This window comes from Acanthochromis polyacanthus, chromosome 24, assembly GCF_021347895.1.
Source record: "Acanthochromis polyacanthus isolate Apoly-LR-REF ecotype Palm Island chromosome 24, KAUST_Apoly_ChrSc, whole genome shotgun sequence".
Classification (NCBI taxonomy): domain Eukaryota; kingdom Metazoa; phylum Chordata; class Actinopteri; family Pomacentridae; genus Acanthochromis; species Acanthochromis polyacanthus.
The window spans coordinates 2,938,927-3,011,015 of record NC_067136.1 but is presented as its reverse complement, the minus strand read 5'-3'; the positions used below and the strand labels follow the sequence as shown (position 1 = coordinate 3,011,015).

The following is a 72,089-nucleotide window of genomic DNA, read 5'->3' as shown; positions in this document are numbered from 1 at the left end:
AGTCCACATGTGTTTTGTGGATTTGGAAAAGGACACAACTGTTTTCCCCGAGGGGCTCTTTGGACGGCATTGTGGGACAATGGAGTACCGGACACATTTCTGGTGTGTTGGACTCCACCAGGATGCCCTTCGTGTCTGATCCGGTATGTAATGTTCATGGACGTGATCTCAAAGGGCAGCCAGGCTAAGGAGGGTGTCTGGTTTGTGGACCTCAGGATTACATCTGTGTTTTTGCAGATGATGTGGTTCTGATGACCTTATCAGACCGTGGCCTTCAGCATGCATTGGGGCAGTTTGCAACCAAGTGTGAAGCGACGGGGTTGCAAGTGAGCACCTCCAAGTCCAAGGCCATGGCTCTCTACCGGAAACCTTTGGATTGCTCCCTCAGGGTTGGGGGGAGTTGTTTCTGAAAGTGAAGGAGTTAAAGCATCTTGCGATCTTGTTCACAAGTGATGGGAAAATGGAGCGGAACATGAACAAGTAGTTTCGTCTGCAGTAATGCAGGTGTTGAACTGGACCATGGTGAAGAGGGAGCTAAGTCAGTAAGGAAAGCTCCCAATTTGCTATTTCATCAACGTTTCAACTCTCACCTGTGGTCATGAGATCTGGGTAATGACAGGAAGAATGAGAATGTGGGTACCAGTGGCCGACATGAATTTCATCTATAGAGTGGATGTGCTCAGACTTAGAGATGGGGTGAGGAGTACAGATTAGAGTCACTGCTTGATTACATTAAAAGAAGCAACAAGAGGTGGATAGGACATGTCATTTGGATGCCAACTGAGACACTTCCTTTGGAGGCTTTCTAATCACGTCTGTCCAGGAGGAGACCATGGGGCAGACCCAGAACCTGCTGGAGGGATTATATATTTTCTCTGGCCTAGGAACACCTCGGGATCCACCAGGAAGAACTAAGAAGCGTTGGCAGGGGGGCAAATGTCTTTTCATCACACTGTAACATCCCGACCAAGAACCCCAAACACTTTTATCTGTGCACATTTATTCCATTGACTGCAGTTGTTCATAGTAGAGCCAGATGGGAAGATAACTCAGAAAGCCTGTTGTTTCTCCTGAAGCCAAATATATTATATTTCATCTTATCCTGAAAGAGAGATTAAAAATAAGAGTATTAATGAGTTTCAATGGGGACATTTTTATCTTGAAAGTGCTGAGTGTAACTTCTTGCACACAGTGTATTACTGATATATTTAGAGCAGGGGTCTCAAACTCGCGGCCCGCGGGACGATAGTTTGTGGCCCCCGTCTTAATATGAAACATTAATGTTAGCGCGGCCCGCAAGTTTGATGTGAATGACACTTTTCAGTGTTGTGCGCGGAGCTGAATGAATCTACCAATCACAGTGGGGTATATGGCTCTTGAGGGCGGGACATCGGCCAGGCTTGTTGCGACCTCGCGACATTAGCTTACGTTGCTGCTGAGCGGGACAGACAGTTTTATTCACAGAATGAATACCAAGTTACTATAATGCCAACACTGGCCAGAAACTCACAACCGGAGAGGGAGGGGGGAGACAGGCTCCCGGAGGGGCGGCAGTAGAGGGGGGAACGCGCCGGCGCTCACGGCGATCCGCGGAGCGCGGTCACGTTCTGCAACTCATCTCATTCATACAGATCACCTGCAGCGGCAGTGACGGATCAGACTGACCGCAGCCTTTAAAATGTAAAAATGCGCTCCCCTTTTAAAAGACGTAGCGCACTGACGTGTGCTGTTTTCTCGGCTCACAGAAAGCAACATATGGACAAAATCAATCGCTGTCATATTGGACTAATCTGAAATGAGGACACTTCATCTGACTCTTTTAAATAAGTAAATTTAAGTACATTTTGCTCTCACGGTGGTCTGATCACTCAGTCACTGAACAGCATGTACCATAGTCTGCGCTGTGAGGGGGAACAGGGAACGTCGGTAAATATCTCTTGTTAAGCAACCAGGTGGGACCAGATGGGTGCCATGAACTTACAATGCGCAGGGCCCTGTATTTACTTGGTATCGGATCAATACCAAATCTTGCAGTATCGCACACCACTAGTTTTTAGTGTTATTAGGCAACGGTCCCATTTTCTGTTCACATTTTTCTGGCATTTTATGCACTTTGGTGAAATTATCATAATTTATTTACTTTGGTTACACTTTTTGTTATGTATTACACTTGAAAACAAAATCTGTTCAGTTGTGACATGTACAACTGCAAAATTTATTTGAAAGCAGTGCATTGTTGGAATAACAACTGATGGAGCCCCATCAATGACAGGGAGGAAAAATGGACTGGTGGCACTTGTTCCAAAAAAAATGGAAGAGGAGGGTGTGGAGGAGGCCATAGCTCTGCACTGCATTATCCATCAGCAGGCCCTTTGCAGCAGATGCCTGAAGTTTGACAATGTGATGTCTGTCGTTGCATCAACCCCCCTGCATCAACCAAATCAGATCCAGGGGCTTAAAGCACAGAAGGTTCCGTGCTTTTTTAGAGGAAATGGAGTCAGAATATGGGGATGTGCTCTACTTCACCGATGTACGTTGGCTCAGCAGGGGAAATGCATTGAAGAGATTTTTTGAGTTGAGAGCAGAAGTGAAAGCCTTCATGGAGAAGGATGGGTGGCTGTTCCTGTGCTAAGTGATCCCAAATGGCTTATGGACTTAGCTTTCCTTGTTGATATCACACATGAGCTTAATGTACTGAACAAGAAGTTACAAGGTAAGGGGCAACTTGTCAGTGCTGCCTATGACAACGTGAGAGCATTCTCCACAAAACTTGTGTTATGGAAAGCCCAGCTCTCGCAGACAAACCTTTGGCATTTCCCAGCATGCAAGGCCCTCGTGGATGCAGGCACACCATTCAGTGGTGAGAAGTATGTTGAGGTCATTTTGAAGCTACAGGAGGAATTTGATCACAGATTTGCAGGCTTCGAGACGCACAGAGCCACATTTCAAATTTTTGCTGACCCATTCTCCTTTGATGTGCAAGACGCCCCTCCTGTGCTTCAGATGGAGCTCATTGACCTGCAGTGCAATTCTGAACTCAAAGCCAAGTTCAGGGAGGTGAGTGGAAAAACAGACAAGCTTGGACAATTTTTGAGAGAATTGACCCTCAGCTTCCCTGAGCTTTCCCGAATGTTCAAACGGACCATGTGCCTTTTTGGGAGCACATACTTGTGCGAAAAGCTCTTCTCCACCTTGAACTACTAAGTCCAAGTACAGGTCCAGACTTACTGATGAGCATCTTCAAGCCCTACTGAGGGTCTTAACTGCTTCCTCCCTCAAGCCAAATGTGGCTCGGCTATGCGAGAAGAAGCGCTGCCAGGTCTCTAGCAGCAAGAAGTAGGCAAGAGAAGCCATGTTCAGAACAGTTCATGGTCAATGTTCCATTCATGTTCAGAAAGTTAAAGGTTAAAGAACTGTTAATACAGACATTTGAATCTGAATAAAAATAATTAGATTTCTCTAGTCAGCAACTATATGTGGTTTCTTCAGTCGTCTATAGCTGCTGTATTATTATTATTATTATTATTATTATTATTTTATTTACTTATTACTGATTGATTTATTTTCTTATTAATTCTTAATTCGTTTATTTTTTCATCTTATTTGGTGTTAGAAAATAAAGATATTTGAGAACATTGGAATGTTTTTATCAGAGCTTTTCTTGTGGAAAACTTGATGCGGCCCAGCCTCACCCAGCCTCTGTCTCCAGCGGCCCCCAGGTAAATTGAGTTTGAGACCCCTGATTTAGAGGGTTGAGGAGAAAATTTCAAAATGACCTCCAGTATACACACATCATCAAATGTTATGCTCAATGGATTAACCTAGCCAAAATGATCTAAAACACAAAAAATGTCCTCATGAGCGCATGAGGGTTAAGAAAACCTAACTAAGTCAATCTCTCTCATTTCCTTTACCCATCTTTTATAAGTCTCTTCTCCTTTTTGCTATGAGGCGGCTTGGCTCAGTGGGTAGAGTGGTCGTCTTGTTGCCGGTTCAATCCTGGCCTGGAGAGCTCATGTCGAGGTGGTCCTGAGCACCAAACCCCTAACTGCTCCTGATGGGTCGTGGTTAGCACCTTGCATTTCACCATCAGTGTGGGAATGTCATGTCTAATGTAAAGCACATTGGGTATTATTTCAGGTTTTGTGAACCGTGATATAAATACAGACCATTTATCCTTTTCTCTAATTTCTTTTTCTCTTCAGACCACCAATATATGCAGCAGACATGTCAGTGAACTCCTCATCAACCTCCACCGATGGTCTGCCTTACCAGTGCATGAGAGTTGGCATGTACATGTATGATAGCATTGCTGCACTGAAAGTCCTCCTCCTCCTCCCTCTCTCCACCTTCATCCTCTACCTGGGTCACCAAAGATGGCAGCAGCAGCTTTCCTCTAAAACAGCAGCTCACTCTGATGTCTTCACCTACCACCTGGCTGCCATGGAACTGGTCGGATTCTTGGGAGTCTTCTGCTACTTTAGTGGTATATACATGGATCAGCCTGTATTGCTACAAGTAGCAACATATACTATTGTTGTCCCCTTTTGTGGAGAGATATTTTTTCATGTTCTGACCTGTGTGGAGCGCTACCTGGCTGTTGTTCATCCCATCACCTACATGGGGCTGAAAAACGCTCGTGGGGTCAAAATCAGAAACATCTGTATTGGATGCGCTTGGCTTTTGTGTTTTGGAACAATTATAGCACATGTAAACCTGCCTAAATACATTGCCATCCTATTTCTCTGTCTTTATGTTTTCTCCATAATAGTCATAACTTTCTGCAGCCTGTCTGTTCTCTGTGTTCTGATTCGTCCAGGTCCAGGGGAAGGAGGCAGGGAAAAGGAACGGGTTGACCAAACAAAGCAGAGAGCTTTCTACACCATCACAGCTATATCAGTCACAGTTTGGTTTTGGTTTGTTGGTTTTACTGTTGCCAGTGCTCTGAACATGTCATCTCAGGTGAGCGAATTTGTTAGCTGTGTGGTTTCATCAAGTGTCTACTGGTTGAACCTGCCCAGCAGTTTGGTGTCTCCTCTATTGTATCTACACAGAGCAGGAAAACTACCATTTTGCCTAAGAAACAATTAGTGAAGGCAAGGTTTGTATATGAGTTAATTAGACCCACTTCAGTTTAACCCTTTAAGCTTCAGTCAATTCCAGCCGTTTTCAGTACAAAAAATCGCTAATATTCTATTTTGAAATAAAAAAAATTACGAAAAATACAGGGAATATTGGACGCACATCGCGAGGTGCATTTCCTTGAAAACGACCGATTCGTGGATTTTATACCGACTTCAGGACATGTTTTGGACAAAATATGTTACTGGCTTGTGTTGTCTGGATGTAAAAGGTTGGATTATGGCCGTTTTTGTGGAATCTTTTTTTCTGTGTGTAATAATGAACCCGGAAATGTGAGTCGCGCTGTGTGCGTTGAAGCCGTGTATAGAGAACGGATGGATGAATATTTGTTTTTGTCGGACAAATGTGTTTTTCTCACCCGCTGTGGTAATCACATCTGAAAGTGGTTTATACCGGCGGATTCATGAGAATCTGAGCTTTCCATCGGCGTATAGTGTTTGTATAATCGGGTTTGCAGCCGTCGGACATTCTTGAAATTCCTATGCAAATTAGTAGGTGTACCGCCGGCGGTTCACCTACGACGCACTGAAGCGTAAAGGGTTAAACAGCTGACTAAAAGAAGAAACTGGCTGTGTCCGAAATGGCATACTAACGTACTACATACTACATACTCAATGAATATATACTGTATACTACGTACTATAAGTATGATTAGAATGCCAACTGTTCACACTGTAGTATACTACTACGTTTCCCATAATGCATTTCAAACTTCCGACGACAAAAACCGGAAGTACGGCTATCAAATATCTCGGCTGAATGCCGGCTTCAGGTCGATTTTACGCTAACAGTCGCATAATTAATGTGGCAATTTCAAGCCGGCACTCCCCATGCAGTTGTTAGCCAGATTATGCGAATCGTTTCAATTGTAGCTGCAGGCTACTGGAAGTAGCTGCTACTTGTTCTGTATGCAAAACGAGCTGCTGCAACTAGCTGCTAGCATTCAGTAGCACGTTGTGAGGCGTCTGACAAATTTAAAACGTTGGTCAGAAAACGCCTATTTCTCAAATCTGTGGGGTGATTAGGATGACTACTTAGCCACATAAAATAAAATAAAAATCGCCCCGGTCCGGCCACATATCCCGCGGAGGCTTCCATTTCGGTGGGTAGCTCGCAAAGCATTATGGGGCGGTTGAATATGACTTGTGTGGTCACCGCGCATACTTAAAAATTTTCCGGATATAGTATACATCCGGGTATTTCTTGCGTACTCAATCTTTTCATACTATCTAATGTGAACGCACTACATACTTATTTTGACGTCACACTTAGTATGAGTAGTACGTTAGTATGCCATGACACAGCCACTGTTCTCAAGAAGATGCTAGGTTGCTGCTTGGTGGCAACAAAGATGTTGCTGTGATGTGATTCTTTGTAGTCAGTTACTGTGGTATTTACTCAACTATTCAGATTGTTGGATTGGTGTTGGAGCTGCTTGGGTGATTCTTGATGATGACAAAGATTGCTGCTTCAGTGTAGGAAGGCATTTTTATGTTTTTAGAAGTACTGACTCAAGAAATTTATCAGTTAATAGATTAGTTGACTGCTAATTTAATAAACAACTATTTTGATAATGCATTGTTTGATTCAGGATGTGATCTAGTCTTTGAACACGAGGTGATTTTGGTTCCTTCTTCAGAATTTGGTCTTTTGAAATGCTCATCTACACACTCTTTGAATTTTACTACTGGCTATATATGTAGTGTATTTAATGCCAGAACTTTTCATCATAACAGTAAAGTATGAATCGGTTTCAATGTTAGCTTGTACTTTGTATATTTCATCTATCTTATCATGCATGTATCCAACTGTGTGTTTTACGTTCCTTGTTCCCCAACCTCCTCTTCTCCCATCCCTACCCCTTCCCTCTACCCCTCTGCCTCTCTACCCCTCTACCCCTCTACCTCTTCTGTGCCTCTCAACCCACCGGCCAGCAGCAGATGGGTCCCCCCACATAAACAGCCATGTTCTGCTCAAGGTTTCTTCCTGTTTAAAGGGTGTTTTTCATGGCACTCTCGTCTTAGGGCTTGCTCTGAGGGTTCAGGCATATGGGTTCTGTAAAGCGTCTTGAGACAATTTGACCGGTAATTAGTGCCATATTAATAACACTGAATTGAATTCTGGAGGTTAACATGAGATGACATTCTGAAGAGAAATGTTTAGCACAGTCTCACTCTCAACTCATCAAATACTGACACTCAGCCAGGGCCATTTGGTGGAACATTTGAATGCACCGAAATAGCATTTTGTTTTCACACTTCTCTTATTTTGGTTTTGCTGATGACACATTCTTGTATTTTAAAGCTCAAATCATCAGTCTCTCTGTTGAACAGATGTAAGTTGCTTTTATCAATCTCCAGGGATATCCCTTTAAAAAAAAAACACAAGTACAGAGAAACGACAATTCTGGATGGAGACAAACCAACCAGTGTGTGTATCATTGGATATTTCACTGTTAGTTTTTAAATAAAAAACGAAAAGAGAAAACATGCATTTTTTGTTCTCTTTTTGAAAATCAATAACAGCTCTATTTGACTAAGCATCTGTCTTTCTTCACTTATTATTTAAATCCTGTCAAGTCTAATTGATTCATGACATGAATCAATTACAGTTTTCATACTTTTTAATTCAGGTTTTTACAAGTTATTCAGATTTTTTTTGTCATGACATGAATCAAAGTCATTTGGATGAAAATGTGACAATAAACACTCTGGTCCTGAACAGCAGTTTGTCACAGAATCACTCTAAACTCAGGACAAAGAGTAGTACCTTGTTCTATTTTGCTACATGTTTTGATGAAAAAGTAAAGATTTTTGCTGCATAAAGTCTCCATAGTGGTTAGAAACTGCTGGGATGACTCTTCCTGCTGTCCAGTGTCAGCTGGGATAGACTTTAACCTCTCTGTGGTCCTCTGAAGGGTAAGGTAGGGACAGATAATGGAAGGATGGGTGGATTTGCATGGTTTAGTTTACTGAGTCACGTAGAATCATATATTAACTTTGCATCATGCAAAAAGCTCACACAGTCCTGCTGCTGTGACACATGAACATCTTCAACAGAGGCAGAAGCATCACTGCACATTTGGAGTGAACAGCAGTCAACGAGTTTGAGACGAGAGACTAAGGACAATCAGAAACACTGCAGACAAGGTTGGTGCTCTTTAACAACTTACTGATTAAATCCACTTCTGGAATGAGATTTCAAGCCACAAAAGAAAAGTTTACAAATCAGGAGCAACAGCAACTGGAGGTCACTGAATATGATTGTTTTTTTAACATTAAAACAATAATTAGTTTGCTCGTCCAGTCGTCCATCTTGAAATATTTCATATGTGTGTGTACCATTTATGTATGCTTTTAAAGTTACTACTTCTTCATCATTTTTGTGAATTAAAAATATTCTGTTCAATTCGGGTTTGACATTGGGGGAATATACTTAAACCTTAGGCAGTCTACAGATATTCATGTTCATTTCACCTGCCATTTTTTGATCATTTGGTCTGGCTTTGAAACAATAATATAGCATTCACAAAACAAAAGTTACACTCAGGACCTTAACCTGTTAGGATTGGTGGTTGTGGAGAACCCAGGTGCAGACATCACCGACAAAACGTTAGGCATAATTAAAGAATTTATTAACTTAATCAAAAACCATTAACAACTGAAAACGAGACTAGGTGGACAAAAACTAATAGGAGAACAGCAGACTCAGAGGGGGACTCAGAAGGGCTGGAGGCAAAGGAAGGACAAAACTAAACTAGACAAAGGTAACGGCTAGACTAAAAAGGGGAGACAAAACTAAACTAGACAGAGACCACAGCAAGACTAAAAGAGGAGACAAAAACTAAACTAGACAAAGACAACGGCTAAACTTAGAGGGACTTACAGGTGGAGAACGAACAGCTAAAACAAAAACAAACTAGAGTCTCAACAAGTAACAAGTCCAGTGAGGGTAATCCAGAGAAGGGAAAAAAATGGCAAAGTCCAACAACAGAGAATCCAGCAGAGGAGGGTTGTGGGGAGTGCAGAGGAAAATGCATGTTTGTCTAACTATGCGCCAGCGAAGACTGAGGGGAATGGCAGAGCTTAAATAACAGGAGACAGGTGATTAGAATTGACTAATTGCTGGCAGCTGATGCTTGTGCCGTAATCAGAGTAAGTGACAAAGCCAGGAGAAGTGACAGGAGAGAAGGGCCACAGACAGAGGGAGAAAAAGACACACCAGCAAAAATGCACACAGACAAGCAACCAACACAGAAGGAACAAACAGGCACACATCTTAAACAGAAAACAACAGAGTCCAAAAAGGGTCAAAACCCAAACGAGGGGAGGAAGGAAAAGGGAGGAAAAGTGGAACAAGAGGCAGCCAGAGGACCGAATCCTGACATAACCTTTGAAGCACCAAAGTCGCAATATTGCGACAAGCAACATTGCTGAACATAACAAGCCATAGCTTCAAATACAGTGCCTCATGTAGTTACTGCTTTATACCAGGAGATGGCGGACATCTGGAACTTCAATCTGAGCATCATTTGTGGGCGTGTTTTCATTCAAAGTTTTGGAGTTAATGGAGTTTGAAAACCGAGGAGAGGAGGGTTGTAGTCGGAACGCAACAGAGCGCAAGACGGCGCATTTTAGCGAGAGAAAACTTACCATGCTGAGAGGTCTGGTCAACGCTGACAAAGTATTCTGTCAAATAATGGCTAACTCAGATTCTGAAGAGGAATATTCACCCTGTAATGAAGATGTTCAGTCATCCACTGAGACAGAAAGTGCCGCTGCGTCTGTGTGTAACGGCAGCGGGTCGGTGCGCCATGACAGTCCACAAGCAGCACATAGTGGAGCCGATGCTTTGCTTCACCGGGTCCGGGGTGGCAGGAGGGGACGTGGTGGGTGTAGCTGGAGTGGTCAAAACACCGCTAATGATGAGTGGGATAGCGGGGGTGCAAAAGAACATGGAAATAGAAGCAGACGCGGGAGAAAATGCACTGATAATAACAGTGGAGGCCGCAGTGGCGTTCACGGCCCCATCGTAAATGACGATGATGATGGCTGGGTTTGCTTGACAGATGAGAAAGAGTTTCACAAGTGGATCAGACATTTTGATGAGTCTGTTGGGTATCGTGGAGACAGAGATCTGACAAATTCTGAGCCAAGCAATGCCATCTTGATCAATAATCATCAATAAAGTTATATAATCCATATGTCCGCCGCCTGGTGATGTCATAATATGCAAATTAGATGAGTGAATTTACTCCCATCACAAACTTTGGGTCATACTGATGATTTTTCTCGTTTACAGTTTGCCTTTATCTCTAATCATTTTCAAGTAAGAACCTATTGAAAAAATGACAACAAAACTGAAATTTTTTTTTGACAAAACTCTGGCGCACAAAGGGTTAAAGATAAAAACAAGTGTGAAACCTATACAAACTACGTTTCTTGTTCTCCCTGCATTTGCATCCTGAAATCAAGCATTTCATGTTATTTGGCTGTCATACTGGGGCTTTGGCTGGAAAGTTGTAATTTTTACTTTTTCACCAAATTGTTCATTCTTTTGTCATTGGTCAAAGGACAAAAATCAAACTTTATTCATTATTACTGAGCACTGAAGGCCAACGGAACAAATGTATGCAAATAAAATGGATTATGGTGTTGGTAGGGATGACTGAGTGTGCTGTGTTTGTGTTTGTTCAGACACCTGGTTGTGTGTGTGCATGTTGGTGTTTGTGTCCATTTCCAAGTATAGAAGTGATCCAGAATGCAAATTCCACCCTCTGCTTACACAGACATGCATGAACATGAACACCCACACATTCCTACACGTTCAATAGAATTTAACAAATGACATCAGATGAATGTAGTAGATGTCTGGACATGAGTTACAGCAGGTCTTTAAACTTTTCTACCCACATGCAGGTGTATGTGGCCACATGCCAGTATAAGCTGAGAGAGCCCCTTTGACAATTTCTCCTGACCACACAAACTAACAAACAAACACACACACACACACACACACACACACACACACACACACACACACACACATCTATATATTTATTTCATGCATTTATTCATGCAGATTTACACACAACACAGTAACATCCCTACCAAGTTCCACGTACCAAGCAGAGCCAAAACTCGGGGTTGGGTGCATTGTATAACAGGCATTAGGAAGAAGCAGGTGCCTTGGCGTGCTGTCAGCTGTTTTCACAGACTGGTTGTGGAAATGTGGAATGTTACCTCCTGGTGAAGAAAGAAACTTGAGCTGATATTGGAGGTGAAGTGTTACCAAATAGATACAGCTGGGTTCACTTCCACGCACAGCAAGGGATCTGGAACCAAATTCCTGGAGGAGTTGGACTCTCTTGTTTTTCTGAGTTGCTTGGGATGAGAGGCCCTTGGCGGGTGTAAGGATACTCACAAGCCCCTGAATGAGAGCTGCTTTGTTGGAGTTCTCCCCAGAGAACAAAAGGGTTGCCTCTCTGCAACTGCATGTTGTGGAGGTTAAAACCCTGACTGTTGTTTCTGCTTATACACCAAACAGCAGCTCACAGCATTTGGCCTTCTTGGAGTCTCTGGGTCATGTCCTGGAAGGGTTGCTTACTGAGGACTTCATAATTCTCCTGTGGGGCTTCAATACTCACATGGGCAATGATGGAGAAACCTGGAGAGGGGTGATTGGGAGGAACGACATGCCTTCTCCCATCCCAAGTGATGTTTTGTTATTGGCCTGCCGTGCTAGCCAGGGACCGTCCATAACAAACACCATGGTCCAGCATTGGGGGGCTCATAAGTATACTTGGTACCAGAGCACCATGGGTCAAAGATCAAAGACGTAGGGTTTTCAGGCGTGGTTGGTTTGGGGGTCTCTTGAAGCAGCTGACAGGTACCAGTTAACTAAAAGGGCTGTAGCTGTGGCAGTTGCAGAAGTTAAAACTTGGGTGTGGGACGAGTTCGGAGAGGCTAAGGAGAAGGATTTTTTGATTGACAAGGATGAAGGAAGTTCTGACAACCCATTCAATGCCTCAAGTAGGGGAGGCAGGGCTTGGCCCAGTCTGTGTACAGTCTGAGGGGGAGAACCGCTAACCCAGACTGGGGACATTGTCAGGTGATTGAAAGACCACTTTGAGGAATTCCTCAACCCAGTCAACACATCCCCTGCTGAGGAAACACAGCCTGAAGACCCTGGGCAATTTTTGGCCATATTTGTGTTAGAGGTTGCTGGGTGATGAAGAAACTGCTCGGTGGGAAAGCACCACTTTGTGGACAAGATCCACCTTGAGATGATGAAGGCTCTGGACATTGTTGGACTGTCTTGTCTGACATGTCTCTTCAGTATCAAAAATGTGAATTCCGTCCTGGTTGTGGAACAGTGGACCAGCTGTTTACCATTGCACAGCTGCTGAGGGGGTCATGGAAGCTCGAGTAGCCAGTCCACATGTGTTTTGTGAATTTGGAAAAGGACACAACTGTTTCTCCCGAGGGGCTCTGTGGACGGTATTGTGGGACAATGGGGTACTGGGCACATTTCTGGTTAGTGTTGGATTCCACCAGGATGCCCTTCGTGTCTGATCCGGTATGTGATGTTCATGGACGTGATCTCAAAGGGCAGCATGGCTGAGGAAGGTGTCTGGCTTGTGGACCTCAGGATTACATCTGTGTTTTTTGCAGATGATGTCATTCTGTTGGCTTTATCAGACCGTGGCCTTCAGCATGCACTGGAGCAGTTTGCAACCAAGTGTGAAGCGACGGAGTTGCAAGTGAGCGCCTCCAAGTCCAAGGCCATGGCTCTCTGCCGGAAAGCTTTGGACTGCTGCCTCAGGGTTGGGGGGAGTTGCTTCTGAAAGAGAAGGAGTTAAAGTATCTCAGGATCTTGTTCACAAGTGATGGGAAAATGGAGCGGAACATGAACAAGTGGCTTCGTCTGCAGTAATGCAGGTGTTGAACTGGACCATGGTGAAGAGGGAACTAAGTCAGTAAGGAAAGCTCCTAATTTGCTATTTCATCAACGTTTCAACTCTCACCTGTGGTCATGACATCTGTGTAGTGACTGAAAGAATGAGAATGTGGGTAACAGTGGCCGAAATGAATTTCATCCATAGAGTGGATGTGCTCAGACTTAGAGATGGAGTGAGGAGTCCAGATCAGAGTCACTACTAGATCACATTAAAAAGAGCCACATGAGGTGGATCGGACATGTCATTTGGATGCCAACTGAGACACTTCCTTTGGAGGTTTTCTAATCACATCTGTCCAGGAGGAGACCATGGGGCAGACTCAGAACCTGCTGGAGGGATTATATATCTCCTCTGGGCTGGGAATATCTCAGGATCCACCAGGAAGAACTTCGAAGTGTTTTAAGGACGGACATCTTTTCATCACACTGTAGCATCCTGACCAAGAACCCCAGACAGTCTTATTTGCACACATTTATTCCATTGACTTGCAGTTGTCCATAGCCGGGCAAGGAGATAACTAAGAAAGCCTGTTGTTTCTCCTGAAGCCAAATATGTGATACTTCATCTTATCCTGGAAGAGAGATTAAAAATAAGAACGTTAATGTGTTTCAATGGGGACATTGTTGTCTTGAAGGTCCTGAGTGTAACTTCTTGCAAAAACAGTGTATTACTGATGTATTTAGCGGGTTGGGGATACAATTTCAAAATGACCTCCAGTTTATGTACATCATCAAATGTTATGCTCAATGCATTAACCTAGCCAAAATGATCTAAAACACAAAAAATGTCCTCATGAGCGCATGAGGATTAAGAAGACCGAACTATGTCAATCTCTCTCATTTCCGTTACCCGTCTTTTATAAGTCTCTCTTCCTTTTTCTTCCCTCTAATTTCTTTTCTCTTCAGACCACCAATATATGCAGCAGACATGTCAGTGAACTCCTCATCAACCTCCACTGATGGTCCGTCTACCCAGTGCACGGACATCAGAGTTAGTGTGTACATGTATGATACCTTTCTTGCACTGAAAGTCCTCGTTCTCCTCCCTCTCTCCACCTTCGTCCTCTGCCTGGGTCACCAAAGATGGCGGCAGCAGCGTTCCTCTAAAACAGCGGCTCACTCTGACATCTTCACCTACCACGTGGCCTCCATGCAGCTGCTGGCATGTTTGGGGTTCGTCTGCACAATTAGTAGTAGATACAGTGATCTCCCTGTTATGATGAAAGTAGCAACATATACTTATGCTGTCCCCTTTTGTGGAGAGATATTTTTTCACGTCTTGACCTGTGTGGAGCGCTACCTGGCTGTTGTTCATCCCATCACCTACATGGGGCTGAAAAACGCTCGTGGGGTCAGAATCAGAAACATCTGTATTGGGTGTGTTTGGCTGCTGAGTTTTGGAATATCTTCTGTAACTGCAAACTTGCCTCATTCCACCTTCATCCTATTGCTCTGTATTTATATTTTCTCCATAATAGTCATAACTTTCTGCAGCCTGTCTGTTCTCTGTGTTCTGATTCATCCAGGTCCAGGGGAAGGAGGCAGGGAAAAGGAACGGGTTGACCAAACAAAGCAGAGAGCTTTCTACACCATCTCTGCTATATCAGTCACAGTTTGGTTGTGGTTTGTTAGTCAGACTGTTGCCACTGCTATGAGAATGTCACCTCAGCTGAGCAAAAGTGTTAGCTGTCTGGTTACTGTAATTGTCTACTGGTTGAACCTGCCCAGCAGCTTAGTGTCTCCTCTGTTGTATCTGCACAGAGTGGGAAAATTATCACGTTGTCGTTAAAACAATGAGTGAACGCAAGGATTGGATACGAGTAAATGAGACACTTGCAGTTTAAATGATAAGAAAACAGAAGAAACTCTGATGTATGTGAGGTCGCTAACATATTATTCTATGTAGTTATTTGTGATGAAAGTTTAAATGACTGACTAAAAGAAGACACTCTGTTCTCAAGAAGATGTTGGGTTGCTGCTTGGTAGCAACAAAGATGTTGCTGTGATGTGATTCTTTGTAGCCAGTTACTGTGGTATTTACTCAACTGTTCAGATTGTTGGATTGGTGTTGGAGCTGCTTGGGTGTTTCTGGGTGATGGTAAAGATTGCTGCTTCAGTGTAGGAAGGCAGTTTTATGTTTTTAGAGGTACTAACTCGAGAAATCTATCAGTTAATAGATTAGTAAGCTAATAAATTATTACCCATTTATTTAAATCATTGATTATTTAATTCGGGATGTGATCTAGTCTTTGAACACGAGGTCTTTTTGGTTCCTTCTGCAGAATTTGGTCTTTTGATATGCTCATCTACACACTGTTTGAATTTTACTACCAGCTATATATGTAGTGTATTTAATGCCAGAACTTTACATCATAACAGTAAAGTATGAATCAGTTTCAATGTTAGCTTGTACTTTATTTCATCTATCTGATCATGCATGTATCCAACTGTGTGTTTTACATTCCTTGTTCCCCAACCTCCTCTTCCTCCATCCCTCTAGCTCCCTCTACCTCTTCTGTGCCTCTCAATGTGGTGGAACATTTGAATGAACTGAAATAGCATTTTGTTTTCACATTTCTATCTTATTTTGGTTTTGCTGATGACACATTCTTGTATTTTAAAGCTCAAATCATCAGTCTCTCTGTTGAACAGATGTAAGTTGCTTTTATCAATCTCCAGGGATATCCCTTTTAAAAACACAAGTACAGAGAAACGACAATTCTGGATGGAGACAAACCAACCAGTGTGTGTATCATTGGATATTTCACTGTTAGTTTTTAAATAAAAAACGAAAAGAGAAAACATGCATTTTTTGTTCTCTTTTTGAAAATCAACAACGGCTCTATTTGACTAAGCATCTGTCTTTCTTCACTTATTATTTAAATCCTGTCAAGTCTAATTGATTCATGACATGAATCAATTACAGTTTTAATACTTTTTAATTCAGGTTTTTACAAGTTATTCAGATTTTTTTTGTCATGACATGAATCAAAGTCATTTGGATGAAAATGTGACAATAAACACTCTGGTCCTGAACAGCAGTTTGTCACAGAATCACTCTAAACTCAGGACAAAGAGTAGTACCTTGTTCTATTTTTGCTACATGTTTTGATGAAAAAGTAAAGATTTTTGCTGCATAAAGTCTCCATAGTGGTTAGAAACTGCTGGGATGACTCTTCCTGCTGTCCAGTGTCAGCTGGGATAGACTTTAACCTCTCTGTGGTCCTCTGAAGGGTAAGGTAGGGACAGGTGATGGATGGATGGTTTTGCATGGTTCAGTTTACAGTAAGAGAGTCACGCAGAATCATATATTAGCTTTGCATCATGCAAAAAGTTCACACAGTCCTGCTGCTGTGACACATGAACATCTTCAACAGAGGGAGAAGCATCACTGCACATTTGGAGTGAACAGCAGTCAACGAGTTTGAGACGAGAGATTAAGGACAATCAGAAACACTGCAGACAAGGTTGGTGCTCTTTAACAACTTACTGATTAAATCCACTTCTGGAATGAGATTTCAAGCCACAAAAGAAAAGTTTACAAATCAGGAGCAACAGCAACTGGAGGTCACTGAATATGATTGTTTTTTTAACATTAAAACAATAATTAATTCGCTTGTCCAGTCGTCCATCTTGAAATATTTCATATGTGTGTGTACCATTTATGTATGCTTTTAAAGTTACTACTTCTTCATCATTTTTGTGAATTAAAAATATTCTGTTCAATTCGGGTTTGACATTGGGGGAATATACTTAAACCTTAGGCAGTCTACAGATATTCATGTTCATTTCACCTGCCATTTTTTGATCATTTGGTCTGGCTTTGAAACAATAATATAGCATTCACAAAACAAAAGTTACACTCAGGACCTTAACCTTTGAAGCACCAAAGTCGCAATATTGCGACAAGCAACATTGCTGAACATAACAAGCCATCGCTTCAAATATAGTGCCTCATGTAGTTACTGCTTTATACCAGGAGATGGCAGACATCTGGAACTTCAATCTGAGCATCATTTGTGGGCGTGTTTTCATTCAAAGTTTTGGAGTTTATAGAGTTTGAAAACCGAGGAGAGGAGGGTTGTAGTCGGAACGCAACAGAGCACAAGACGGCGCATTTCAGCGAGAGAAAACTTTCCATGCTGAGAGGTCTGGTCAATGCTGACAAAGTATTTTGTCAAATAATGGCTAACTCAGATTCTGAAGAGGAATATTCACCCGCTGATGAAGATGTTCAGTCGTCCACTGAGACAGAAAGTGCCGCTGCGTCTGTGTGTAACGGCAGCGGGTCGGTGCACCATGACAGTCCACAAGCAGCACATAGTGGAGCCGATGCTTTGCTTCACCGGGTCCGGGGTGGCAGGAGGGGATGTGGTGGGTGTAGCTGGAGTGGTCAGAACACTGCTAATGATGAGGAGGACAGTGGGGGTGCAAAAGGACATGGAAATAGCAGCAGACACGGGAGAAAATGCACTGATAATAACGATGGAGGCCCACTGGCATTCACGGCCCCGTCGTAAATGATGATGATGATAACTGGGTTTGCTTGACAGACGAGAAAGAGTATCACAAGTGGATCAGACATTTTGATGAGTCTGTTGGGTGTCATGGAGACAGAGATCTGACAAATTCTGAGCCAAGCAATGCCATCTTGATCAATAAACATCTGTAAAAGTTATGTAATCCATATGTCCATCGCCTGGTGACGTCATAGTACACAAATTAGATGAGTGAATTTACTCCCATCACAAACTTTGGGTCATACTGATGATTTTTCTCATTTATAGTTTGCCTTTATCTCTAATCATTTTCAAGTTACAACCTTTTGAAAAAGTGACATCAAAACTGAATATTTTATTGAAAAAACTCTGGCGCACAAAGGGTTAAAGACAAAAACAAGTGTGAAATCTATAAAAACTACTTTTCTTGTTCTCCATGCATTTGCATCCTGAAATCAAGCATCTCATGTTATTTGGCTGTCATCCTGGAGCTTTGGCTGGGAATTTGTCATTTTTACTTTTTTCACCAAATTGTTAAAAAAAATCTTGTCATTGGTCATAGGAGAAAAATCAGACTTTCTTCGTTATTACAGAGCACTGAAGGCCAACGGAACAAATGTATGCAAATAAAATGGATTAAAGTGTTGGTAGAGATGACTGAGTGTGCTGCGTATGTGTTTGTTCAGACACCTGGTTGTGTGTGTGCATGTTGGTGTTTGTGTCCATTTCCAAGTACAGAAATGATGCAGAATGCAAATTCCACCCTCTGCTTACACAGACATGCATGAACATGAACACCCACACATTCCTACACATTCAATAGAATTTAACAAGTGACATCAGATGAATGTAGTAGATGTCTGGACATGAGTTACAGCAGGTCTTTAAACTTTTCTCCCCACATGCAGGTGTATATGGCCACATGCCAATACAAGCTGAGAGCTGGTGGTTGTCATGGCATTGCTTTTCATTAATTTAACTAATTACAGAAATACAATGAGAGATTTACTTTGATGAAGAAATTCAAAGCCCCTTTGACAATTTCTCCTGACCACATGAACACATACAGACACCTATACATTTATTTCATACATTTATTCGTGCAGATTTACACACCACACTGTAACATCCCTACCAAGCACCCCAAAAACTTTTATCTGCATACATTTATTCCATTGGAAGCTGCCACCACACCTGGATCAGGGAAACTGGGCTTCCCTCCTGGAGCCAGGCCTTAGAGGGTAACTCACTAGGCAGCATCTGGTGGACAAGCCTTGGGGCCCCGTGGGGTTCAGTTGGGCACAGACAACGAAGTAACACATGGACACTGCCTCGTGAGTTCCTCATCGGCAGAGGCAAAACTCGGGGTTGGGTGCTATGTACATCAGGCATTAGGAAGAAGTAGGTGCCTTGGTGTGACGCCGGAGAACTGCTAACCCAGACTGGGGACATTGTCAGGTGATTGAAAGACCACTTTGAGGAATTCCTCAACCCAGTTAACATATCCACTGCTGAGGAAACAGAGCCTGAAGACCCTGGGGAATCTTTGGCCATATTTGTGTTAGAGGTTGCTGAGGTGGTGAAGAAACTGCTCGGTGGCAAAGCACCAGTTGTGGACAAGATCCACCTTGAGATGATGAAGGCTCTGGACATTGTTGGACTGTCTTGTCTGACATGTCTCTTCAGTATCAGCAATGTGAATTCCATCCTGGTTGTGGAATGGTGGACCAGTTGTTTACCATTGCACATGTTTTACCATGCTTTTGTGGATTTGGAAAAGGACACAACTGTTTCCCCCGAGGGGCTCTTTGGATGGTACTGTGGATACAATGGGGTACTGGGCACATTTCTGGTTAGTGTTGGATTCCACCAGGATGCCCTTCGTGTCTGATCCAGTATGTGATGTTCAGGGACGTGATCTCAAAGGGTTGCCAGGCTGAGGAGGGTGTCAGGTTTGTGGACCTCAGGATTACATCTGTGTTTTTGCAGATGATGTCATTCTGTTGACTTTATCAGACCGTGGCCTTCAGCATGCATTGGAGCAGTTTGCAACCAAGTGTGAAGCGACAGGGTCGCAAGTGAGCACCTCAAAAGTCAAGCCATGGCTCTCTGCCGGAAAGCTTTGGACTGCTCCCTCAGGATTGGGGGGAGTTGCTTCTGAAAGCGAAGCAGTTAAAGCATCTTGTGCTCTTGTTCACAAGCGATGGGAAAATGGAGCAGAACATGAACAAGTGGCTTCGTCTTGCCTGGAAAATCCAGACTGACTTTATTTATGTATTAATATAAATACAAATAAAGGCAGTCTGGCATTGCGATGATAGGAGACGATTTCAAAAAGGAGGGGCTAACGAATGCAGCTTGAACGAGAAAGAACCAATCAGCGTAACACGGATGTGACGCACAAACAAATCGACCTTGAAGTCCATGTAGTCCAAACAACAATGGCATGCAGCCGAGACAGCGTTGCGGTGAATGATTACTGCTGTTTTTGTCACAAAAATCTGTGAATACATGGGGTACTCTCAAGTACAACACTTATTTTTGAAAAGGCTACGCAACAAAAGACTCCTTCCGAACGATTAGCGGTGTTAGGAATAACTTTAAATCGGAGCCAAACCAAGTCGGTGCGTATGTGTAAAAGTTGCTTCAATTTACTCACATGTTTGGAACGGGATTTTCCTCTGTACAAACAATGGCAAGAAGCCGAAAGTAACGAGCCATCCACTGCCTCCTCATCGTCGGAAACGTCAAGTGAAAAGAGGCAACGACTAACGCCATCCAAAACGCCAAGAGACCACAAAAAGATTCGCTTTGGCCCCCCTCCTCTCTCTCTGTCGCTCCTTCTTGTTTTACGGCGGTGGCCCCCCTCCTCCTCCTCCGGCATCATCTTTATGGGTAATCCAGGCGCTAAAGATGACGCAGCATTAACTCCTGCCTCCCGTGCTATGATTGGTCGTACCAAACTGTACCGGGAGGGAAACGCGATTCAATTCGCCCAATGCCAAACTGACTCTCCTGTATCTCCTAACATGGAGATAGGAGATTACATGGAGATTCAGTTTGGATTTTCCAAGCTCGGCTTCGTCTGCAGTAATGCAGGTGTTGAACTGGACCATGGTGAAGAGGGAACTAAGTCAGTTAGGAAAGCTCCTAATTTGCTATTTCATCAACGTTTCAACTCTCACCTGTGGTCATGACATCTGTGGAGTGACTGAAAGAATGAGAATGTGGGTAACAGTGGCCGAAATGAATTTCATCCATAGAGTGGATGTGCTAAGACTTAGAGATGGGGTGAGGAGTACAGATTAGAGTCACTGCTCGATCACATTAAAAGGAGCCACATGAGGTGGATCGGACATGTCATTTGTCATCAACTGAGAGACTTCCTTTGGAGGTTTTCTAATCACATATGTTCAGGAGGAGACCATGGGGCAGACCCAGAACCTGCTGGAGGGATTATATATCTACTCTGGGCTGGGAATATCTCAGGATTCACCAGGAAGAATTAAGAAGCATTGGCAGGGGGATGGACGTCTTTTCATCACAGTGTAGCATCCCGACCAAGAACCCAAAAGACTTTTATCTGGACACATTTATTCTATTTTCCTGCAGTTGTCCATAGTAGAGCCGGACGGGAAGATAACAAAGAAAGTCTGTTGTTTCTCCTGAAGCCAAATATATGATACTTCATCTTATCCTGGAAAAGAGATTAAAAATTAAAGTGTTAATGGGTTTCAATGGCGACATTTATATCTTGAAGGTGCTGAGTGTAACTTCTTGCACAAACAGTGTATAATTGATGCATTTTGGGGATTGAGGATAAAATTTCAAAATGACCTCCATTTTACACACATTACCAAATGTTATGCTCAATGCATTAACCTAGCCAAAATGATCTAAAACACAAAAAATGTCCTCATGAGCACATGACGGTTAAGAAAACCCAACTATGTCAATCTCTCTCATTTCTTTTACCTCCTTTCATAAGATTCTCCTCCTTATTCTTCCCTCTAATTTCTTTTTCTCTTCAGACCACCAATATATGCAGCAGAAATGTCAGTGAACTCCTCATCAACCTCCACTGATGGTCCGTCTACCCAGTGCACGGACATCAGAGTTAGTGTGTACATGTATGATACCATTGCTGCATTGAAAGTCCTCCTCCTCCTCCCTCTTTCCACCTTCGTTCTCTACCTGGGTCACCAAAGATGGCGACAGCAGCGTTCCTCGAAAGCAGCGGCTCACTCTGACATCTTCACCTACCATGTGGCCTTCATCCAGCTGCTGGCATGTTTGGGGATCGTCTGCAACATTAGTGGTAGATACAGTAATCTCCCTGCAATGCTACAAGTCGTAACATATACTTATGCTGTCCCCTTTTGTGGAGAGGTACTTTTTAATGTCCTGACCTGTGTGGAGCGCTACCTGGCTGTTGTTCATCCCATCACCTACATGAGGTTGAGAAATGCTCGTGGGGTCAGAATCAGAAACATCTGTATTGGGTGTGTTTGGCTGCTGAGTTTTGGAATAACTTCTGTAACTGCAAACTTGCCTAATGACACCTTCATCCTATTGCTCTGTATTTATGTTTTCTCCATAATAGTCATATCTTTCTGCAGCCTGTCGGTTCTCTGTATTCTGATTCGTCCAGGTCCAGGGGAAGGAGGCAGGGAAAAGGAACGGGTTGACCAAACAAAGCAGAGAGCTTTCTACACCATCTCTGCTATATCAGTCACAGTTTGGTTGTGGTTTGTTAGTCAGACTGTTGCCACTGCTATGAGAATGTCACCTCAGCTGAGCAAAAGTGTTAGCTGTCTGGTTACTGTAATTGTCTACTGGTTTCGCCTGCCCAGCAGCTTAGTGTCTCCTCTGTTGTATCTACACAGAGTGGGAAAATTATCACGTTGTCGTTAAAACAATGAGTGAACGCAATGTCAGGGCCCTCTCCTCACTCACTTCCTACCTGGCATCCAAATACCCTTCCCCCATCTGTCTCCCCGTTTTTCTCTCCCCGTCTCATGTCCTCTCTCCTTCTCCCCTTCTCTCTCCCTCTTCCTCTCTCATCTTCCTTTTCTCTCTCCCTCTCCCCAGCAATGCACTGAGTGGAGTGCAGCCACAAGGCTGCCTCCACTCAGGTAATCAGCTGCCTCGCTGGAGTCTGGACAGCTGGAGCACATTCTACTAATCACCTGCCTCTGCTTTAAGAAGACTGGCTCACTCTTCCATTCTCCGCCAGATTGTTGGCAAGTCAGAGGAGAAAACTCCTCTGACTTGCCTAGAACCAGCTGTCCGGACTCCTGTCTGCCATGCTCCATCTGTTTTCCCTCCATTGGACCCTCCAGACACCATGTACCCCTCCGGACCCCCTCCTGGCTTACCCCCTCCTGGTGCCCCCTCGGATCCACCTGCCATCTGTCAGCCCGGTTCGTCCCTCATCCCCGCCTGGATCATCAGCGTCTGCCTTCCTCCCTGGATCCCCGTCCACCACCGAGCTCTCCCGCCGCCAGGGATCCACCTACCATCCGCCGCCACACTCGCCTACCCTCCCGAATGTACCCCGGACCCTCATCCATTGCCAATAACACATCCTAACTATAAACCTCCTTCTGTGTTCCACCTCTGCCTCCTTAGCGTGGTTCCTCTGCACAAGTCCAACCTAAATCCGTGACAAGCAAGGACTGGATACGAGTAAATGAGACACTTGCAGTTTAAATGATAAGAAAACAGAAGAAACTCTGATGTATGTGAGGTCGCTAGCATATTATTCTATGCACTTATTTGTGACAAAACAAGATGCTAAGATGTTGCTGTGATGTGATTCTTTGTAGCCAGTTACTGTGGTATTTACTCAACTGTTCAGATTGTTGGATTGGTGTTGGAGCTGCTTGGGTGTTTCTGGGTGATGGTAAAGATTGCTGCTTCAGTGTAAGAAGGCAGTTTTATGTTTATAGAAGTCTTGACTCCAGAAATGTCTCAGTTAATAGATTAGTAGATAAATTAACTCATTACCAACTATTTTAATAATGGATTATTTTTATTTCGGGATGTGATCTAGTCTTTGAACACGAGGTCTTTTTGGTTCGTTCTAGAGAATTTGGTCTTTTGATATGCTCATCTACACCCTGTTTGAATTTTACTACCAGCTATATATGTAGTGTATTTAATGCCAGAACTTTACATCATAACAGTAAAGTATGAATCAGTTTCAATGTTAGCTTGTACTTTATTTCATCTATCTGATCATGCATGTATCCAACTGTGTGTTTTACATTCCTTGTTCCCCAACCTCCTCTTCCTCCATCCCTCTAGCTCCCTCTACCTCTTCTGTGCCTCTCAATGTGGTGGAACATTTGAATGCACCAGAATAGCATCATGTTTTCACATTTCTATCTTATTTTGGTTTTGCTGATGACACATTCTTGTATTTTAAAGCTCAAATCATCAGTCTCTCTGTTGAACAGATGTAAGTTGCTTTTATCAATCTCCAGGGATATCCCTTTTAAAAAACACAAGTACAGAGAAACGACAATTCTGGATGGAGACAAACCAACCAGTGTGTGTATCATTGGATATTTCACTGTTCGTTTTTAAATAAAAAACGAAAAGAGAAAACATTCATTTTTGTTCTCTTTTTGAAAATCAACAACGGCTCTATTTGACTAAGCATCTGTCTTTCTTCACTTATTATTTAAATCCTGTCAAGTCTAATTGATTCATGACATGAATCAAAGCCATTCGGATGAAAATGTGACCATAAACACTCTGGTCCTGAACCGCAGTTTGTCACAGAATCGCTCTAATCTCAGGACAAAGAGTTGCACCTTGTTCTATTTTGCTACATTTTTGGATGAAAAAGTAAAGATTTTTGCTGCATAAAGTCTCCATAGTGGTTAGAAACTGCTGGGGTGAACCTGCCTTCTGTCCAGTGTCAGCTGGGATAGACTAACCTCTCTGTGGTCCTCTGAAGGGTAAGGTAGGGACAGGTGATGGATGGATGGATTTGCATGGTTTAGTTTACAGTAAGAGAGTCACGCAGAATCTTTAATATGCTTTGCATCATGCAAAAAGTTCACACAGTCCTGCTGCTGTGACACATGAACATCTTCAACAGAGGCAGAAGCATCACTGCACATTTGGAGTGAACAGCAGTCAACGAGTTTGAGACGAGAGATTAAGGACAATCAGAAACACTGCAGACAAGGTTGGTGTTCTTTCATAACTTACTGATTTACTATCAGTATTTTTTAATGGACCCTTTTCTCTGAAAAATAAATTTGGCATTACTTTTTCATTAAATCCACTTTTAGACTTCACTGCAAACCAACTTCAGCTGAATCTTACCATCATTTCAGACATTGTTAAAGTCAAGTTTCAGTCAGAAGTTTTTTTTTTATCTCTTCTTACTTCTTTCTCAAACACAAAAGGTTGACATGTTTAGACCCACATCACCTGTGTTACAGCAGCTGTTATAAACATCAGCTGTTTTTACCTGAATGTTTGTGGTTTGTTTCAGCTAGGTTTTGTTGTGTCTTGTGTAAATACCATTGTCATGTATCGATGAATTTACTACCTCTAAGATTACATTGGATGTAAATTGTTGTTCAGGAATGATGCTGCAATCGGAAAAACTGAAAAGAAAACACATTTTGTTCAAGATCTGTTTCTGCATGTGTTTTTAAAATTATTTGTTGTGGCAAAAAAAAAAAATCATTTGTCAAGAAGCAGCAACAAAAACTTCCAGTGTGAATGGCAATTGGGATAAATAATGAGTTAGTGATTAACACACCCCAGGTACATAAGTTGATGAACTATTACTGACTGTAGTTGTACCAATCTGTCTTCCTCCTCCCCTTTTAACACATTTTGTGTCCTTTTAACCCTTTCATTTCCTTTTCTCTTCAGACCTACAATGTATGTAGCAAATATTTAATCATGCATTCTGTGGTATTTGTGTTTCAATGTGGGGATTTGGCTTTGTCATTTTCACTGTTTTCCACCAGAATGTGCCATTTTTTCATTTTGGTCAAAGGAGAAAAAACAGGCGTTGTTCATTAACTGCTGTATTACAAAAGACTGCAGGCCAACGGAACAAATGTATGCAAATACAATGGATTAAGGTGTTGGCAGGGACTGAGTGTGCTGTAAATGTGCTTGTTCACAAATCTGGTTGTGTGTGTGCATATTGGTGTTTGTGTCCATTTCCAAGTATAGAAATGATCCAGAATGCAAATTCCACCCTCTGCTTACACAGACATGCATGGACACATACGTTCCTACACGTTCAATAGATTTTAACAAATGACATCAGATGAATGGAGAAGATTTCTGGATATGAGTTACAGCAGGTCTTTAAACTTTTCTACCCATATGCAGGTGTATGTGGCCACATGTCGATAGAAGCTGAGAGCTGGTGATTGCCATTGTTAAGATTTTCTTTGAGGCTCAGGAGCAGGAAAGAGATGGAGTCAGGCAGATGCAACAATAATGGTTTATTTATACTGGAATTTTTTTTTTACAGAACTACAAATCGCAAACACTGAAACACCCAGAAATACGAGGTCACAACTAAACCTGAAATCTACAACACCTCTAGTGGCTGGCGGACTAAACAAGAATTCACTACTATAAGCAAACCCACAACAAGCAATACCTGGGCAAGAGAACTGTAGAGTAAGACAAGAACGAAAGGTGGCCGTGAGGCAAAAGAAGCTTAAACGCTCACTCTAATCAATAATATGACAAACCGTCAGGAAGCTGAAAGGCTCAACTAAACAAGCCACGGAGAAACTAGAAATGTCAAAGGTGACAATCCCGTCTACTCAAATTCAGTAAATACTAGAAAAGGAGTTTGAAACTCATTAGAATTCTGTAATCAAAGGACTATAAAAGCTATAACAACAAACAAGAACTCCTCAAACAAAGACTGCAAAGCTATAGCTCTCAACAATTAACAAGAAACTCTATGGAGCCTGCTCAGACTGGTACTCAGCTGAAGTGGCAGTGGCTAGAAGGGGGAATAGTCACTCGGACGTGAGTCAGTGGCTTAATATGACTGGTGAGGGCGAGTTGTGATGTGAGGGAGGCTGGTGGTTCTGGTGAGTCGAAGTCCAGAAGGCTGGGGAACACGGACAGATGGTGGTCTAGGCCGAGAGCAGAACAAAAACACTTCACTAGAAATCTCAAAGCAATCAGAAGTAAGCAAAACTGAATCAGCACTGACTAGTTGACGATCCGGCATCAACTGAAGAGAGGAGTCAGGTTTTATTGTGTGGGAGTAGTGAACTGATTGGCTCTGCAGCATCTGGTCCCGCTTCTGCTGATAGTTCTAATGAGATCACCCACACCTGATGCTGCCTCAGGGTCACCCATTCCTAAAAAGGAAAAACACACAAGGGGAAGGAGGGGCCCGAGCCAGAGCCCGCGGAGGCAGACCTGACAGCCACAGCATTGACTTCATAAATTTTGCTACTTCCAGAAATACAATGAGAGATTAATTTTGATGAAGAAATTCAAAGCCCCTTTCACAATTTCTCCTGACCACATGAACACACACACACCTATAAAAATATTTCATACATTTATTAATGCAGAATTACACACCACACTGTAACATCCCTACCAAGTACCCCAAACACTTTTATCTGCATACATTCATTCCATTGGAAGCTGCCACCACACCTGGATCAGGGAAACTGGGGTCCCATCCTGGAGCCAGGCCTTAGAGCATAACTCACCAGACAGCATCTGGTGGACGAGGCTTGGGAGCCTGTGGGGCTCATTTGGGCACAGACAAAGAAGTACCACAGGACCACCACCAAGTGGCCAACCACCTGCAGAGCCAAAACTCAGCGTTAGGGACTATGTACAGCAGGCATTGGGAAGAAGCAGGTGGAGTGTTACCAAATAGATACAGTTGGGTTCACTTCCACATATAGCAAGGGTTCTGGAACCAAATTCCCGGAGGGGATAGACCAGGGGTCGGTAACCTTCAACACTCAAAGAGCCATTTCGACCCGTTTCCCACAGAAAAGAAAACACCGGGAGCCGCAAAATCCTTTTGGCATTTAAAATGAAGACAACACTGCATATATCGCTTTTTTACCTCTATGCCCTTGTTAATCAGTCGTGATTAATTAGTTACAAAGCCTCTAATTAGATAGATTCATTTTTTAAATTGTGTCCTTCCACTAATATTTATCTTTCTTGGTTAATGTCATTTTTGCTCCTGGACCTCATATGTTACGTAATGTTAGCTGGAAATCAATATTTTGTGAATGTCTATTTAACTTGTAAAATGTATTTATCTTAAGCTAATAACTTTTCTCCGGTAAGTCACTGCCCTATTTTCCAAGACGACACTCCTCTGACTCTCTGACCTGCTGCCGTGTTCTTGCGAGTAACCAACAGAAAAAAACACACAATGGTGGTTTAATTAAGAGGTTTGATCCAGATTTATTTGTGGCAGATGTTGGTAATGTGCAATGGTCAGATGTATGTTTAGAAAACGACCCTGAAATTGCCTTAAAAAAATTTATGTTTAAATTAAATACAGTGGTTGACAAGCATGCCCCTTTGAGGAAGCATAGTGTAAAGCATAACAGTGCTCCATGGTTGAATGACGAGCTAAAGGCTTTAATGATGCAGCGTGACAATGCCAAGAAGGCTTTTAATCAGTCAGGATGTTTACATGATAGGGTTCAATATTGTAAATTAAAAAATAAGGCTACTAAATTGAATAAGAACACAAAAAAAGTATATTATCAACAGAAAATCAGTAATGCTAAGCATGATAGCATGAAAATGTGGAAAACATTAAATGAAATTATGGGTAGGAAATTTGAGTTAAGTTCCAATTATGTTGACTGTGAAGGTATTTATATTACAAAACCTCCTGAAATTGTTGATTATTTTAATATTTTTTTCACCAACAAAATAGTAAAATTAAAAGAGAACATGCCTTCATCAACTAGTCTTATGTCAGTTAATATAATAAAAAAAGAAATTATGAAAGAGAAAGATTGCACTTTTGAGTTTAGGCTGGTTGATGTTTTTATGGTTGAGAAAATGTTGTTGCAACTTTCTGATGATACATCTCCAGGTATTGACAATTTGGATAGTAAACTTCTTAAGGTGTCAGCTAAAGAATTAGCTATTCCTATATGTCATATATTTAACAGATGTCTGGCCAGTTCCTTGTGTCCTGCATTGTGGAAAGAAGCTAAAGTAATACCACTGCTCAAAGACAAAAAAGCTTCATTTTGTGGGGCCAACACTATAAGTCTACTACCAGTACTCAGCAAAATATTGGAGAGGATAGTTTTTAATCAAATTCAGCAGTATTTTTTTAAGTAATCAGTTAATTACACAATTTCAACATGCATACAGGGCTGGTCACTCAACTAACTCTGCTATTGTTCATATGATTGACAAATGGCTGGAGGAATTGGACAACAAGAAAATGGTTGGAACAGTCATGCTTGATTTTAGTGCGGCGTTTGATGTCATTGATCATGAACTGCTAAGGTCCAAACTGAAGGCATATGGATTTTTATCCTCGGCTCTCTTTTGGATGGACAGTTATCTCTCTGGGAGGAGGCAAAGAGTGTTTTTTAATGGCAGTCTATCCACAAGTAAGGATGTTATATGTGGTGTCCCTCAGGGAAGCTGTTTAAGTCCTCTTTTATTTTCCATTTTTATTAATGATTTGCCTTATGTTCTGGAGAAAGCCAATATGATAATGTATGCTGATGACTCAGCCATGTTCTATGCTGCTACTACGTGTAACACACTAAATGAAGTACTATCTAGTGAATTACAATTAGTGTCGAATTGGGTCAAAGAAAATAAATTAATCTTGAATGTGTCCAAGTCAAAGTGCATTGTCTTGGGTACTAGAGATATGCTGGCCAGAGATTCCCGATTGAGTCTGTCTATGGCAGGCACCTCAATACACCAAGTTAATAAAATTAAGTTACTGGGAGTCACAATTGATGAGCGCTTGACATGGTCGGATCATATTGATGCTATTGTTGTAAAAATGGGGCAGGGCATTGCAGTCATGCGTAGATGTTCTCCTTATATTACACCATTAATTAGAAAGCAGGTAATGCAGGCATTAGTTCTCTCACATTTGGAGTACTGTATGGTTGTGTGGTCCTCTGCTGCTAAAATGGACATTAAAAAAAACTACAATTAGTTCAAAATAGAGCCGATAGATTAGTACTCAATTGCTCATTTAAAACCAATGTGGCTAGGATGCATCACAGTTTGGCATGGTTACCTGTAGAGGCCAAGTTAACATCAAGTATTATCAAGTTTTCTAGAAATGCAATTATGGAAGGGATGCCAGTTTTTTTTAGTGATCGATTATTAAATGCAGGTCTTAAACATAGTCATAAAACTAGACAAGTAAGTTTGGGGTATTTGAAACTTCCAAAACCGAATTCGAAATTGCTTAAAAAAACAGTTTTTTATAGAGCTATCCAGCAATGGAATTTACTACCTGAAAATATGAAAAGAATTAAAAGCAAAAACTTATTTAAACAATCTATTAAAAAAGTATTTATGAGTGAGACCACACAATTAGTACAATTAGAATAATCAATCCTTGTATGTTTGTATTTGTTGTTTGTTAGTTTGTTTTTGAATTTTAACAGAGATAGGTATATTAATGTAATGTAGTTTTTATTCTGACGACATCAGTTTTTATTTGTATGATTAGTGTATGTATATGTTGTGATGTTTTATGTGGACCCCAGGAAGATTAGCGACCACGACAGTGGTAGCTAATGGGGATCCGAATAATGAATAAAGAATAAAGTAACGTGTATTACCCTATCACGAATACTTTTGACTCAAAGACAAGACGTGTCTTTCTTGGAGTGGAGCTTTAATATACAGGCTTGCCATTCTTGAGTACAAAACGATGTGAAACTACAGGCATTGCTTCTCCATCTCCTCTGCATCAATTTTGCGCTCTCATGTCCCAGCCAGGGGAAACCCCCAGCAGCACATCAGGTGGAGTGACACGTCAAAATAAGAGCGGTAATTTCACAATAAAACTCTCTATATTAAAATGCATTGAAACATGTCTGTAAGGCAGAACAATTTATTTTCCAAAGTTACAGGGAGCCACAACAGAAGGCTGAAAGAGCCGCATGCGGCTCCGGAGCTGCGGGTTGCCGACCCCTGGGATAGACTCTCTCTCTGTTGGAGTTGCCTGGGATGAGAGGCCCTTGGTGGGTGTGAGGATTCTCACAAGCCCCTGAATGAGAGCTCCTTTGTTGGAGTTCTGCCCAGATAACAAGAGGGTCGCCTCTCTGTAACTGCATGTTGTGGAGGGGAAAACTGACTGCAGTTTCTGCCTATACACCAAACAGCATCTCAGAGTATTTGGCCTTCTTGGAGTCTCTGGGTGCTTCCTTAGGATTCCATAATTCTCCTGGGGGACTTCAATACTCACATGGGCAATGGTGGGGGAATCTGGAGGGATGTGGTTGGGAGGAATGACATGCCTTCACTCATCCCAAGTTGTGTTTTGTTATTGGCCTGCTGTGCTCGTCATGGATTGGCCATAACAAACATCATGTTCCAGCATTAGGTGACTCATAAGTGCACTCGGTACCAGAGCACCATGGGTCAAAGATCAAAGACGTAGGGTTTTCAGGCTTGGTTGTCTTGGGGGTCTCCTGAAGCAGTTGACAGGTAACAGTTCACTAAAAGGGCTGCAGCTGTGGCAGTTGCAGAAGTTAAAACTTGGGTGTGGGATGAGTTCAGAGAGGTTAAGGAGAAGGACTTTCTGTTTGACAAGGATCATGGAAGTTCTGGCAACCCATTCAATGCCTCAAGTAGGGGAGACAGGGCTTGACCGAGGATGTGTACAGTCTTGGGGGAGAACTGCTAACCCAGACTGGGGACATTGTCAGGTGGTTGAAAGAGCACTTTGAGGAATTCCTCAACCCAGTAAACACATCCACTGCTGAGGAAACGCAGCCTGAAGACCCTGGGAAATCGTTGGCCATATTTGTGTTAGAGGTTGCTGAGGTGGTGAAGAAACTGCTCGGTGGGAAAGCACCAGTTGTGGACAGGATCTGCCTCGAGATGCTGAAGGCTCTGGACATTGTTGGACTGTCTTGTCTGACATGTCTCTTCAGTATCAGCAATGTGAATTCCATCTTGGTTGTGGAACGGTGGATCAGCTGTTTACCATTGCACAGCTGCTGAGGGGGATCATGGGGGATCAGCCAGTCCACGTGTGTTTTGTGGATTTGGAAAAGGCCACAACTGTTTCCCCCGAGGAGCTCTGTGTAGTGGACTGTGGGACCAAGAGGTACTATGTACATTTCTGGTGAGTTTTGGAATCCACCAGGCTGCCTTTTATGTCTGATCCAGTTTGTGATGTTCCTGAATGGGACATTGAGAGGTTGCCAGGCTGAGGAGGGTGTCTGGTTTTAGGACCTCAGGATCACCATCTCTGTTTTTTGCAGACTGCTCCCTCAGGGTTGGGGGGAGTTGCTTCTGAAAGCGATGGAGTTTGAGTATCTCGGGATCTTCTTCACGAGTGATGGGAAAATGGAGCAGAGCATGGACAGGTTTCCTGGTACTGGAGCATGATAGATAGATAGATAGATAGATAGATAGATAGATAGATAGATAGATAGATAGATAGATAGATAGATAGATAGATAGATAGATACTTTATTAATCTCCAAAGAGAAATTCACAGTTCCAGCTGCATGAAAGGTAAATAACATGAGAGCATGCGAGTTACATATGACTATAATAAGAATATAAACATCTGGCAGTTCAACAGTGCAGTTGTGCAAAATGACAGTGTGTTACAGTCTGCAGCAGTCTGTTTTTCCCACTTTAGTCCAGCAAGTAGATGTGTGTGTGTGTGTGTGGTAGAGTGCGTGTGTGCGCGTGGTGTTAGTGTATAGTGAGTCCGGAGTTTTTGTTGTTTTATTTTGTCCATTTTATCGCCCTCCCCAGTTGGTGTTGAAGAGCCGGATGGTGTGGGGGAGGAACGATCTCTTCAGTCTGTCCGTGGAACAGGACAATGACAGCAGTCTGTCACTAAAGCTGCTCCTCTGTCTGGAGATGCCGCTGTGCAGAGGATGACTTGGATTGTCTATGATGGACTGGAGCCTGTTCAATGTCCGTCGCTCTGCCACTGATGTTAGACTGTCCAGCTCTGTGCCAACAACAGAGCCAGCCTTCCTCACCAGTTTTTCCAGGCGTGCAGCATCCTTCTTTTTCAAGCTGCTTCCCCAGCACACTACTGCGTACATGAGGGCACTCGCTACTACAGACTGATAGAAGATCTGTAGCAGCTTCTTGCAGATATTGAAGGACGACAGCCTTCTGAGGAAATACATGCGGCTCTGTCCCTTTCTACACAGAGCATCAGTGTTGGCAGTCTAGTCCAGTTTGTCATCCAGCGGCACTCCCAGGTATTTGTAGGTGTGGACCACTTCCACGCGGTCCCCTTTGATCATGACCGGTTCTGGATGTGGCCTTGGTCTCCTAAAGTCCACCACCATCTCCCTGGTCTTTGTGGTGTTGAGTAGCAGGTGGTTGGAGTCACACCATTTGACAAAGTCCTGGATCAGTTTCCTGTACTCATCCTCTTGTCCACTCCTGATACACCCTACAATGGCTGTGTCATATGCGAACTTCTGCACATGGCAGAGCTCCGTGTTGGACTGAATGTCGGACATGTACAGGGTGAACAGGACCGGAGAGAGTACAGTTCCCTGCGATGCTCCTGTGCTGCTGGCCATAGTGTCGGACCTGCTGTCCCCCAGCCTCACGTACTGAGGTCTGTTGGTCAGGTAGTCAGTAATCCACGCCACCAGGTGTGTTTCCACTGCCATCTCTGTCAGTTTGTCCCTGAGGAGCAGTGGCTGGATCGTATTAAAGGCACTGGAGAAAGGTAAAGAGGGAGCGGAGCCAGTAAGCAAAGCTCCCAATTTGCCGGTCCATCTATGTTCAAACCCTCACCTATGGTCATGACCTCTGGGTAGAGAATGAATGAACAAGATTGTGGGTTGGAGCGGCAGAAATGAATTTCCTCCATGGAGTGGATGTGCCAGCCTTGAAGGCAGGGTGTGGAGTTCAGATCAGAGTCACTACTAGATCCCATTAAAAGGAGCCACATGAGGTGGATCGGACATGTCATTTGGATGCCAACTGAGACACTTCCTTTGGAGGTTTTCTAATCACATCTGTCCAGGAGGAGACCATGGGGCAGACCCAGAACCTGCTGGAGGGATTATATATATCTCCTCTGGGCTGGGAACACCTCGGAATCCACCAGGAAGAACTAAAAAGCATTTTAAGGAGGATGCACATCTTTTCATCACACTGTAACATCCCAACCAAGAACCCCAAACACTTTTATCTGCACACATTTATTCCACTGCCCCGCAGTTGTCCAGAGTAGAGCCAGACGGAAAGATAACTAAGAAAGCCTGTTGTTTCTCCTGAAGCCAAATATATTGTATTTCATCATATCCTGGAAAAGAGATTAAAAATTAAAGTGTTAATGGGTTTCAATGGGGACATTTATATCTTGAAGGTGCTGAGTGTAACTTCTTGCACAAACAGTGTATAATTGATGTATTTAGAGGGTTGAGGAGAAATTTTTAAAATGACCTCCAGTATACACACATTACCAAATGTTATGCTCAATGCATTAACCTAGCCAAAATGATCTAAAACACAAAAAATGTCCTCATGAGCGCATGACGGTAAAGGAAACCTAATTATGTCAATCTCTCTCATTTCCTTTACCCGTTGTTAAAAATCTCTTCTCGTTTTTCTTCCTTCTAACTTCTTTTTCATTTCAGACCAATTTTGCAGCAGAAATGTCAGTGAACTCCTCATCAAGCTCCATCGATGGTCTGCCTTTCCAATGCAATTTCACAGGAGTTAGTGTGTACATGTACGATACCATTGCTGCACTGAGAGTCCTCCTCCTCCTCCCTCTCTCCACCTTAGTCCTCTACCTGGGTCATCAAAGATGGCGGCAGCAGCGTTCCTCTAAAGCAGCAGCTCACTCTGATGTCTTCACCTACCATGTGGCTGCCATGGAGATGGTCGGATTCTTGGGGATTTTCTGTTACTTTAGTTGTACATACACTGATAACCTTGTAATGCTACTGGTAGCCACATATGCTTATGTTTTCCCATTGTATGGAGAGATATTTTTTCATGTCTTGACCTGTGTGGAGCGCTACCTCGCTGTTGTTCATCCCATCACCTACATGGGGCTGAAAAACGCTCGTGGGGTCAGAATCAGAAACATCTGTATTGGGTGTGTTTGGTTGCTGAGTTTTGGGATAAATTTTGCAGCTGTAAACTTGCTTCACTACACCTTCATCCTATTGCTCTGTATTGATGTTTTCTTCATAATAGTCATATCTTTCTGCACCCTGTCAGTTCTCTGTGTTCTGATCCGTCCAGGTCCAGGGGAAGGAGGCAGGGAAAAGGAACGGGTTGACCAAACAAAGCAGAAAGCTTTCTACACCATCTCAGCTATATCAGTCACAGTTTGGTTTTGGTTTGTCACATTCATTGCTTGCACTGCTGTGGGAATGTCACCTCATCTGAGTGAATTTGTTCGCTGTGCAGCTTCGCTAAGTGTCTACTGGTTTAACCTGCCCAGCAGTTTGGTGTCTCCTCTGTTGTATCTGCACAGAGCAGGAAAACTATCATTTTGCCAAAGAAACAATTAGTGAAAGCAGAAATTGGATATGAGTAAATGAGACCTACTTCAGTTTAAATGACTGACTAAAAGAAGACACTCTGTTCTCAAGAAGATGCTAGGTTGCTGCTTCGTGGCAACAAAGATGTTGCTGTGATGTTATTCTTTGTAGTCAGTTACTGTGGTATTTACTCAACTATTCAGATTGTTGGATTGGTGTTGGAGCTGCTTGAAATGTATCAGTTAATAGATTAGTTGATAAATAAATTCATAACCAACTACTTTAAAAATGGATTATTTGATTCGGGATGTGATCTAGTCTTTGAACACAAGGTCTTTTTGGTTCCTTCTGCAGAAGTGTTTTTTTTTAAATATAAGTTCTGGAGGTTAACAGTAAATGATATTACAAATGCAAATGTTTAGCACAGTCTCACTCCCAACTCTTCACATATTCAGCCAGGATAATTTGGTTAACATTTGAATGCACTGGAAGCCTTTAACATTATGTTTTAACATTTACATCTTATTTTGGTTTTGCTGATGACACACTCTTGTCTTTGAAAGCTCAAATCACCAACCTGGCTGTTGAATAGATGTAACTTGCATTGACCATTCTCCAAGGATAACCTTTTTTAAAAAACATACAACTACAGAGAAATGACAATTCTCAATGCAGACAAACCAACCAGTGTGTAAATCATCAGATACTTAATTGTTAATTTTTAATAAAAAAAAGAAAAAAAGAAAACACACATTTGTGTGTGTTGGAAATTCAACAACAAATTTCAGATGTGGAAGTGACAGTTTGGTTCTTTTTGCAGAAAATGCTCTTTTGATGAATCACTTTCCATGCTATTCTTGAATGATGAGGTGTCAAAGTTTGGTTTTAATGATGAAGGACATAAAACAGTGGCTATCAAACTGCTCTGTACGTCATCTCCACAGTCTACAGTCAGGTCCATTTGACTAAGCATCTGCCTTTCTTTACATATTATTTGAATCCTGTCAAGTCTAATTGACTCATGACATGAATCATAGCCATTAGGATGCCAATATGTCAATCCCGCTCAGTGCTTAGTTAAATAAACACTCTGGTCCTGAACCGCAGTTTGTCACAGAATTGCACTAATCTCAGGACAAAGATTTGCTGTTGGTTCTATTTTGCAACATGTTTGGATGAAAAAGTAAAGATTTTTGCTGCATAAAGTCTCCATAGTGGTTAGAAACTGCTGGGGTGAACCTGCCTTCTGTCCACTGTCAGCTGGGATAAACTTTAACCACCCTGTGGTCCTCTGAAAGGTGAAGTGTGGGAAGATGATGGATGGATGTGTCACGGAAAGAAGAGGCGAACCCAAACAGAGACCACGCTACCGAGGCAGGAATGGTTTGACAGAGTGTTTTATTGAGGGAGGTGTGGAGTAGTGGAGGGATGGAGAGTCAGGAGAGAGTCCAGGAGGGAGTGGAGATGAGGAGTCCAGGGGTGGGGGCCCGGAGCCAGGGATCAGCGGTTGAGGTTGGTCTGGGAAAGAACAGAGTGCGGTGGCCGGGGAGCGAGTGGATGCCTGGCGGCGGACGCCTGGCGGCGGCAGGAGGGCCAATAGCGTGGGTGCCGGAGGTGGGAGGAAGCCAGGCGCAGGTGGTCCGGGAGCGAGGAGGCAGCGGGTGGATCCGGAGGCGCAGGAGGGGAGCCTGGGAGGGAATCCAGAGAGTGACACGATGCAGGAGGGGAGCCGAGGAGGGAACCAGAGGTGGGCACGAGGGAGGCAGGCAGGTTGGCAGACAATCCAGGCAGCTGGGTCACTCTAGGCGAGGGAGAGGAAAAGATACGTTAGAAAATGATCACAGAACTGTCAGTATTAGAAGGCGAGAGGGAAACTAACTGCTGTAGCAGAGTTTACGATCTGGCGGGTTGTGGGTGCAGGAACCAGTCTTTTATGGCGAGAGTTCTAATCACTAGATGATCCGCAGCTGCCCGGATTCTGGGGAGAGACGCTAATCAACAAGTGGAGGCAGCCGTGAGGCTGCGCTCCACTTGGTGCAGCAGAGGAGAGAGAGAGAGGGGGGAGGGAGAGCGAGGAGATGAAAAGGAAAGAGAGAGAGAGAGGGAGAGAGATAGGAAAAGGGGATTTGGATGTCAGGATGGATACATTTACATGGTTTAGTTTCCATTAAGAGAGTCACGCAGAATCATATATTTGCTTTGCATCATGCAAAAAGGTCAGACAGTCCTGCTGCTGTGACACATGAACATCTTTATCAGAGGCAGAAGCATCACTGCACATTTGGAGTGAACGGCAGTCAGAGTTTGAGACGAGAGATTAAGGAGAATCAGAAACACTGCAGACAAGGTTGGTGTTCTTTCTTCAGTTATTGAGCCACTGTTTGTATTTTTAAATGCACCTTTTCCATGCAAAACTGTGTTCATTTTTATTTAAATCCACTTTTAGATTTCACTGAAAACCGACTTCAGCTGAATCTTATTATCGTTTCAGACATTGTTAATGAATGAATGAATGAATGAATGAATGAATATATTTTATTTAAGTGTCATGCACTCATATAAGTGCCCAGCCCATATGGGCTTATATGACACTAGTCATCAAACAGAGAAGACGGCATACAGTTAAATGAATCACTATAAACATCAGATTGTATACATAGTTTTCAGTCTCAAAGTCCATGCCTTCTCTATATAGCTAGCAATGGAAAATATTTCCTTTTCAAATAACCATTTTAACATTTCTCCCTCGGACATCCAAAACAGATCAGGATTAGCATTCTGAATTTTTGCAAACAAAACAGTTCACAAATTCATATACAAAGGACAATAAAACATGAAATGAAATTCATCTTCAACCAAAGACATACCACACACAATACATCGTCTTTTATCCTCGGGGATCCCTTTGTAACGACCTACCTCAGTCTGTAGAGGCAGCACTCCAGCTCTGAGTTGAGCACACAGAGACTTCTGTCCTCTTTTTAAGTAACAATTTACATAAGGCTCTACAGAAAAACAGTCCTTCAACTGAATGTACGTTCGTAATTTTGATTTACAAAACAAATCGAAGTACCACTTTTTTTATAGATCTCAAACAATATCTTGCTCTGGTCTCGTAAGTTATACTGCAAATTATTTTGAAACAAGTTACAGTCAGAAGTTTTGTTTTTAACTCTTCTTACTTCTTTCTCAATCGCAAAAGGTTGACATGTTTATATCCACCCCTGCTGAAAAAACCAGCATGGACCAGCATGCCACGGTGGTCACCAGCATGAAGACCAACATTTGTTGTGTTTTGAAGCTGGTCACCAGCATGGTATGCTGGTGACCAGCATGCTATGCTGGTGACCAACATGGCATGCTGGCAAGCTGGTGACCAGCTTCAAAACACAACAAATGTTGGTCTTCATGCTGGTGACCACCGTGGCATGCTGGTATATACCAGCATATCAGCATACAATGCTGGTCTGTAGTGCTGTGTCACCTGTATGAGATGCTGTTGGCTTATTGCCCACACAGAATAATAGCAAGCTGGTAATGTGGTCCTATCATGGAATACTGATGTCAAGCATTCTATTCTCTGGTCACCAATCTTTTATGCCGATTAGCAGAACCATACCTGTTGATATTAGTCTCTGTTGGGATGCTGGAATGTTGATTGCGACCAGAAGTTGTAAAAATATCACGTGCTTAATGTTTCTTAATGTCAAGTTGCTGTTCAATGAAGACAATTTGAGGTTTCATGACAATGTAGTTTAATAACAATAAGGTAACAAACATTAGGAAATATATTACATAATATTATTTAATAAGATGAATGACTAAGATTACAAATAAACACACAATACATCTATGGGCCTAAACAAGGAAAATCCAAAACATGAAAATGCAATATACTGTACAACTGGAAATGTTTTGGACTTAGACACTCACCACTTAAGTGGCCTTTTTTGTTTTGTCTATTAATGTCCATGATTTTTTCGGAGATGCAACATCCAGCCTTTCCCACCCTGGCTTCCAATTCTGCTTGTTCCACATTCTGTTTTTTCAGCCACTCCCTGAAACACACTGAAAAGACATGCACAGATTTGTAAGTATCACAGTGTATTAGAAAAATACAATCAAGCATCATAACGCCAAAATGTTAGTAATCTCAGTCTCATGCAATTTGTACACAATTGACTGAAACATGCAAACCCCTCTAATATTGATCTTTATACATGAGTTATCACACTTCCATTCACTGCAAGGGACAAAAATTTCTTTGTAGTTTGATGTTTCTGTAACACCAGGCCAAAGGAACTGTTGGCAGTGCATACTAAATAACCCTGTTACACTGTAAAATCCAATTAGTTATCATTACTTAAAAAAAGCATGCAAACCGGTTGCACTTAAAAAAAACAAGTAAAGAGAACAAGTTAAATTTAGTTGTACTAACTAGCACTTCCTTTGTAGAGTACACTTACAAATGAGTTTAAGCAACTAAAACAATCAAGTAGACTGTACTTGATAACTCATTTTAGAACACGCTTGACTTAGTAAAGACTACTCAGAATTACTATTTCAATCTACTAAATTGCATGTTAAATTTACACTGTTCAGTTCATTTAACATACTTATCTAAGTTGAACTAACTTAGCATTTCTAAGTTATATATTTACTTGGACAGCAATCTGACTTATTTTCTAAAACCATGCAAACTAAACTTCAGCAATTTAAGTGGTTCAAAAATATCCATACAGGAATGAAAAACAGGCTCCAATTTCTTAAAATAATCCGAATTACAATTAAACATAATAAATGAAGGTAATAACTGCTGAAAGTTCAAATATAAATTGCCTTTTATTTTTCTTCCATTTACATCAACTTTTTCTTCTCTTTATAACACTGTATTTAACACAAAAACCTGAGAGGGTAATGACTGGCAATCTCACCTGTGTGAATGAATGTACGAACATCTACAGCCTCTAACTTGCTGATGAACCCGTGGGCTGACTTTAATACAGTGAACAGTAAGAAACAACTGAATCCACTCGTGCATTTGCATTCTAACTCAACAAGAGATTTTTAAGACTTTGCAATTTTGGTGGGAGTTTGCTCTCTCCCAGGCCAAGCATCACTCTTTGAATGAAGCCCAAAGTGTTTTTCATGGCCTTTGGGTAGTCTAAATGTAAAGCGTATGACAATCCAAACAAAAGGCAAAGTGCCTCAGGCAGGTTCTGGACATTGTCCATTACAATACCTCCCTCAACAACGATGGCAGTAGATATTGGGTGAAGGTGGAGCTGATTTGGAACGACTTGCTCATCTTCACTGACAACAGTCAGCACCCCGACAGATACTTTTGCCCACGTCTCATCAGTGTCACAATCCTGTGATGAAATCAAACAAAACATTCCATCAGCAAAATGTTGTAAATTGTCAATTAAAAATTGTCCCCATTTCAACTGTCCTGACGACACTGCCTTCTAGCCTTGTGCATTAAAGGAATACTCAGACAATTTGGGAGTTAAGCCTTTCTCTGTTATTTTCATAGAGAGACATGATCAATATCATTTTTGTGTCAATACAACCAGTAGCTGGCTTTAAGCTCTTAACAACATGGCTTCACTCAGTGCAAGCAATGGCAGAGAAAAGTCAGTGGCTCGGTAAAAGTGAACAAAATATTCACTGTCATGATTTCTGCTAAGGTAAGTTGTGATGCTAACAGCTGGAAGCCAGCCACTGGACTGTATCAATCTAGAAAACATTTAAGATTTTCACCTCCGCCATGAAGGTTATGTTTTGGGTGGGTTTGTTTGTCTGTTAGAAACATAACTCTGTGTGCAGATTTTGATGAGACTTTCAGGAAATGTCAGAAATGGGACAAAGAACAATTGATTAGATTTTGAGGGTGATCCAGATCACTGTCTGGATACAAGAAATATTCTGCGCTCTCTGAGTGCATTTGTAGTTTTTCAGGCATTTCTGCTTTATTTGATAGTGTCTGTGGAATCAGCTCTCTCCATGGGTCAGACAGGCAGACACTCTCTCTACATTTAAGTCTCGGCTTAAAACCTTCCTCAGGATGGCGAAGCCATTTTTAGCATGTTTAGCCACGGTGCAGGGATGGGATCAGCAAGTTCTGATTTTAGCGGAAAGTTGTTGACGGGGGGTGGGGTGGGGTGGCGACTTCCAATCGCTGGGCCGTTTACAATCGTCGTTAACAAGCTATCGTTAACGTCGTTACCATTGCGCGGGATTATCAGCGACAATAAAGTGTTCAAACTTGTGAAATCAGCGTTCAAATAAATGAAATCCGCGGAAAATTCCCATCCCTGAAAAAAGCGGAATTCGTGGAAAAATCACATCCCTGCACGGTGGCGAAGCTAATTTTGCCTAATAAATGTAAAAAAAAGGGTTAACTTACAACTTTTTCGTAATTTGCCGAGTGATAATCAAAGAAAATAACAAACCGCGCCTCCTTTACAGCGCTCGATTTAAGGCCGAGAGGTCCGGTCGCCCAAATGACATTTTTTGGGCCACCTACGCATACGTCAATTTAGACATTTTTAGGAGCCAAAATCAACTTTTAGTGGCCAAAAAAATTAATCCTACTTTTTTTGGGGGGGGGAGATCCAGTTCCTCTTCCACGTCAACTTGTTAGCTGGAGCCGCCGAGCTATCACTGGTCGCTGGGCAAAGTGTGCCTTAAAACCCCCCACGGCCGTGAAAAGTCACCCACGAATGAGCAGCGCATTGTCCGGAGCTCCTAGCGGGTGACTGGGGACGTTGACAGCCGGAACAGGTGCGGTTTGTCCCGAGCAGATGAGCGGCGAGGAACGGCAGGTGTTAGCCGAGCAGCTAGCAGGGGATAGCTAGCCAGCCGGGGAGTCTGAGCAGTCTGTGACCGGGGAGAGCAGCCGGCGGACCCGCCGAGTTGAAAAAATGAGCGCTCCGGTGGCTTGGTGCTTTCCGTTCGCGGTGCTCAGGCTCAGTTGGTGCTGCCCTCCGGATGCCGCCACCACATTCTGGGCTGGTTCTGGATCCGACGGAGTCTCGCGGACTCCCGCGAGATGTTAACGACGTTAACATCAGCGACAATAAAGTGTTCAAATTTGAAATTAAATCGGCGGAAACTTGGATTTGGAGGTCAGTAGTCCAACTCAAAATATTTGGGCCCCTAACCAGCGTGTTTTTTGTCATTTTTGGTCGCCAAAATCGGTTTTTAGTCGCAAATGGCGACCTGGCAACCTGGCAACCGTCTAAATTGAGCGCTGCTTTACTGAAGAACGCTACCGAGTATAACCGGAACGACCCAAATGCTTCCGATCATTAATAGATGCACACTGTCACGTGTTTCGTCTCAGTCAATCAGAGAAAAAGGATTCGGACTAACCCCGGGAAGGCATACAACAATGAGGACAAGGAGAGGGATCTGTCAGTGGCTGGAAAATGTTCAAAGTCATAAACAATTGCAATATCACATAGTGACTGTTTAATAAAAGGCTTTTCTAGTCTGCATTATTTTGTAATACAAATTAGTAATTTCTAGTCTGAGGGATAATTTAATGACAGAGTACTTTCCAGTGATACTTTGTAGTTTTAGAAGAAAGCCATTCTATGGCAAAAATAATATTTTTGTTTAGATGAATCTCATTAGCTTTTATCATGAATCTCAATAGAAAAGTAAGATTCAGTACTTCCTAGTCTTAAAAAGTGTTGAATGAGTATGTATTTTATGTTACAGATTGATATATTGATTTTTTGCAGGAATTGTAGTGCATATTTCTTATTACTTAGAAATAAAAATAGTCCAGATGCAAATTGTGTGTGAGTAACTTTTTAATTAAAATGTTGAAATAAACTGAAGCAATATTGAACATAATTTTTGGCCTCAAAATGCACCAGAATGCAGGAAAAGGACTCCATTTTTGTCAAAATTTTTCCCTGGGGACACCCTCCGGACCCCCTGAGGGGACACCCCTCCCACATCTAACCTGCTTCGCACGCAGCAGTACAGATACTGAAAAAGTGTGGCTAAATGTGGCTAAACAAAATTCTAGCACTTTAGCCACAGCGGTTAGAGACAAATTTTCCCTAGTGCAAGCACAGAGATGGGAAGAGTATTAGAGCCACTGAACAAAATATAACAAAACAGGGGTTTAAAAAATATCTGCTCTGGCAAAAAGTCAAAATTCTGAGGAAAAAAATTCAGAATTTCTCAGAACTGACTTTTTTCTCTGAAGTCTGAAACTTTTGGCTAGCTAGCGGATGCTAACACCCGCTAACGTTAGCTCGCTAACGCTAAAGGTCGTAGCAGTAATTAAAACAAGTTGACAGGCAAAATTATGGATAATGTGCCTTACCTTTCTGCAAAAGAATGACGTTTGTCACAAACAAAACTCAACTCGGCAGCTTGCCCTCGCTGCTCCGGCCTGTGTGCTGTACTGGTGCCTCGGTAGCTGAGCGGGAGAGTGAATGTCTTCTTCTTTGTGGAGTTAACGGCGGTTGGCCACCTTTACATTGGGCATTACCGCCACCTACTGACCCGGGTGTGGATCAGTCGTGAGAGAGACTGTGATTGCTACTTATTGTTGCCATTGTTGCGAGTGAGCTTAACTATAAATAAAGTAATCTTCACTCTAAACACTAAGTCTTTTGCATTTTTCACCATTCAAGTGACTGTTACTTCATAAATATCAGTAATAAATGCATTTTTTTGATAACCTAGTAAAGTTAACTCATGTTTGCATGTCAGGGCAGCTATTGGATTGTAATGTATTAATAAATTAAATGAAACTGATTTTCCTCATTTGTATTTATTTCCATAAAGGCCTTCATTAGTAATTCTCCCAAGATGTTAAATTTTATTTAAATTCTCTGTAATTCTATTTAATTTCGACATAGTTGACAGAATCTCAAACAAAATCATTTATTGTTTCACCAACAAATGAGACAGTGTGTTTAAAGGTATTGTCTGCTTAGCTACATACAAACTGATGAATTAGCATAGTTGAAATTTTATCAGCTATGACCATGACGGTTGACAGCTGATTCAGCAGAAGAAGAAGAAAAAAAAAACACTGAGCATGAGCAAACCAGCATTAACCAGCATAGACTAGCACAGCATAATTTGGTGTTGGTTTAGCTGGTGGATCAGCACTGCAATGCTGGTCTACCAGCAAAACCAGCATAGACAAGCATAACCAGCACAGACCAGCATGATTTGGTGTTGGTTTAGCTGGTGGACCAGCATTGCAATGCTGGTCCACCAGCTAAAACCAACACCAAACCAGCATAGACCAGCATAAACCAGCATAACCAGCATAGACCAGCATAACCAGCATGGTTTGGTGTTGGTTTAGCTGGTGGACCAGCATTGCAATGCTGGTTCACCAGCTAAACCAACACCAAACCAGCATAGACCAGCATAAACCAGCATAGACCTGTCACACAAGGCAGGTCAGGACTCGAGCAGGGAACCACGCTACCGAGGCAGAATGGAGTTGTAACTGGTTTTATTGTATGAGGATGGAAGTGGACGAGGAGATGGGTTCAGGGGAGCGGCATGTCGGGTGAGGGTTCTGGCAGGAAAGGTAGAAGGGAGCCGGGGGATCGGCAGCTGTAGAGGCTCTGGAGGGGAGCAGAGTGCAGCAGCAGGTGTTGGGAGTGGATCCCTGACGGCTATTAATCCTCGGTGGTTCAGGGCAGGCAGGAGGCGTAAAGATACGACGGGTCTGAGGGGGTCCAGGAGGCCAGGAGGGTTGGGGAAAACCAAGGAGGGAGCTCAGGGGCAACAAAGTCCACACAGTTCTGGGGGTAGGCAGGTATGGGAGTCCGGACAGCAGATCTGAGGTAGGCAGAGGACAAAAACACGTTAGTTTGAAGCTCAAAATACAACAGGATCTTAACAATGGCAAGACAGCAACTGACTCATGAGTCTAGTGCAACAATCTGGCGGAGAATGGATGAGAGAGCCGGTCTTTTATTGCCAGGTAGGTGATTAGTGATATGGGCGTCAGCTGTCCGGGCTCCAGGGTAACACTGATTAGACAGATGGGAGGCAGCTGGTGGCCGTACTCCGTATCATGCCCTGCAGAGGAGAGAGTGAGGAAGGGAAGGAGGGAGGGAGAGAGAAAAAGGGAGATACGAGGGAGGAAAAGGAAATAAAAAGGAGGGAGAGGGTCTTGGGGGAGCCAGGTGGGAGAGGGTGGAGAGGGAGCCTTGACAAGACCAGCATGGTTTGGTGTTGGTTTAGCTGGTGGACCAGCATTGCAATGCTGGTCCACCAGCTAAAACCAACACCAAACCAGCATAGACCAGCATAAACCAGCATAGACCAGCATGAAATGCATGCTGGTCTATGCTGTTTTTTTCAGCAGGGACATCACCTGTGTTACAGCAGCTGTTATAAACCTCAGCTGCTGCCTGAATGTTTGTGGTTTGTTTCAGCTGGATTTTGTTGCTTCTTGTGTAAATATCGTTGTAACATACAGATGAGTTGACCACTTCTAAGATTACGCTGGATGTAAGTTCCTGTTTAGCAATGACAGCGCAATAGGAAAAACAGAAAAGACCAAATGTTATGCTAAATGCATTAACCTAGCCAAAATTGCCCTCATGGGTTAAGAACACCTAATTATGTTCATTGGTTTCCATTTTTGACACATCCTGTCTCCTTTCTGTCTCTCTTATATCTTTTTCTCTTCAGACCACCAATATATGCAGCAGATATGTCAGTGAACTCCTCATCAAACTCCACAGATGGTCCGCTGACTCGCTGCAATGATATTAGAGTTAACCTGTACATGTACATTGCTGTAGCTGCATTGAGAATCCTACTCCTACTCCCTCTCTCCGCCTTTGTCCTCTACCTGGGTCTCCAAAGATGGCGTCAGCAGTGTTCCACTAAAGCAGCAGCTCATTCTGACATCTTCACCTACCACGTGGCCTCCATGCAGCTGATCGGAGTTCTGGGGATCTTCTTCTACTGCAGTGGTAGATACACTGATCACCCTGTTTTGATGAAAGTAGCAGTGTTTACTTTTTCTGTCCCATTGAGTGGAGAGGTGTTTTTTCACGTCCTGACCTGTGTGGAGCGCTACCTGGCTGTTGTCCATCCCATCACCTACATGGGGCTGAAAAATGCTCGTGGGGTCAGAATCAGAAACATCTGGATTGGATGTGCTTGGCTGCTGAGTTTCGGGATAAATTTTACAAATATAGGCTTTCCTCACTTCATCTCCATCATAACACTCGGCCTTACTGTTTTCTTCATAATAGTCATATCTTTCTGCAGCCTGTTGGTTCTCTGTATTCTGATCCGTCCGGGTCCGGGGGAAGGAGGTGGGGAAAAGGAGCGGGTTGACCAAACAAAGCAGAGAGCTTTCTACACCATCACAGCTATATCAGTCACTGTTTGGTTGTGGTTTGTTGGGTTGACGGTTTCCACTGCTGTGGAGATGTCACCTCAGCTGAGCAAAAGTGTTCGCTGTCTGGTGCCGATGAGTGTCCTCTGGTTTAACCTGCCCAGCAGTTTGGTGTCTCCTCTGTTGTATCTACACAGGGCTGGAAAACTATTATGTTGCTGTGGAAAAAAATGAGTGAAAACAAGGACCGTATCTTAAGAAATCAGACCTTTGCAGTAAAAACAACTGGATAACAGAAGAAACTCTGATGTATGTTAGGTCGCTAATATATTATGCTATGTAGTTAATTACTATTATGTTTATTGAGTGACATAGATTGTTGGATTGTTTTGCAACAGCTGCGGTCTTGCTAGGTGACTGCAATGATGAGTGCTCAACCTGGGGAGCTGAGGGAAACTGAACTTGAGAAATCCAATGATTAATCGCTTAGTTGATGAATAAAGTAGTTGACGACTGTTTTAATAAAGGATTCATCATTTCAGGATGTCATCCAGCCTTTGACAACAAGGTTTTCTTGGTTCCTTTTGCCGAAATTGGCATTTGATAAGTTCTGGAGGTTAACATACGATGATATTCTGAATATAAATATTTAGCACAGTCTCACTCCCAATTTATCACATACTGACACTCAGCCAGGACCATTTAGTGGAACATCTGAATGCACTGGAGGCCTTTATGATATATATTTTTTAACATGCAGAGTTACAATGGCAGAATCAGGCACCGTGAGTGTCGTCACAGTCATTCCATTGTTGGTGTGAATGACAAGTTTGGCTTGCAACATGCGAGTGTAGATAAAAAAGCAAACAAAAATATTCAAGTAAATTAAAAAAACACAGGAGGACAAAGAAATAGTGGTTGGAAAACCTGCACTCATATGTGATCTGATATTTGTATCTGCATTCCATACTGACTTTGGTTGCAACACCAAACAAAACCTTGTGTTATTCTTTCAGAAGTCAGAAAATGCATGTATCTAATGATCTGGGAATGGGAAAATTGGAATATAATATCATATTTTACACAGTAATACAGGATATGTAGCAGATTGTTTATTCTAGCACTTGACTCAAAGAAGGGATGCACATTGCTAACTTCAATACTGGAATTTATAATAGGAAACTTTACAATCTCATTATCTAACTGATGGTTTGACAATCAAACTGCCTAAACAACAGATAGCTGAAGAATACCTCAATAACCTTATTTTTGCCCAATCCAATGGGTGTCAAGCTACAATGCTAACCACCACTAATACTGCCATTTAAACAGCTTTGGAGGCAATGTGGGCAATACTGAGGAAGAAGAAAGTCACATGGATTTCAAAAGATAGTTTCTCCAGTTCTGGTGCATTATTTGTCAGTCATCAATTAAACAATGTGATACGAGTGCAGTGGTTTATAAAGGTGTTTGGAAAGTAGAAAAATATAGCTTTTATATTGCAGTTGTATTTTATATAGGAATTGATAAAGTGTTGAATGTTAGCAGGGTGTTAATAGGTCTTTTGGATGATTGTACATTCATCACAAGGTGGTTACTAACACTTTCACAGGGATTTCTGTTGATTTTATCAAACATTAGAGGTGTTTTCTTGAGTGCATTTGTTGGTTTTGTATAGTTGCTACTTACCTATTTCTAACCTCAACTTTATAACCCCCTAAGCTCTATAAAATCACAAGGCCCAGTAAAATGTCCTCATAGATACGCACACAGAGAAAACAGTAGATTTGTAGACTATTTTTAAATGTGTGTCCATGTCATGTACAATTATAATCTGTGTTTTGGTTGTGTGATCTCTGATGTTAGGCATATTTTTGTGGTGTTATTGTTTCTTGCGTAGTGCCATTTTTCATCTTAACTTTATAACCTAAAAAATTGTAACTGGTGATTTCCAGCAATAATGTCCTCATAGTGCAAATGTGTCCTCACCATGATGGTTGTAGCTGGTCCACAGAAAGATTGTTATACAAGCAGCATACACACACGCAGAGCAAAGAGCTGATTTGAAAACTGTATTCAAAACTAAAGTGTGTCTGCATAATGCAGAATTTTGGAGTGTTTCTATAGCTTCATGTTTCAAATCTTAGCTTAATAACCTAAAAAAACAACAACAAAAAAAAAACAAGTAGTGATTTCCAGTACAAATGTTCTCATAGTGCAGATTTGGCCACACCATGACGGTTATAGAGGGTCCCCAGACAGATAGTTACACAAGCGCACATACACACACAGAGCAAAGAGGTGATTTGAATCCTGTATTCAAATCTGATGTGTGTCTATGTGATGTACAAATGTAATTGACTGATGAATTACATTATTGTTTCCAAATGACAGAATAAATGACATCATGTTTGGGTTGTGTAATCTCTGATGTTTGTTCATGCAGCACATGAAAGATCAACTGATGTCAGAGGAGCTTCATTAGTTTGGGTTGTGATGCTCTGTGATTAAATAAGCTGTGAATTTTTTTCAAGTCCTGTCAGCAGGAGAAATAGGAAAAGAACATTTGCCTTTTTCAATTTGCCGTGAAAGTTTCAGAAAATCTGCATCAATGGTTTTTTCATGTAAAACATCCTCACAGTCCTGCTGCCACCTGCTCTGCACATATTAATGCTTATATGAACCAAAGCCCAGCGAACAGTACTCAGTGAGTTCTGAGACTCTGGAGAAAGACTTTCAGAAAGACTGACACTGCTGAAAAGGTGAGTTTATTGAACAATATCAGACCGTATGTAGTTATTTCTGTTCATTCTTGAATGAAGCTGATAACAAAAGAAGAAGAAGAAGAAATATCTCCTTGTTATCTCAATTTGTTTCTATTCATAACGTTCACAGTTTGGACTTACAGTCATCAACTGTTGTCTTTTTCATAGTGTAGTATTATTGCAAATGTATAAAACCTTTACAATACAACAGACATGTTTAACAATCAGTCAGAAAGCGAAATAGTTTATTCAGAGACATTTATGGGTGTAATTCCTGCTCTGCATCTACGATGGCATATTGGGACCATTATAAATAAAAGAAAAAAAAGCACAGTAGGTGATTGAAAAAGCAACGCTGGATCTTAGAGACTCCACCAGTTTTGATCAAATTGTTAATATTTTACTGAGATATATTCTCTCACAAATTTACGATTTTCTCATCTCAAAGACTTTTTCTGTATCTTTCTCATGAAATTGTGAGTTTGATTTAGAAATTCAGAGCTTCTTTTTTTCTCCGTATTTCTGTATGCCAACAAGCAAAACTGTATCTAAAGGCCTCTTTTAAAGAAAAATGTGTATTTATATTAAAGAGAACACTGCAACACAGCTAATAATTTAAAAAGCTTATTCTGGATTGACTCCCCAACATAATTTGCTTGTTTACATGACTTTATTTTGCAGAAATAAGTGAATCTGTTTATTATAACTGTTCCCTTGAAATGACTCTTATAGTTTACACGATAAAATCTTGGTTTGAGCACACCAATCAGCAACAATTTATCATTTATCTAACTTTCTTTACACTTGTGTTAATAATTGGCTCTCTCTGCTCTCAATGCGTGTTCTACTCTTCAGGGTTTTGTATTTTTAAAGACATTTCTAGCTGGTTGATCACATCCACCTCAAACGTAATGAGAAAATCCCTCAGATCTTTATTGTGTTCAATATGAATTTTGAATGATCAGTGTTGACCTGGCAGCCTGGTAGAGTTTGATGTTTGACCAAGAAACAGAAATTTGTTGAGGGGTGAAGGATGTTCAAAAAATTTAAAAAAAAAATCCTGGCACAAGTGGTGGAAAGTGATGTCTGATGTGGCCGTCAGGATTGTCTGGTGAAAAATGGCTCAAAGTTACGCCAACAAAACCGTAACAATGTGGCACTCACGCTGCATTTTACCCACATATATGAAATTCAATTACTACATGCAAAATCCCAAGACTTAACAAAAGCCGGATGGGTCCAAACCACAAACCCACAGTTGTTGGGTTTTTTTTGTTGCCATTTACAGGTATTGCACTTCATCAAGCTTATCCTAGAGAATTAACCTGATCAACATCATATTTGGTCAGTCTGATCTAAAGATCTTTGTAATGCAAAGGTCCCGGCTGATCACTCAACAGTGTGTCTGTGACAGCTTCATTTATTTTGTTGTTGTAACTCACATTAACATTATCCAATTTGTCAAAGAATGTTTTTATGCTTGATAAGAGTCCTGGTCTACATGCACGTACTGCATCATAATCATAGCGCCAACTACAGACAAGAGGCATCTGGCACAACAGGGATCATGTGATTTACATGAAGTTTACAATGTTTTACACATGTTGTAGAGCAGCATCAGATAATTGTGGTGAGGGTTCTGTAAAGCTACATAGACAGAGAAGATGATGTAAATCCATTGTGCATCTATTGACAAGAGTTCAGGCATGACTACATAACATGATCACATTATCATCCATCAACTTCAGCAGTGTAAGGAGGACCTAGTCATTGCTGCTTGCAGCTTTAATTTGGAAATGAGTTTGTTTTTTTCACGACATGGCCAGATAAGACAACATTACATGTCAGGTACTATTTATTAACAGCAGTGCAACAGATGAGACAGTTAGTTTCACTTCTGAACCTGGGGTGTGGTACCTTGATTGTTTCACAGCACAGTTCCTGAAGAAGATGAAATAAAACCTAACTATGTCCATTTCTCTCTTTTTTTCCTTCTCGACACCTCCTATCTTCTTATTTGTGCCCCTAATTTATTTTTCTTATCAGACCCACAATATATGCAGCAGATATGTCTGTTAACTTCTCATCAACCTCCAATTTTCTTCTGGGTGTACGATGTGCTAACATCAGAGTTAGCCTGTACATGTATGATAGCATCGCTGCGTTGAGAATCCTCCTCCTCCTCCCTCTCTCCACCTTCATCCTCTACCTGGGTCACCATCGATGGCGGCAGCAGCGTTTCTCTAAAACAGCAACTCACTCTGACATCTTCACCTACCACCTGGCCACCATGGAGCTGCTCTGGGTTTTGGGGACCTCCTTCTTTCTTTGGGCCCAATATGCTCAATATTTAGCATCACTATTGGTAGGAATGTATATTTGTTTAATATGTACATTTGGAGAGCTATTCTTTCACATCCTGACCTGTGTGGAGCGCTACCTGGCTGTTGTTCATCCCATCACCTACATGGGACTGAGAAATACTCGTGGGGTCAGAATCAGAAACATCTGTATTGGATGTGTTTGGCTGCTGTGTTTTGGTCTGTCGGGTATTGCTCTACTAATCTTGAATATCTACATTAACATCATCACACTTTGCCTTTTGGTTTTATCCACAATAGTCTTATCTTTCTGTAGCCTGTCGGTTCTCTCTGTTCTGATCCGTCCACGTCTGGGGGAAGGAGGTGAGGAAAAGCAACGGTTTGACCAATCAAGACAGAGAGCGTCCTACACCATCACAGCCATATCAGTCGCAGTCTGGTTGTGGTTTGTTGGGCTCATTGTTGCCATTGTTGTGGACATGTCACCTCAGCTGAGTGAAAGCGTTCGCTGCACAGTGATGACAGGTTTAGGATGGTTGAACCTGCCCAGCAGTTTGGTGTCTCCTCTGCTGTATCTGCACAGGGCAGGAAAACTGTCATGGTGCTGTTTAAACAGTGAGTCATAGACTGGAAATGAGTAAAGCAGACCTTCATGGTTTTAATGATTGGATGAAAGATAAGAAATTTAAGGGTTTTCTTGTTCTTGTTGTATCTGTAGAACTGTAATGATAAATCAATTAGCTGACATCTATTAAATTAATTGTAAACTATATCTGGCTTTGGATCACGACATCAGTTTGGTTCTTTATGCAGAAAATGAATTTATGGTGAATCACGTTTTGTGTCATTCTGGAGTGAAGTGTTCTTAAAGTTTAGGAAACTTTTCCCAATGATATACAGGAGATGATATTCTGAATATGAATACTGAGCGGGGTCTTGTGGGGAATATTCATCTTACATATCTATTAAACTATCATGTTTTTATTGCTTTCTGCTTATTACTTATAATCATTTTAATTACTCTTTTGCTTATCAATTACAATCATCATTTTAATACTTTTTTACTTATCATTTTAATTACTTTTTACTTATTGCTTATGATCATCATTTTATTACTTTTACTTGCAATCATCATTTTAATTACTTTTGCTTATTACTTATGATCATCATGTTATTACTTTTATTCATTACTTACAATCATCATTTAATTACTCTTTTACTTATTACTTATATTCATCATTAACCTTTGTTGATCATATTATGTGTGCTTGCAACTTGTATTAACCCTATAATCAAATATATTAAGGTGCTTATGAATGCATGTTTCAGTTCTAGCTCATAACCTGGAAAAAGTGTTGATCTAAGCAGGTTGTGCAGGTTTCAACATCTAACTTAAAGGAAAGTGTGTTTAAGGTAAATGCTTGATGCTCCACTTGACTAAAAGGCTTGTGGTTAAAACTGACCTTTCAAAGAGCTGAGGGGAAAACTTTCCCCCTCGCTTCAAACTGACAAACTGAAATAAGAATAACATCTAGGATGGCAGTTTAGCGTGGACAGGTGACAGTTTTAAAATAAAAGTGAAGAACATCCGTTAAAACTATGCAATACCTGGAAGAAAGAGGGGGGTCTGCGGTTACAGAGATGTGCAACTTGTCACGCACTCACAGAGGACAGAGACAGGGCAAAAGGTTCAAACAACAGCTAGATGTTTAAACAAGAATAAAAGTTAAAGTATTAAACCATAAAACAATATTGGGGAATTAAGATTAAAATATAATGTTCATAAGAAAAATACTTAAAAGAAAATGTAATCAACAATGTCTTAAATTAACAGTAAATTGGGGACAGCCATCGAAATCTTATATTAACCTATGAGGATCCTAGATTAAAATAGGGATAAAATCAGATTAATCTGCCTTATACAGATAATTAAATTATTGATATTGTTGTACTATTATTAAATATAAAATTTAATAAGCTGAATTAATAAAACTCAAAGCTCAGCATAAATTGAGCAAGAAGCTCAGACCTGTTGTCTGCAGAGAGCTGAGTTGTCGTCTGTGCAAAGCTCACAGGAAGTCACACCTCAGGCAGGCACATACACACACATGCAAAGTACTCTCAATACAGGGTGAAGACGGCTGTGGTTGGACGAAGACTGAAGACATCCAGCAGTGTGAACCAATCAGAAGATAACACCTTCTTAGTTAAAAACTCATGTAATAGTTTAGAATTCACTCTTTGTTGCGAACAGCTGCATGCAGAGGAATATTGTCTTAGTTTTAGTCAAATCTGATGTCAGCTAGAACAACAGAGAGTCTGCATGCATGCATTTCTGTACTATCCAATGCGTTTTTACTAAATATTCTTAAATGAATATTTTGACTCTGAGTCATCCTTGTCTCAGAGTGTTTTTTCCTCATTAACAGTACCAAAGAATCCGCTCTGACAGTCTCACAACCGGTCTCACATACAGCCACTATGTCAGGGCTACTTGATGCTTCCCTTTAGCATACGTTTTCAACATGTAGGGTAATCTGATGTAACTACAAAAAATAATGCTCACATGAGAGGTGTTTGCCTGATTCATGCTACTGCTCCCTTTTAATCATGAGAAATTTACCTTATAACGTAGTCAATGTTTAGAAAGTAGGTATTTTAACACAAAAGGAGGTCTTGTAACTTTATTTAATTTTACCAAGTAGTTTCTGGCCAAAACGTAACTAAGTACTTTGTTGTCTTTGCTCTTTTTCAGGTAATAAGAAATTTGCCTTGTTAAAAAGTGATTGTTATGAAAGGATATATTTTATTCAAACCAGCATCTTTTACTTAACTTTCCTAAGTAGTTTTTGTGTCTAAATTTAACCAAATAGTGTGGTGTGTACATTTAGCAAAATGATCTTTGTACCTGTATTTAACCAGGTAGCTTTGATGCACATATTTAATCAAATACTTTTGGTGGATAATGATAACTAATTAGTCTTTTTACCTAAACTTAACCAAGTAGATTTCATACCTAAATTTAACCAAGTACTGTAGTTCTGGTGTTCACATTTAATGCAGATTTTTGGTGTATGAATGTAACCACGCAATTTTAATTTCACTGGATTTAACCGGGTGGTTTTGGTGCCATAGAGACAATCAAATAGTTCATAATAGAACACTAAAATTAATTAAAGCTAAAGCGGAACTTCACATGAAGCAAATCTCTAAAAGTGAGTTTTCAGAAATGATTTAAAATAATTTAATCGTGAGTTTGATAATGTTATGTAAGTTCAGTGCTTATTAAAGGTCTTTATAGGTAGTCAAGTTTAGGTTGATAGAGCAGTTTAGTTTTATTGAGGGACTGATATGATGTTAGGTGTCTGCTGGATGTTACTACGTGTTTTGTTTAATTTTACATTGATTGGTGGAGGTACTTGCTAGTGTGCATTGATTTTTTTGGCATGGTGTTTTTTCTTTAAAGGAGTAACAAGTTACCTGTTTCTCACCTTAACTCTGTACCACTCAAGCTCTTTGAACTGGAGACCAGCAAAAATGTCCTCATAATGCAGACCTGTGTTACTGTGAGGGCTTCATGTGGTCCTCAGAAGGATAACAAAACAAGCCCACACGGCAGAGTAAAGAGGTCATTTGAATCTTGTATTCAAATCTAGTAATGTGTCTGTGTAATGTACAAATCAAAAGGTGTGATGCATTATTAATGTAATCAAATGACAATAAATAGTACATTTTTTGGCTGTGTGATCTCTGATGTTTATCCTTGTTCATCCAGGCAAAACTTCCCAAGATGATGGACTACTTTTTATAGACACTGTACATTAACTGTGATATAGACAGACTTTCTGTGTGTTTCCTGCATGTGCTTCATAAGAACCATGAGTACAAATAAAGCAATAATACAAATATTTTGATTAAACTATTGGTTAAATAAACCACTGAGTGTGACCTGTGAACACATCACAACAAAGTCAGAGTTTTTTTCTTTGATAAAGAGATTTTAATGAAAGCAGCAAAATTACATTAATGAGGATTTGACTTCACACACAATTATCTACTTTCCATTAAATGTGTTTTTAGGCTTCAATAAATGAAAAATGGAACTAGTCACACAACAAAAGCAGCAAGTAAAAAGGGAACATTAATTGAAATTACAATGTTGATATAGGATATCTATTTAACCTCAGAAAAGAAAACAGCCAACTGTGGTAGACGAGCAAGGGAAATTTATCATGCAACACAGTTATTTTAAATCCAGATTGCAAGTTCATGATGATATGATGAAACGTCTGCAAGTGTTTTTTGATGCTGCTCCATTATAAGAAAAGTACTGGGCCAAGAATTGATCTTTGTGGCACACCAGAAGCTAATGAAGCAAAGCCACTATAATCCATTATTTATGTGCACTGATCCCATCCAACAAATGCTACTAAGTAGCTTAGGAATAGAAAAGTTTGAAAACTTTTTTTGAGTAAGAATGTGCTTTCTGGATGGCACAAGATGTGGATTCCTAGAAGTCCCAAAAGAGAACAATTTTTAATTTATGTATATTTGGGTCACACCTCTTACCAGTTTGTAATATGTGAACGAAGAATGAAATATTTTTGTTGTACATTTGCTTTGAGCACTTGTTTGATTATTAAAGTGAATCAGCTGTCACAGTTCCGTTCCTCTGCCCTGTCTGTCTAGTTGTCTGTCTGTCTAGTTGTCTCCCATCCGCTTCTCTGCCCTGTCTTTCCCCTGCAGCTCGGTGCCTGAGTGGAGTCTGGCTTCTCCAGCTGACTCCACTCAGGCAATCAACTAGCTCCACGGCTCCCGGGCAGCTGACAATCATCATGCTAACGACTCACCTCTGCAATAAATACCGGCTCAGCCTTCCACTCCCTGCCAGAGTATTGAACAAGAAACCACGCAGTTTGGTTCTCTCTCTAGCCTTTAACATCTTCTGTTTTAAGTTCTGCCGTATTCTGACATTGTTTTCTCCTGTTTGTTCAGTTCAGCTGCTCGGGAACCCCCACTCCTGCCTGGAACCCCCACTCCTGCCTGGAACCCCCCACTCCTGCCTGGATCCCCCACTCCTGCCTGGAACCCCCACTCCTGCCTGGAACCCCCACTCCTGCCTGGAACCCCCACTCCTGCCTGGAACCCCCACTCCTGCCTGGATTCCCCACTCCTGCCTGGACCCCCACTCCTGCCCGGAGCTCCCCGCTCCTGCACCCTGGTTTTCCCCCACCTAGCCACCTTTACTCACCCCCGCACAATAAAACACTTTCTCCTCAACCAGCCTTGGTGGTGTGGCTCTCTGCTCGGGTCCACCAGCTCCGATTCGTGACAGAATACTCTGGCCAAACATGGACCCAGAGAACTCACCACCAAGGCCGGACCAGCCCACTCCATTCGACATCAGGCAATTACACCAAACCTTCCGTCTGCTTACTACAAACTATCAGAAGATGAGCTCTCAACTCACCATTTTAGCCAGCCAGATATCCCAGGAAGCCCCCGACCCGACCCGGATTATTCAATACAGCCAAGCCCTACAAGATGTTGCCGCCACAAAGGCACAACTAAACCACTTCGTCACCCTGCTCAACCAAGTTTGCTCGTCTCCAGCCCAGCCCAAACCATTTTCCCTTCCACCAGTGCCATCAGTCCCGGACCCAGCCGTCATCCAGACCCTAACCCAAGGCACACCCGTGGACATCTTCTCCTCCTGCGAGGAGCATAGCATTTTTTTCAATGTGCTGTACGAGTTGTGGGAGAAGTGGAGGGAAGATCCCCAAGACTCACACATAATCTTGGGCCGCAAGCTAGCAGGCCAGCGACCCGGATTAGTCGACGATTTACCTGCTTACCTTCATGAATTCTTGGGCGCTCCGCTGACTGACCCGCCTGCTGACTCCCCTGGTAGCCAACCGGGCCCAGTCTCCTTGCCGCCTAAGGAATCACCTGTCAAGCGGCCTGGCCGTCAAAGACGCAAAGCCAGGAGGCACCATGACCCCCCGGCTCCCGCTCCAGTCCCCGCGGAGGTCGACGACGCTCCGCCTCCAGTCCCCGCGGAGGTCGACGACGCTCCGCCTCCAGTCCCCGCGGAGGTCGACGACGCTCCGCCTCCAGTCCCCGCGGAGGTCGACGACGCTCCGCCTCCAGTCCCCGCGGAGGTCGACGCTCCGCCTCCAGTCCCCGCGGAGGTCGACGACGCTTCGCCTCCAGTCCCCGCGGAGGTCGACGACGCTTCGCCTCCAGTCCCCGCGGAGGTCGACGACGCTCCGCCTTCTGTCCCCGCGACCTCAGCGGCCTTAGAAGGCCATAAAGCCTTCCCTGAGCCCCTGGATCCTGCGCCGCCCCCGGAGGGGCCCCTGGATCCTGCGCCGCCCCCGGAGGGGCCCCTGGATCCTGCGCCGCCCCCGGAGGGGCCCCTGGATCCTGCGCCGCCCCCGCTCCCTGAGGAGGCCGTCGACACCCCGCCTCCGCTCCCTGAGGAGGCCGTCGACGCCCCGCCTCCGCTCCCTGAGGAGGCCGTCGACGCCCCGCCTCCGCTCCCTGAGGAGGCCGTCGACGCCCCGCCTCCGCTCCCTGAGGAGGCCGTCGACGCCCCGCCTCCGCTCCCTGAGGAGGCCGTCGACGCCCCGCCTCCGCTCCCTGAGGAGGCCGTCGACGCCCCGCCTCCGCTCCCTGGAGCCTCGGCGGTTTTGGAGGGGCCTGGGGTCTCCCCCAAGTCCATGAAGAGGCTTTGCGCTTCCCATCCGGCTCCGCCCCCGGAGGACCCACCGGACCCGGCTCCGCCCCCGGAGGACCCACCGGACCCGGCTCCGCCCCCGGAGGACCCACTGGACCCGGCTCCGCCCCCGGAGGACCCACCGGACCCGGCTCCGCCCCCAGTCCAGCCTCCAGCCCGGCCCCTCTGCCCTGTCCGGCCCCCGGGCCGTCCGCCGGAGCGGCCCCTCTGCCCTGTCCGGCCCCGGAGCCGTCCGCCGGAGCGGCCCCTCTGCCCTGTCCGGCCCCGGAGCCGTCCGCCGGAGCGGCCCCTCTGCCCTGTCCGGCCCCGGAGCCGTCCGCCGGAGCGGCCCCTCTGCCCTGTCCGGTCCCGGAGCCGTCCGCCGGAGCGGCCCCGCCTGTCTGTCCGGTCCCCGGGCCGTCCGCCGGAGCGGCCCCGCCTGTCTGTCCGGTCCCCGGGCCGTCCGCCGGAGCGGCCCCGCCTGTCTGTCAATCCCCAGGACCGTCCTCTGGAGCAGTCTATTCCGGCTTTACCGCCCCCGGGCCGTCCCCCCGAACGATCCACCCTGTCTGTCAAGTCCTGGCCCGTCCGGCCGCCAGGCCACCCTCTGAAGCGGGCCCTCCGCCCGGTCCGGTCTCGACCTGTCCCGCCTTCGGGCCGTTCCCCGAAACGGACCCTCCGGCTTGCCCAGCCTCGACCGGGCCGCCCACCGGAACGGACTCTCTGCCCTGCTCATCCACGTCCAGTCCGACCCCCAGGCCGCCCACCGGAACGGACGCTCTGCCCTGCTCATCCACGTCCAGTCCGACCCCCAGGCCGCCCACCGGAACGGACTCTCTGCCCTGCTCATCCACGTCCAGTCCGACCCCCAGGCCGCCCACCGGAACGGACTCTCTGCCCTGCTCATCCACGTCCAGTCCGACCCCCAGGCCGCCCACCGGAACGGACTCTCTGCCCTGCTCATCCACGTCCAGTCCGACCCCCAGGCCGCCCACCGGAACGGACTCTCTGCCCTGCTCATCCACGTCCAGTCCGACCCCCAGGCCGCCCACCGGAACGGACTCTCTGCCCTGCTCATCCACGTCCAGTCCGACCCCCAGGCCGCCCACCGGAACGGACTCTCTGCCCTGCTCATCCACGTCCAGTCCGACCCCCAGGCCGCCCACCGGAACGGACTCTCCGCCCTGCTCATCCACGTCCAGTCCGGCCCACGGTCCGTCCGCCGGAACGGATCCTCCGCCCACCGGAACGGACCCTCAGGCCCACTCATCCCCAGCCAGTCCGACCTACGGTCCGCCCGCCGGAACGGACCCTCCGCCCTATCCATCCTCGGCCAGTTGAGCCTTCGGGCCGACCCCCAGAGCTACTGCCCTGCTAGTTCGGTCCAGCCCATCCCTTCACTCAGTCCAGTCCGGTCCTGCTCTCAGTCCAGTCCAGTCCAGTCCTGCTCTCAGTTCAGTCCAGTCCTGTTCAGTCCTGTCCAGTCCAGTCCTGCTCTCAGTTCAGTCTACTCCAGTCCTGCTCTCAGTTCAGTCTACTCCAGTCCTGCTCTCAGTTCAGTCTACTCCAGTCCTGCTCTCAGTTCAGTCTACTCCAGTCCTGCTCTCAGTTCAGTCTACTCCAGTCCTGCTCTCAGTTCAGTCCAGTCCAGTCCTGCTCCCAGTTCAGTCCAGCCCGGCCCAGTCCTGTCCCTAGCTCCGCTCAGTCCAGCCCGGCCCAGTCCTGTCCCTAGCTCCGCTCAGTCCAGCCCGGCCCAGTCCTGTCCCTAGCTCCGCTCAGTCCAGCCCGGCCCAGTCCTGTCCTTTCCTTCAGTCCAGTCCAGTCCTGTCCTTTCCTTTCCTTCAGTCCTGTCCTTTCCTTTCCTTCAGTCCTGTCCTTTCCTTTCCTTCAGTCCTGTCCTTTCCTTCAGTCCAGTCCAGTCCTGTCCTTTCCTTCAGTCCAGTCCAGTCCTGTCCTTTCCTTCAGTCCAGTCCTGTCCTTTCCTTCAGTCCAGTCCTGTCCTTTCCTTCAGTCCAGTCCTGTCCTTTCCTTCAGTCCAGTCCTGTCCTTTCCTTTCCTTCAGTCCTGTCCTTTCCTTCAGTCCAGTCCTGTCCTTCAGTCCAGTCCTGTCCTGTCCTTTCCTTCAATCCTGTCCTTTCCTTCAGTCCTGTCCTGTCCTTCAGTCCAGTCCTGTCCTGTCCTGTCCTTTCCTTCAGTCCAGTCCTGTCCTGTCCTTTCCTTCAGTCCTGTCCTGTCCTTTCCTTCAGTCCAGTCCTGTCCTTTCCTTCAGTCCAGTCCAGTCCAGTCCTGTCCTTTCCTTCAGTCCAGTCCAGTCCTGTCCTTTCCTTCAGTCCAGTCCTGTCCTTTCCTTCAGTCCAGTCCTGTCCTTCAGTCCAGTCCTGTCCTGTCCTTTCCTTCAGTCCTGTCCTGTCCTTCAGTCCTGTCCTGTCCTTTCCTTCAGTCCTGTCCTGTCCTTCAGTCCAGTCCTGTCCTGTCCTGTCCTTCAGTCCAGTCCTTTCCTGTCCTGTCCTTCAGTCCAGTCCTTTCCTGTCCTGTCCTTCAGTCCAGTCCTTTCCTGTCCTTCACTCCAGTCCAGTCCTTTCCTGTCCTTCACTTCAGTCCAGTCCTTTCCTGTCCTTCACTTCAGTCCTGTCCTTCCCTTCTCTCAGTCCAGCCCTGTCCTCAGTTCCGTTCGGTCCAGCCCAGTCTTAGTTTATTCCCTCTCCCGTTCTCCCTTCCTGTCTGTTCCCCTCGTTTTTTCTGTCCTTTTGGTTCCTTCCGCCCTGTCTGGTCCCTGTGTCTGTCTGCTCCCTGGTTGCCCCAGTGGGCCTCTTTGGTTGGGTCCATGGGGCGCCAGGAGGCGCCCGTTGAGGGGGGGTACTGTCACAGTTCCGTTCCTCTGCCCTGTCTGTCTAGTTGTCTGTCTGTCTAGTTGTCTCCCATCCGCTTCTCTGCCCTGTCTTTCCCCTGCAGCTCGGTGCCTGAGTGGAGTCTGGCTTCTCCAGCTGACTCCACTCAGGCAATCAACTAGCTCCACGGCTCCCGGGCAGCTGACAATCATCATGCTAACGACTCACCTCTGCAATAAATACCGGCTCAGCCTTCCACTCCCTGCCAGAGTATTGAACAAGAAACCACGCAGTTTGGTTCTCTCTCTAGCCTTTAACATCTTCTGTTTTAAGTTCTGCCGTATTCTGACATTGTTTTCTCCTGTTTGTTCAGTTCAGCTGCCCGGGAACCCCCACTCCTGCCTGGAACCCCCACTCCTGCCTGGAACCCCCACTCCTGCCTGGAACCCCCCACTCCTGCCTGGAACCCCCCACTCCTGCCTGGAACCCCCCACTCCTGCCTGGATCCCCCACTCCTGCCTGGATCCCCCACTCCTGCCTGGAACCCCCACTCCTGCCTGGAACCCCCACTCCTGCCTGGAACCCCCACTCCTGCCTGGAACCCCCACTCCTGCCTGGAACCCCCACTCCTGCCTGGATTCCCCACTCCTGCCTGGACCCCCACTCCTGCCCGGAGCTCCCCGCTCCTGCACCCTGGTTTTCCCCCACCTAGCCACCTTTACTCACCCCCGCACAATAAAACACTTTCTCCTCAACCAGCCTTGGTGGTGTGGCTCTCTGCTCGGGTCCACCAGCTCCGATTCGTGACATCAGCTCACCTTGTTTACCATAACTAGTGTGACGAACATTACAAAAATTTAATGGAGATTTTCAAAAACTGGTTGAATGCAAATTCATCAATGTTTCAATCCATTACTTGATGGCTCTCTAATGCAATATATTCAGATTTTTCTTTTTAAACAAAAGTCGTGTTAACATTATTTTTATGCTTATTTTGAAATATCACAATTTTAAAAGTTGATATAAACATCAAAAAACACTTTCATTCTATGAAAAGAGTTTGTGCTGTGGGTTAGTTTCGATTTCTTTTCAAAGCGAGTTAATACCCTTCTTAAAAGACTGACAATCCTTTTCCTATTAAGCTCTGATCAATCAAACATTTAACTTTTTACATGATTAACTGTTTATGCTGGATACTCTTCCACTAAAATGAATGAATAATTAGATGAATTGAACAAACGAAAACAAATTTTTACATCTCTTCTTTTTGTTTGTTTCTCTCTCTTCATTAAGGTGTTTCTTGGACTTCTCCTTTGTTCTCTGTTTGTTACAGCTAACATAGTCCATACCACCACCTTCTGAAGGCACTATGCAACCTATTTTCTAAAACTGGTCAATTTGTATTTTCTTGTGTCTTTTTTTTTCTTTCTTCTGATACGAAGACTATATTGTTATCTGTTCCTCATTCCACACTGCTGTTACATCCTGGAAGTTTTCCTGCTCTGTGCAGAAACAGTAAAGGTAACACTAGACTGCTGGGCAGGTTGAACCAGGCCATAGATGCAACCAACGCACACTTAACACTGGGACTATCTGCTGTTGAGATGATCACCAAAGTGCTAAACAGACTACCTCCAAATCTCACCAACAGAACTCCCAGTATGATTACAACAGTCTGGAAAGCCCTACGCTTCAATTGGTCTACATGCACCCTGTCTTTGCCCACCTCCCCTGGTCGAGGACGAATCAGAACGCAGAGAATCGAAAGGCTGCAGAATGTTACAGTAAATATGGAAAAGGACATGAGGCAGAGCGGTGCAATGAAGGACTGGTAGAATTTTCTGGTCACCGTCATAAAACCCACCCCTGCAAAGCACAACAGCCAAATGCTCACAGTGCTGATGTATCTGATGTTAACGCCTGCTCCCTGTTTCAGTTTCATGTAGGTGATGGGGTGAACAACAGCCAGGTAGCGCTCCAAACAGACCAGGATGGGGAAGAACATCTGTGCAGACCAGGGAAAAATCTCAGTGACAATCCCCACTGACAGTAATTCAGGGATATCAATCAAACTGCTCACATTGCTAATGGCAGAACCCAATATTCCAATGAGCTCCATCACAGCCATGTTGTAGGTGAAGAAGTCGGAGTGACTCATGACGGCTGCAGAGGAGCGCTGCTGTTTCCATCGCTGGAATCCCAGATAGAGGATGCAGACAGAGGATGGAAGGTTGAAGACGATGTTGATAATGTTTGAGATAGTGACCATGTACAATGAAATGATGAAGTCTTTGCATACATTGAACGAGGAGGGGTGAAGAGGAAGGGAGTCATTGGTGGGGGATGAGAAGTTGACTGACATTTTCAAACAGTGGAGGTCTGATAAAGCAGAAAGACAAGAGGAAAAGGGGAAATTACACTCACAGAATTGGAAATGACAGAAGATAACTCTCAGAATACATCTATATTACACTGATACAAAAACATCTAGACCCAGAACATTGAGATCTAAACTATGCCCACTGAAACCCATTAAAGCTGCATTTTTTATGTGAATACCAATCTTTTAATCTGGAACAGACACTTTAATATTCTGCCTTTCATGGTTTTAATTCAGAAGCAAATGCACATTTAAAGGTCATTTTAGAAAAAAGTGAGAGCACAAAAAATAATAATGCATCAGAATCAATAACTTTACAAATCACTAACAAATCACAGACTACAATAATCAGACAAATCCCCGGTCACAAAACATCACCTTCATTCTTTCTATATAAAAGGCTTTAATTTTTCGTGCCTTTTTTGTCACAGAAACAAAAGTGGCATTTTTCAACCAAATTGACATTTAAATGGTTAAAATCTTGAAAACAAATAATTAGTCAATGGTTATGATCAAAATTGATGTAAGTTAATAACTTCACTGAAAGTGGAAAACAATAAGAATTTATGTTTGGAATGTCATTCTAATGCTTTTCTGTGCCCATTTGAAAATGCACCACATAATTGAAAATAAATAAAAATAAATAAAAGTTGTTTTGCCTTTGCTTGATACAGAAGTGGAGCTGGTGATCACCAAAGTTTGTACTATTTAGAGGGGAATATGAATGCCTGCAAAACAAATTCATTCATATTAAACTCAAAATCACAAATGTTGATCTCATGATGGCACTGGACAACAAGTCAGAATGAGACATATTCTGAGTACATAGATATCTGTAAAAAGTAGTTCCAATTCTTCAGTTAGTTGGGACAAAACCCTAAATGTCAACTTCATGGTGTTAAAAGGTCAGTGACAATCTTCAACATGTAGAAAATATTCCAAATAAATGAAAAGCATTGAATGAGAAGGTGCGTCCAAACTTATAACTGGTAGTGTCTATCTTTGTATGAAAACTATTGATAAGACAATATTTGAAAGGGTAAAGCAGTATGTTTTTGACACAGGGTTTAATCTGTTGGATCACCAAGGGATCCTGCTTCCACTGGGCATAGCACATGACATTGCAACCGGTTTTTGATTTGACTGTTACTATGCAGCTGTTCCGACAACAAAGTTCAGTTCTCTGGGGGTTTTTTTTTTGGTCAGTTTAACTGAGGATTTAAATTATGTTAAGCAAACAAAGACAAATCTAAAAATGTCAGGAAAAAAAACAGTGTTTAGTTTAAAACCAGTGAAACAACAATATAACAGGTAATTTTATAAACATGTAAACAAAGTTGGATATTTACTAACGACAAAGTTAAAAATATAAAGTGATGCCCACCTCGTCTGCAGTGACTCTTTCAGATCTTGTTCCCCCTTCAGCTCCAAACTCACTGACTGCTCTTTAACAGATGTTAATGTTTTCGAGTGTATTAATGTGTCAAAGTGACAGACAGCTGCAGGACTGTTGTTTTTGTATGCATGACGATAAACAAATGAAGGACTTCGTTTAAGGACAGAGCTGCAGGGTCAGCAGAAGATGAGCATCACTGGTTTTGATCAAGTGTTTGAAATGGAATAACAAATTAAATCCATGGGGGTTTTGTAGACAGATGTGAAATGTATGAGCAATGCATTTTCTCCTCCTTTCCTCAAAATCAAGTTGTGTTCATCTGTCATTTTGTCACTTTGACAGTATTCAAATAAGCTGCCAACAGAGTCTGGTTCTTATTCAAAGTAGTGTCAAGCTTTCCGTGTGTGTCCTGAGTGTGTTTCATAATGACCATGAATACAAACAGATGTCCTGCAATAAAAACATTCTTGGTGAGATTTAAAATTTAGCAAAGTCAAAAAAATAAATAAATCAGAGTGTAACTGTTAGCAGTAATTGTCTAATGACATTGCAACAACAGCAGATGTCCTCAAATTGGCTTGATTTGCACTTTGAATAATACGCAAAATCCACTGCATCTAAATGATCCGCAGGTCAAATCATGTCAGGTTAACTTTATTCACAGCAACAGAATTCATATAATGCATTCAGAGGTATGGAGTCCTCATTCACAATTTAGAAAGAAAATAAAAGATATAGACACACGCATAAATAATTGAGAAACATGGTTATCAATGCCAATGAAATTTTCAAAGGCAAAATTGTTAAAGTAATTGTTAGGGAAAAATCAGTTAGAGCATTGTAAATATATGAATAATACAGTCCCTGACAAAAATCTTGTCGCTTGTCCATTTTGTAGAAACAACAGCTTATAACCTGACTTTTAATTCATCCATTGGTTTTAGAAATGGCTCATACGAAAGCTAAAACCCTCCCAAATTATGTTTAATATACTAAAATAAATTTGCTTCACTGAAGAAAGATTCATCATTTAATGGACACAGAAAGGTCAGATTTTGGCAAGACAAAAGTTTTGTCACCTACAGAGAGTAATGTGAAAATTTAACAGATAATTTACTTCAAATCAAAAAAATGTTGCATAACATCAGTGAATTAAGTAGTGGTGCTGTGACATCCATATTTAATATCTTGTATGACTTCCATGAGCTTGAAGCACTGCATCCATATGGTTCGGCAATGATTCATACGATTTATTAATGAAATCATCAGGAATAGCAAAGAAAGCAGTCTTACATGCCTCCCAGAGTTAATCAAGATTCTTTGATTTCATCTTCCATGCGTCCTCTTTCATTGTACCCCAGATATGCTCACCGAGCACTTTGACCTTCTTTGCCTTGAGGAACTTTGATGTAGAGATGGAAGTATGCGTTGGAGCACCATCCTGCTGCAAAATGTGACCCCTTTTATAGATGGGAATGTAACAGGTAGCTAATACTTATTGATATTTTAGGCAATTGATATTGCCTTCCACCCTGCAAATCTCTCATACACCCCCATACTGGATGTAACCCCAGACCATGATTTTTCTGCCACCAAACTTAACTGTTTTCTGGGTGAATCTCAGATCCATGCGGGCTTCAGTAGGTCTCCTGCAATATTTGCGGCGGCTGTGGTGTAATTCAATCGAAGATTCATCTGAGAAATCCACCTTCTGCCGCTTTTCTGTGCATATTACAACTAAAAGTATTTTATCTGCACTTTTTGCTTTTAATGTGATTAATAATGTTTTTTTATCTCTCTATTTATCTTTTATCTATTGTGATTTTATGAAACTGTAAAGCACTGTGAATTCCCTTGTGTATGAATTGTGCTCTATAAATAAATTTGCCTTGCCTTGCCTTGCCTTGCCTTGCCTTTTCCAGCGTCCATCCTTTTAGCAGGCTGTGGGTCTTGGCAAATGCCACACGTTTTTTTAATTGCCTTTTGCTTAGTGCTGGTTTCTGGGCACTGATTCGACCACGGAGGCCGTTTTGAGACAGAATTCTACAAACTGTTCTGGTTGACACGGGGACTTGAGGTGACCAGGCCTGGTGGAGCTCTGCTGCAAGGAGCTGGCCTTGGATTTTCGAGCCAAAGAATGGTCTTCCCAAGCAGTTGTCTTGCGGGGTCTGCTGGACCTGGGCTTGTCACAAACACCTCCAGTCTCTTCAAATATTTTTCTTATTCTTTGTACTTGACGCTGAGACATTTTGAAGGTGTCAGCCACCTCAACAGTGGATTCAGTCTCTTGATAATCAACGCTTTGGTCTCAGAGTGAATGTTAGACATGTTGTCAGAGGTCGAGCTGCAGTTGATGTGAAATTCTGGTATGCTGGGGTTGTTTTTATACACACCCACTAATTGAATGATCAATTATTGATCACAGGTGAGGCTGTAATCTAGGATTGGGTGCATCATATGATGAGGCGACAAGACTTTTGTCTTTGCAAAAATTGACTGAGTGAGTTTTACCAAGCTGTGAACATTAGAATGCTTTTCAGCAGTTTTGTTTGGAACCAAAACATTATATAAAAAGCTGTTGGGATTGAAATTATCCATTTTTTGTAAAAAATAAAATAAAATAAAATTAGAAATATGTTTGAGGGGCAGTTAAGGTCAACTTGTGCCCAAGCGACAAGACTTTTGTCAAACTAATTTACATCTATTGAACAGTTGGTAACTACACAAAGCAGTCCTCAGGGGCTTTGATAGCAGAATGTAGTACAAAAAGGTGTCATCCGCATAGAGATTTATATTAACTGCATGTTTAAGCATTTGTATAAAGAAAATGGCACCCACAATCCACTACATACAGCACAAACAGATGGTAAAAAGTAAACATTGGTTCATTTACACTATAGTAGAGTATAACAGCTCACAATTCTTATGACAAATAAATAAAAGAGTGTGATATCAATGATGAAGTGAAAAAAAATCGACAGAACATTTCTCTAACATGGTATTGTCTTCACCCTGACTCAGTGCTGTGTTTACATCCTGGTAGTTTTCCTGCTCTGTGCAGAAACAGCAAAGGTAAAACCAGACTGCTGGGCAGGTTGAACCAGGCTGTAGATGTAATCAACAGACACCAAAAATTGCAGCTAACTGCTGTTGAGATGCTAATCAAATAGTTAACCAAATTCCCTCTGAATCTCACCAACAGAACTCCCAGTATGATGAAAAATGGTCTGGAAAGCCCGACACCTTGATTGGTCTACACGCAACTTGATTCTGTCCACCGATCCTGGTCAAGGGCAAATCAGAATGCAGAGAATCAAAAGGCTGTAGAATGTTATGGTAAAAAAGATAAGACCATTAAACAGATATTCACAATGATGAGCTGAGGATATTTCTTGTACAAAATCACAAAAGCCACTCCTGTAAAGCACAGCAGCCAAATGTACACAGCGCTGATGTATCTGATCTTAACGCCTGCTCCCTGTTTCAGTTTCATGTAGGTGATGGGGTGAACAACAGCCAGGTAGCGCTCCAAACAGACCAGGATGGGGAAGAACATCTGTGCAGACCAGGGGAAACTCCCAATGTAGACAATATCTTAGGGAGACCAATCAAGTCGCTCACACTAATAATGGGAAAACACAAAATTCCAATGAGCTCCATCACAGCCATGTTATAGGTGAAGAAGTCAGAGCGACTCATGACGGCTGCAGAGGAACGCTGCTGTTTCCATTGCTGGAATCCCAGATAGAGGACAAAGACAGAAGGTGGGAGGACGAGGACAATGTTGGATAAGGCAGTGTGCATGTACAATGAAATGATGGAGTTAGTGCATAAATTGTGAAAAATGGATGAATTGAAGGAGTGGGGCTGAGGAGGAAAGGGGTCATTGTTGGGAACGAGAAGCTGACAAACATTTTCAAACAGTGGAGGTCTGAAAAAAACAAAAAGACAAGAAGAGGAAGGAAAATTATATGTTCGGAAATGGAAAGAGTTGGTGACATTGAGTTCACCATCTTTGGATCCCGTTGCGGTTCAGCGGCCTGCGGGCGGGCCGTTTTGATATCTGCATAAGCATTTTTTGAAATAGAACAACGCTGCAAACTCAATGATAGAAACATTATACCTCGATGGAAAGCTTAGATTCTCATGAATCCGCCGGTATAAACCACTTTCTGATGTGATAACCACAGCAGGTAATATAAACGCATTTGTCCGACAGACAATGAATATCCATCCATCCGTTCTCTGTACACGGCTTTAACGTACACAGCGCGACTCACATTTGCGGGTTCGTTATTACACACAGATGAAAATATTCCACAAAAAATGTCCATAATCCAACCTTGGACATCCAGACGAAACAAGCCAGTAAAATATTTTGTCCAAAACATGTCTTGAAGTCGGTATATAATCCGCGAATAGGTCGTTTTCGAGGAAATGCACCTTGCGATGCGCGTCCAATATTCCCTGTATTTCTTATCATATTTTTATTTACAAATGAAATATTAGCGATTTTTTGTACTGAAAATGGCTGGAATTGACTGTACCTTATAGGGCTACCGTAAATTAGAGCTGCCGCTGACAAAAACATCATTAGTTTCTGAAATATTTTATCATAAACCAAGGATCTGAACCAGTTGTAGTATAAATATGATGACACTGTATGAAAAGCCAGGGCACCACCCAGCCTCAGTTTGTGCCCCTTATGCTTTAGCACACATCCTGAGGGATATACAATGGAGTCAGGTCAACACAGCCAGACTTTCTTCATGTAAGTTGATTTGACAAAAACTAAAGTCAGAGTGAACGGTTATTGCAACGGAGGTTATCAATTTCCTTCTTGCTTCATTTAAGGTTCTTTTATTATTTTTTAAAAGTCTTAATGGCCTTGCGCCCTCTTATTTGTCTGATCTGCTTTTATCATATCGACCGTCGCTTGTCCTGACGTCCTCCAGCACCGGCCTTTCATGTGTATCAGAAGCCAGAACTAAAACCCACGGTGAGGCGGCATTTAGCTACTACCTTCTCTGCATGCGTTTATCATGAATGTGCTACATGGATGAACATCAGAGGATACACAACCAAAACACCAACATTTAGTCATTTATTCTGATGTTTGATTACATAAGAATTAGTACATCACACCATTAGATTTGTACATCACAAAGACACACAATTCCATTTGAATACAGTATTCAAATCACCTGTTTGTTGTGTGTGTGTGTGTGTGTGTGTGTGTGTGTGTGTGCGTGTGCGTGTGCGTGTGTGTGTGTGTGTGTCCTTCCAATACGATATTTCTGGACACCTCTATGAATCATTTCAGTGACTACATGTTTGCACTATGAGGAAACTTTTACGGGACATCACACCTCACAGTTTTGCAGTTATAAAGTTAAGGTTGGAAGCATGCAATCACACAAACCCAGTTAAACCACATTAACATTACAACATCACATCATTTGATTTGGAAATTATATTGAAATGCCATTAGATTTGAAGACATTATATAAATCAGCTGTATGGTCTGTGTGTCTGTGTGCTTGTACTACTATCTTTCAGGGGACCTCTTTATATCATCATAGTCAGGACACATCTGCACTGTGAGGACACTTTCCCCTGAACTATTTACAAAACTAACAACTTACAATAGAAATCAAACGGAATCTCTTCTCTACATCTTTTAGCCCTTTAGGCACCAGAGTTTTTTCAATAAAATATTCAGTTTTGATGTCATTTTTTCAAAAGGTTGTAACTTGAAAATGGTTAGAGATAAAGGCAAACTGTAAATGAGAAAAATCATCAGTATGACCCAAAGTTTATGATGGGAGTTAATTCACTCATCTAATTTGCATATTATGATGTCACCACGCGGCAGACATATGGATTACATAACTTTATTGATGTTTGACGATCAAAATGGCATTGTTTGGCTCAGAATTTGTCAGATCTCTGTCTCAACGATACTCAAAAGGCTTATCAAAATGTCTAATCCACTTGTGAAACTCTTCCTCATCTGTCAAGCAAACCCAGCCATCATCATCGTCATTTACGACGGGGCCATGAACACCACTGCAGCCTCCATCATTATTAGAAGTGCATTTTCTCCTGCGTCTTCTGCTATTTCCGCATTTTTTTTCAACCCCCGCTATCCCCCTCATCATTAGCGGTGTTTTGACCACTCCAGCTACACCCACCACGTCCCCTCCTGCCACCCCGGACCCAGTGAAGCAAAGCATTGGCTCCAGTATGTGCTGCTTGTGGACTGTCATGGCGCACCGAGCCACTGCCGTTACGCACAGACGCAGCGACACTTTCTGTCTCACTGAACTACTGAACATCTTCATCAGAGGATGAATATTCCTCTTCAGAATCTGAGTAAGCCATTACTTGACAAAGTACTTTGTCAGGGTTGACCAGACTTCTCGGTATGGTGAGTTTTCTCACTCTAAAATGTGCCGTCTTGCACTCTGATACGCTCCAACGACGAGTCTCGTCTCCTCGGTTTTCAAACTCTGTAAACTCCAAAACTTTGAATAAAAACACACCCACAACTGATGCTCAGATTGAAGTTCCAGATGTCCACCATCTCCTAGTGTAAAGTAGGAACTACATGAGGCAGTATATTTGAAGCTATGGCTTTTTATGTTCAGCAATGTTGCTTGTTGCAATATTGCGACTTTGGCACTTAAAGGGTTAAGACACCTGCAGGTAAATAATTTCTTATCTTCTATCTGAATGAGGTTGTCCAAAGTAATGCTCATGTCAGCACAAACATCATCATACTGAATTTCCCTTCGGGGATGAATAAAGTGATTCTATTCTATCAGTCAGGGGCGCCCGGATAGCTCAGCTGGCTGGGCGGGTGACCCATGAACAGGGAATATAGTTCTCGATGCAGTGGTCATGGGTTCGAATCCTCCTGTCTCTCTGCCACTGTCTTATACACTAAGAGCAAAAATGCCAAAAACAAAAAACAAAGAAAAACATCATCAATCAGAGCAAATAAGTTATATGTTGTGGTGC

The 72,089-nt window shown here is 42.9% G+C and overlaps 1 long non-coding RNA gene across 3 annotated transcripts; it reads right to left on the bottom strand.

The window, feature by feature from the left end:
• Positions 1-39,046: 39,046 nt before the first annotated feature.
• LOC127532578 (uncharacterized) lies at positions 39,047-42,210 on the bottom strand. 3 transcript variants are annotated; one of them, XR_007940082.1, is made up of 2 exons: positions 42,032-42,210; positions 39,047-40,680 (listed from the first exon to the last, which is right to left on the bottom strand). It is a non-coding gene; the product is annotated as an uncharacterized LOC127532578 (long non-coding RNA). The 3 variants fall into 3 exon arrangements; XR_007940083.1 differs by lacking the exon at positions 42,032-42,210 and adding an exon at positions 41,906-41,919; XR_007940081.1 differs by lacking the exon at positions 42,032-42,210 and adding an exon at positions 41,718-41,849.
• Between the last annotated feature and the right edge of the window lie 29,879 nt (positions 42,211-72,089).